The sequence below is a fragment of the Mirounga leonina genome, unplaced genomic scaffold (genome assembly GCF_011800145.1).
Source record: "Mirounga leonina isolate KUSES-001 unplaced genomic scaffold, KU_Mleo_1.0 Mir_173, whole genome shotgun sequence".
In the NCBI taxonomy this organism is placed as follows: domain Eukaryota; kingdom Metazoa; phylum Chordata; class Mammalia; order Carnivora; family Phocidae; genus Mirounga; species Mirounga leonina.
In genome coordinates, this window is record NW_023270447.1 from 16,695,515 (window position 1) to 16,756,462 (window position 60,948).

General features: G+C 39.0%; 1 protein-coding gene and 1 pseudogene across 1 annotated transcript; one reads left to right on the top strand and one right to left on the bottom strand.

The window, feature by feature from the left end:
- Nucleotides 1-28,187: 28,187 nt before the first annotated feature.
- LOC118020406 lies at nt 28,188-38,877 on the top strand (annotated as a pseudogene).
- Nucleotides 38,878-39,699: 822 nt separating this feature from the next.
- DR1 (down-regulator of transcription 1) lies at nt 39,700-59,335 on the bottom strand. The gene is made up of 3 exons (XM_035018011.1): nt 58,447-59,335; nt 50,072-50,235; nt 39,700-41,740 (listed from the first exon to the last, which is right to left on the bottom strand). The coding sequence occupies exons 1-3, from the start codon at nt 58,664-58,666 to the stop codon at nt 41,597-41,599; spliced, it is 528 nt and encodes a 175-aa protein (XP_034873902.1). The 5' UTR covers nt 58,667-59,335; the 3' UTR covers nt 39,700-41,596.
- Between the last annotated feature and the right edge of the window lie 1,613 nt (nt 59,336-60,948).

Here is a 60,948-nt window from a genome sequence, read left to right on the forward strand (position 1 = left end):
CCCAGCTGAGTGTGCCAGAGCACTGCCTGAGGTGTTCTCCTGAGGTGTCTCTTCTCCACTCATGCTTCCTCTCCATTTCAGCAAAATTGGCAGCAAAGAATTTTTTCATGAGCAAATATATAATCTGAGGGGAAAAACTTTACTTCCCATTTTTAGTGTTCTATTTCTGGTCCATTGTGTTCAGAGGAAAGGACTGCCACAAGTTACAAGACTGCATTACAGTTTATGCAAAGCATTTGATGTCATTCACAAACACAACTCTAGCCATTACTATAAACCCATATTGTAGAAAAGGGTGCCTGGTGTTCTTCCATTGAGAGTAGTCCTGGGGCTTCTTGGAGATTCTTCTCCAGCCTCCAAACTGGGTACTTTCTGAGGTCATTACGGCTATTTCACTTATTCTTTGGAAGAGGGCGATCCAAAATTTTCCCTGATAATACTAAATATTTTGTTGGCTACAAGGATCCAGATGATCATATTAAAATCCTTTTTTAATAAAAAGCCATTTTAAATAAAAAGAAATATTACAGAACTGTGAATTTTGTCAGCATGCAAGAGCCTTCATGACATGGCTTCAGACTCTCTCACCCCCTGTCTCCCACCATTCTGCCCTCACTCCTAAACTCCAGCCATATCCAAATGCACTTAGTTCCACTACTGCCTGGGTACCCTATCATGCCTTGGTGCACATGTTCCTCTCCATCTGGGTAACGCACATTCTCGAAGACTCACCTCACATGTGATGGGACTGAGAAGCCTTTTGTGAATCTTCCTTTCCCTCTTCTTTCCTTTCCTGACATTGTTTTTGGTGCTCCTTGGTATGTTCTTATTGTTCTCGGTACCTACATCTAAACAGATAATTCAAATAAGTCTTTAACTTGTCTGTCTCCTCTGAGCTCAAGACTATTCCTGTCACAGAATAGGTACTCAATTAATATTTAATAAATGACAATGAAAGGTTCTCAAAAAATAAAACAAAATTCACTTTCTACAGAGCTTTAAGGTTGACAATAGATGTAAGTAAATCATATTTCTAGGATTTTCAGATTCTTCTACATCAAATGCCTATATCCCATTCTTATTTGCTTCCAAATTGCCAATAAACTAGAATGAAAATGTGATTCAAAAGAAATTTTAAACTGAAAATTATTTATAAAACAATGTTTTGGGGTTTTTTTTAAGATTTTATTTATTTATTTAACAGAGAGAGACACAGCAAGAGAGGGAACACAAGCAAGGGGAGTGGGAGAGGGAGAAGCAGGCTCCACACTGAGCAGGGAGCCTGATGCGGAGCTGGATCCCAGGACCCTGGGATCATGACCTGAGCCAAAGGCAGACACTTAACCAACTGAGCCACCTAGGCATTCCTAAGTGTTTATTAAAGAGTGAATAATCTACAAAAGGGAAGTGAGCTTAAGACTTTTTTTGAAGTATGGAGAAAGTCAATTCAATTATGACTCCCAAACTTCTAAACATTTTATCTTTTTCTATTTTGTTGTTTTCCTAAAGAATTATACTTGCAGATATATAATATAATTAATCAAACAACACATTTTAATGTATTTAAGTACAAGAGATAATTTGGCAAGACTTAAATAGAAAGACAGCCAGATAAGGCCTTCTGTGAAAATATACAATCATAAACTTCAAGAAGTAGTAAACAAGTTAATCTACATTCAAGTATAAAAGTTATAAAGTACAGAAATAATTTTAGAATACAACACCTCTTATTTAAAACCAAACAAATTTTTTAAATTACGAATCTTTTGAATTTCTGGGAACAGTATTCATGGTTCATTTGGGTTTTTTTTCATCTTTTACCAAGCCAACTATGAAGAGGTAAAAGATGAAACATTTGATTTTATATTATTGTGTTTGTTTTCTAACCGTTTGATGTGTTCGTGTTTCCCCAGCTTGATGGTAACACCTTCCTAGGTTTGGATCAGATCAGTCACAAGGCAGATTTGAGGTTGATTAATAGATTTTAAAGTGTCACCAGGATCATCTCTAAGCCTATATAATCTGCTTTACTTCAAGCAATTTGTTTATCTTTTACTTTAAATTCCCTCAAGAAGGAGAGTTTTAAACTCTCAGAAAATTCAATACCTTTTGGATAATGATGAAATTATCCCCTATTATAATCAAATGTGTTTAGGTTTTGTCAAAACCATGCCACCGTCTACATATTAAAGGATTTGAATGGGGTTTTTTATTTTATTTTTATTTTTATTTTTTTTAAGATTTTATTTATTTGCGAGAGAGAGAATGAGAGACAGAGAGCATGAGAGGGAGGAGGGTCAGAGGGAGAAGCAGACTCCGTGCTGAGCAGGGAGCCCGACGTGGGACTCAATCCCGGGACTCCAGGATCATGACCTGAGCCGAAGGCAGTCGCTTAACCAACTGAGCCACCCAGGCGCCCTGAATGGGGTTTTTTAATGACTTTCTTTTTCCAGAAAAACTCTACCGAATGATGAACTTTGCTAAATATGGATATGTTCTACTTTAAACAAACCTGATATAGCTTTTAAAAATCTGAACATAAAACACCCATGTTGGCACTGAAGAGTAGGAAAGCTATAGTCACTTTATCAAATGGTGCTCAATCAACTGGATACCTGTATGGAATACCCGTATGGATACCCGTATGGAATAAATCTTGACCTCTAACTCATGTAATACATAAAAATTCAATCCCAGGTAGATTTTAGCTCTAACTGTGAAAATTAATATAGTGAAGCTTCTAGAACATATCATAAGAGATTATCTTCTGATGTGATATAGGCAGAAATGTGTTAAATGGGATACAAAAAAACACTAGCCATAAAGGAAAAAATTGGCAAATTAGTGTTCATTAGTATTTATCAAAAAGTGCTTTTGAGGGAATGCAAAAACAAGCCCAGAACAGGAGAACTATATTAGAAATACATAAATCTAACATAGGACTCATATCGAGAATATGAGAACCACAAAACAATAAGATAAACCGCATGATAAAAAATTTGGCAAAATACATGGATAAGCACTTCACATAAAATATTCACAGGTGCCTGATTGGCTCAGTTGGTAGAGCATCTGACTCTTGAATCTTGGGGTCATGAGTTTGAGCCCCATGTTGGGTGTAGAGATTACTCAAGAAAAAAAAATATTCAAATAGTCTACAAATGTATTAAAAAGTGTTTAGTCGTGGGGTGCCTGGGTGGCTCAGTTGTTAAGCGACTGCCTTCGGCTCAGGTCGTGATCCCAGGGTCCTGGGATCCAGCCCCGCATCGGGCTCCCTGCTCCGCAGGAAGCCTGCTTCTCCCTCTCCCACTCCCCCTGCTTGTGTTCCCGCTCTCGCTGTGTCTCTCTCTGTCAAATAAATAAAATAAAATAAAATAAAGTGTTTAGTCATATTAGATATCAGAGAACACATTAAAAAAACCCAGGAAATATTACTACATGTCTATCAGAATGGCTAAAATTTGAAAGATTGACAATACCAAGTGTCGGTGAAAAACGGAACAATGGAAATTCTCACACACTGTGGAAATGTGAATTGCTACAACTTTGAGGAACGATTTGGCAATTTGACATACTATATGACACAAAATTTCTACTCCTAGATATATATTCAAAATGAATACATTCATATGCAGGCCAAAAGGCATGTACAAGGATGTTCATAGCAGCAATTATTCAGCTAAACGCTGGAAACACTCCAAATTTCCTTCAATAGTAGAATGGATAAATAGAGGTATATTCATATAATAAAATACATTACCACAAAGAAAAAGAATGAAGTATATCTATAAGCAAACATAACAAAAATATTAAGTGAAAGAAGCCAGACACAAAGAATCTATAATACATAATTATACTCATAAAATTTCTCAAAACAGGAAAACCTAAATTATAATGTCAGAAGTCAGGGTAATGTTTATCTCTGGGGAGAAGGAAGAGGGTGATGATTAGGAGGAAGAACGAGAGGGTCTTTTGAGATGCTGGTAATGTTCTTTCACTTTAGATGGGGGATGTTTATACAGGTGTTTTCACTTTGTGATGATCTTCAAACTGGAGGTACTTAGATTTGTGCATTTTGTATATGTGTTACATATCAATTTTTAGAAAGTTAATTTTTAAAAGAAAAAAGCTGATCTCTTTAAGGGGATACTTATTTACCTTGCAAAATAATTCTGCTTTCCAAAAGGAATGCTGGATCATTTACAATGTCTTACAATTTTCACTGAACTTTTCAGAAACTTGTCCACCGAACAACGTTAACTTACACATACGCAAATCATTAAATGTAAGGTAGGGGAGTTTAATCATTACATTAGTTTTGACTGCCATCTAATGGCGAGAATGCTGCATTGTATAGAAACAAAAAACCTGTCCCTGCAGTGAGCAAAAGAACATTGACTTCGGCTACAGTTTGCTGGCCTGCTTTTCTGTGCAATTTATTACCTGCAAATATTAGGCAAATATTTGGACATGATGTAAATATTTAGGTGTGATATTAGGACATGCAGATATTAGGACATGATGTAAATATTATGACATTCATTTAAGATTGTTAAATCTGAAATAAAACTGAATTTTCCATTTCTTTGTGTAAGAACTTCATGACCCTATTATAATTTTTATTCTGTCTCTTGGCCAGACTGTATAGTCCTTACAGATTACAGCCCACTTAGTACAGCAAATATCAGGCAGCAGTACAACGTGTATTTCTGTTACCATGAAAATCCAAAAGGAGAAATAGACTAAATATGAGTAATTCAGTTCTTTGAATATAAGCAGTGCTCAGTACAAAACCTTGGATTAATGTACTGCTTAAAGCATCCTACTTGCACTCTAGCTTTTCAGTTGGATTTTGAAAGCAGAGGCCTATGTGGCATGTTACTATTCATCTGACATGTACTGTGATAAAAGCTATGACTAGAAGAAAAAGGTAGAGAATGCTTCTGTGAGAATTCTAGGGAGAATAAGCACTTTTGAACCTCAAGTATTAACTAGATATTTTTGAAAGCAAAGAATTTCCCTAGGCAGAGTCTTCTTAAAGAAGCCTTAAGATAACTACCACCCTTTTGGTGTATTTCAACAACTTCCATGGAAAACGGAAAAATAGAGAGAAATTGGAAAAGAGGAAGCTTTGGTTATATCTCTTCAGCACCCTGCTCCTGATCAAACCCAGTTTGATTACTAAGAAACCAAGATGAGCACAGTTTCACCTCTAGCAAAATGCCCCAACCCCTTATACTATGTTTAATCCAAGTAGAAGTAATAAATTGGTTTTTTGTTTGCTTATATTAAGTTTTATTGAGGTATAATGGAATATTATAAACTGTACATTTTAAAGGGGATATATATATGTAACCATTACAACAATCAAGTTAATAAATATATCCATCACCTCTAAAAGTTCCCTCATGACCTTTTGTAATCCAAACTCTCCTCCCTCTATTCTGCTCTGTCCTTAGGCATCCATTCATTTGCTTCTGATTATTATAAATAAATTTGTATTGTCTAGAGTTTTCCATAAACGGAATCATGATGTAGGTACTCTTTACTGTCATACTCCTTTTACTCTGCAATTATTTTGAATTCATCTATATTGTTGCTATATATATTGTTAATTCCTCTTTATTGTTGAGTGCTGTTCTATTGTGTGGGTATACTACAATTTGTTTATCCATTTATGTTGACTGACAGGCTTTTTGTTTTACAAATAAACTACTTGTAAATATTACTAATAAAGCTGCTATGAACATTTATGTAAAAGTTTGTGTGTGAATATATGCTTTCATTTTTTTCTTTGTAGTGATTACCTAGAAGGGTTTGGCAGGCTGAATAATGACTTGCCAAAGATGTTCATGTCCTAATCCCCAGAACCTGTGAATATGTTACCTTACATGGCAAAAGTTACTTTGAAGATGTGATTAAGTTAAGGAATTTAAAATGAGGAAATCATCCTGATTATCCAAGTAAGCCCAATGTAATCACAAACATCTTTACCAGAGGTAGGCAGTAGAGTTAGTCAGACAGAAGATGAAGTGATGGTGGAGCAGAGAACAGAGAGAGAAATTGGGAAAAGAGTCTCTGCTGTTGGCTTTGAGGATGGAGGATGGGATCATGAGCCAAGGAAGAAGCTAGAAGGCAAAGAAACTAATTCTCCCCTGGAGCCTCCAGAAGGAACCAGACCTGCCAACACCTTGAGTTAGCCCAGTGAGAGTGACTTTAGACTTTTGACCTCCAAGACTGTAAGATTATAAATGTATATAGTTTTAAGTCACTGAGTTTGTGATAAATTGTTACAGCAGCAATAGAAATAATGTAATAGAATATAATTGCTAGGTCATATAGTAGGTCTATGATAAACTTTTTAAGAAATTCCCAATTGTTTTCAAAAGAAATTGTCCCATTTTAAGTTCCCACAGGCAGTGTATGAGAGTTCCAAGTGCTTCACATGTTCACTGATACTTAGTATGATCGGTCTTCCTACTTTTAACATTCTAGTGGGTATATGGTCGTATCTCATTGCATTTTAAGTTTGCATTTCCCTGATGAACAATGATGTTGATCATTATGTCATGTACTTATTTGCCATCCATATATCTTTTTTGGTGAAGTAACAATTAAAATCTCTCTTGCCTATTTTAAAAAATTGGTTTATCTTCTTTTTATTGAGTTGTATGTGTTCTTTATATATTTTAGATACCAATTCTTTATTGGATATATGTTTTGCAATTTTTTTCCCAGTCCATGAGAGTGTCTCTTGAAGAGCAAAATTTCTTAATTTTTGTAAAATCCAATTTGTTCTTTATGATAGTCAGTTTCTGAAATGGGTTCTAATGATCTCCATCTTCTGGCATTTGTGTAATACCCTCCTCTTGAGTGTGAGCTGGACCTAGTGATTTATTTCTAATGAAAAGCTTGTGGGGAAAGTGATGGAACGTCACTTTCAAGATTCTGCTACAAAACTCCATGACTTCCTTCTTGCATGTAGCCTCTCTCTGGCTTTTTTCTCATTCTTTGATGAAACAGGGTGCTCTGTTGTGGACTGCCCTATTGAGAAGTCCATGTAGCCTGAGGTTGGCCTCTGGCCAATAGCCAGCAAGGAACTAAGACTTTTCCAACAACCCTTGAGAAACTGAATCCTGACAACAACCGTATCAGTGAGCTTGAAAGTGAATCCTTACCCAGATGGGCCTTCAGATGAGACCACAGCCACAAGGACAGCTTTATTGTAGTCTTATGAGAGACTCTGAAGTAGAAGGCTCAGCTACGTCATGCCTGGATTCCTGACCCACAAAAGTCATAATGTGTATTGTTTTAAATCACTAAGATTGGAGGTAATTCTTACATAATAGCAAATAATTAATACAGTAGGGTTTTTGTCTTTTTGCTTTTTGTGCCCTATTTAAGAAATATTTGCCAAACCCAAAGTCATGAAGATTTTCTCCTATGTTTGCTTTTAGAAATTTTAAAGTGTTAGCTATTTATTTACTTATTTAGAGAGATAGCAAGCAGGGGGAAGGGCAAAGGGAGAGGGAGAGAGAGTCCCAAGCAGACGCCAAGCTGAGCAGAGCCTGACGTGGGACTTGATCTCATGACCCTGAGATCATGACCCGAGCTGAAACCAAGAGTCGATGCTTAACTGACTGCACCATCCAGGCACTCCTAAAGTGTTAGCTCTTATGTTTAATTCTATGATTCATTTTGAGTTAATTTTTGTATATAGTGTGTATACAGTGTGACATAACCGTGTATAGCATGTCTAGAATGTGAGGTTCATTTTGTCACATATGGCTATCCAATTATTTCAGCATCATTTGTTTGAAAGATTACCCTTTCCCCAGTGAATTGCATTAATCCTTTGTGAAAATCAATTGACCATATTATGTTTGGCTCTAATTACAAACTCTCTATCCTATTATCTATATTTATACCAATACCATAGCAACTTGATTACTGTAGCTTTATAAGGCTGGAAATTAAGTAGTGTAAATCCTCCCCAACTTTATTCTTTTTCAAAGTTGTTTTGACTGTTTTAGATTCTTTTTATTTTCATATACATTTTAGAATCAGCTTCTCAATTTCTACAAAAACAATTTTGTTGACCTTTTTTATTGGGCTTGTATTGAGTCTATAAGGGGAGAATTGCCATCTTAACAATATTGAGTCTTTGATCCATAAATAGGCTATATCTCCCCATTTATTTAGGTCTTCCTTAATTTCTCTTAGCCATGTTTTATCTTTATCAGCTTTCAACATCTTTCATTAGATTTATTTCTAAATACTTCATTTTTTTTTTTTTAAGATTTTTTATTTATTTATCTGAGAGAGAGAATGAGAGACAGAGAGCATGAGAGGGGGAGGAACAGAGGGAGAAGCAGACTCCCCACTGAGCAGGGAGTCCGATGTGGGACTCGATCCCGGGACTCCAGGATCATGACCTGAGCTGAAGGCAGTTGCTTAACCGACTGAGCCACCCAGGCGCCCCTAAATACTTCATATTTTTAATGCTATTAAGACTGGTAGAGATTTTTAAATTTTGAATCCTTCCTATGGCTAGTATTTTTGTATTTTTTCTATATTGACCTTGTATATTTCAATGCTGATAATTCACTTCCTAGTTATAGTAGCTTTTTAAAAATAGTTCCTTAGAGCACCTGGGTGGCTCAGTCAGTTAAGCGTCTGAGCAGGAGCCTGCTTCTCCCTCTGCCTGCCGCTCCCCCTGCTTGTGCTCTCTCACCCTCTCTCTTTCTCCCTCTCTCCCTGTCTCTCTCTGTCAAATAATAAAATCTTTAAAATAGTTCCTTAGGATTTTCTTTTCTTTTCTTTTTTAATTTTATTTTTTAAGTATTCTCTACTCAATGTGGGACTTGAACTTACAAACCCAAGATCAAGAGTCGCATGCTCTAGGGGGGCCTGGGTGGCTCAGACATTAAGCATCTGCCTTCGGCTCAGGTCATGATCTGAGGGTCCTGGGATTGAGCCCCACATCGAGCCCCACATTGGGCTCTCTGCTCAGCGGGAAGCCTGCTTCTCCCTCTCCCACTCCCCCTGCTTGTGTTCCCTCTCTTACCGTGTCTTTCTTTGTCAAATAAATAAATAAAATCTTAAAAAAAAAAAGAGAGTCGCATGCTCTAGCAACTGAGCCAGCCAGGCACTCTAGCTCCTTAGGATTTTCTCAAAGATGACTATGCTGGTACAAATATATTTTACGTTCTTCTTCTACAATTTACATGGTTTTTGTTTCTTTTTATGGCCTTAATACAATGTTGAATAAAAAAAATGAGCATGGACATTCTTCGCCATGTTTGGAATCTTAGAGGGAAAGTATTCAGTCTTTTATGATTAGCCATGAGGTTAGCTGTCATTTTGTTTGTTGTTGTTGTTGTTGTTTTGGTTTGGTTTTTCTATGGGCTTTGTCAGGTTGAGGAAGTTCTCTTTTTTTTTTTTTTTTTTAAAGATTTTATTTATTTATTTGACAGAGACACAGCGAGAGAGGGAACACGAGCAGGGGGAGTGGGAAAGGGAGAAGCAGGCTTCCTGCGGAGCAGGGAGCCCGATGCGGGGCTCAATCCCAGGACCCTGGGATCATGACCTGAGCCGAAGGCAGACGCTTAACCGGCTGAGCCACCCGGGCGCCCCGAGGAAGTTCTCTTCTATTCCTACTTTGCTGGAAGGTTTCATGGAAAATGAATGTAAGGTTTGTCAAATGATTTCTATCAATTGGGATGAATGTGTGAGTGTTGTGTGTGATTTTCAAATGTTACACCAGTCTTACTTTTCTAGGATAAACTACTTTAATCATAATGTATTATCCTTTGTATCTATTATTGGATTTATTTTGCCAAAATTGTCTAAAGATATTTTGCTTTTATGTTTATGAGGAATATTAGAATGTACTTTTTTTTCTTCTATTGTTTTTGTCTGGTACCAGGTTAATGCTGGTCTCATACAATTAATTAAGAAGTATTCCCTCCTCTTCAATTACTGGAAGGAATTTTTATACAATTTTAATTATTTCACTTTTACATTTTGATAGACTTCAACCATGAAGCCTAGAGTTTTCTTTATGGGAAAGTTGGTTTTTTTTTTTTTAAGATTTTATTTATTTATTTGATAGAGAGAGAGTGAGCACAAATAGGGGGAACTACAGGCAGAGGGAGAGGCAGAGGCAGGCTCCCCGCTGAGCAGGAGCCCAATGCGGGGCTCAATCCCAGGACGCTGGGATCATGACCTGAGCTGAAGGCAGATGCTTAACCAACTGAGCCACCCAGGCACCCCTCTGGGAAAGTTTTTAACTAAAAATTTGATTTAGTAGCTATGAAACTTTTAATATTATCTTTTCGAGTAAGCTTTGGTAGTTTGTATATTTCATCTAAGTTTTTGAAATTATTGGTATAAAGCTATTCCTAATACTTTCTTGTTATATTTTCAATGTCTATAGACTATAGTGTTCTTCCTCTCGGTTTTTTTTTTTTAAGATTTTATTTATTTATTTGTAAGAGAGAGAGAGCACGAGCAGGGGGGAAGGGCAGAGGGAGAGGGAGAAGCAGACTGCCCACTGAGCAGGCAGCCCGATGCAGAACTCGATTCCAGCACCCTGGGATCATGACCAGAGCTGAAGGCAGATGCTCAACTGACTGAGCCACCCAGGTGCCCTGTTCCTCTCCTTCTTATAATTGATGACTTGTGTCTTCTTTATTTACTTTACTATATAACTATTAAAATGCACATATAGTGGATAGACAGAACTGAAATGTATAAAGTAAGTATGTAGTCAAGACATTCCTGTTCCTGAATCTTTTTTTTTTTTAAAGATTTTATTTATTTATTTGAGACAGAGAGAATGAGAGACAGAGAGCATGAGAGGGAGGAGGGTCAGAGGGAGAAGCAGACTCCCCGCTGAGCAGGGAGCCCGATGTGGGACTCGATCCTGGGACTCCAGGATCATGACCTGAGCCGAAGGCAGTCGCTTAACCAACTGAGCCACCCAGCGCCCACCTGAATCTTTTGAAGTAGATATTTCTATGGGATTTCTAGGGGATAACTCTAAAAAGAACAAACAAGGAGAATAGATAAAACATTTATATTGGTTCTCGATTTGAGGGTTCTTTTCTGAGCCCACACTTTAAGCAATCCTCTCTCATCCTATATAGAGTGGGTCACAGTCAATATGTGAAAATATCCCCTTGGCTTGGAGTTACTTCATGGAAGATTTTTTTTTTTTTAAGGTACAGCTTTTTATTTTCTTTTTTAAAAAGATTTTATTTATTTATTTGTCAGAGAGAGAGTACAAGCTGGGGAGCGGCAGGCAAAGGGAGGAGCAGACTCCCCGATGAGCAGGGAGCCCAGTGAGGGACTCGATCCCAGGACCGTGTGATCACGACTCGAGCTAAAGGCAGACGCTTAACTGACTGAGCCACCCAGGCGTCCCTGGAAGATTTTTTTCCCCCCAATTTGTTTTTATTGTGGTAAAATACACATAACACAAAATTGACCATCTTAACCATTTTTAAGTGTACATTTCAGTGGTATTAAATACATTGCTGATGTTGTGCAACCATTACCGCCATCCATTTCTGTAACTCTTTCCATCTTGTGAAACTGAAACTCTGTACCTGTCACTGGGGGCTCACTAACAAGCTCCAAACAAGCCACAATAACCCAGTTTTGTAGACCTGTTTATAGGTGCTGCTTGCCACCCGAAACTAAGGGTGGGATGTAAGAGGCTGCAAGCTCCAAACGAGCCCCCATGACCCAGTTTCCAACTGATGTGATCGAGTTTAGATGCTGTGATAACCCTCCAGATGACCTTGAGATAATTACCATCTAATTTAATAATAAAAAACATCCCTATAGCACCATAATAGATCTGACTCACCTGTTTAAGGGAAGAAAAGAGGGGGCACTCTGATTCTGAGAAGCCTCTTCCTCCTTCTTCAAAAAATCCCATTGTCAACTTGCTTACCAGCCCCTTACTTACCCTAACCCCTTAAAACACTGACCATGAGATCTAATCGGAGAGAAGGTGCCTTTAGAACATGAGTCCCAAATACAGTTTGGTTATTTGGCGAACTGTACTGAGGAGGAAAAGGAACTGCCACTTTGGTAATATACCCATTAAACAACTCCCGGGCTCCTCTGGGAACCACCATTCTGCTTTCTGTCTTTATGACTTTGATTACTCCAAGTACCTCATATAAGTGGAATCTTACAGTGTTTGTCTTTTTGTGACTGGCTTATTTCACTTAGCGTAATGTCCTTAAGGTTCACCTGTGTTATAGCATATGTCAGAAATTCCTTCCTTTTTGAGGCTGAATAGTATTCCTTTTTGTGTAGATATCATATTTTACTTTTCCATTTATCTGTAGATGGGCACCTGGGTTGTGTCCACGTTTTAAATATTGTGAATAATGCTGCTATGAACGTGGGTATACAAGTAGTTAATCAAGTCTCTGCTTTCAATTCTTTTGGGTATATAGACAGAAGTAAAACTGCTGGACCATGTGGTAATTCGTGGCTTAATTTTTTGAGGAATCACCAGACTGCTTTCCATAGCAGTTGTACCATTCCTAACAACAGCACACACGGGTTCCAATTTCTCCTCATCCTCTCCAACACCGGTTATTTTCGGATTTTTTTTGATGATAGACATCCTAATGGGTGTAAAGTGGTCTCTCATTGTACTTAATTGATTAACATTCGCCTAATGATTAGTGATGTTGAACATCTTTTCATGTGCTTATTGGCCCTTTATAGATCTTCTTTGGAGAAATGTCTATTCAAGTTCTTTGCCCATTTTTTAATATAGTTGTTTGTTTTTTTATTGTTGAGTTTTAGGAGTTCTCTATATATTCTGGATGTTAATCCTCCATCGTATATTTATTTTGCAAATACTTTCTCCCATTCTGTGGGTTGCTTTTTTATTCTGTTTCTAGTACCCTTTGATGTGCAAAATGTCTTAATTTTCATGAAATTAATTTGTCTGTTTTTTCTTTTGTTGCCTCTGACTTTGGTGTCCTAGCCAAGAAATCACTGGCAAATCCCATGTTGTCAAGCTTTTACCCTATATTTTCTTCTAAGAATTTTATAATTTTAGGTCTTACATTTATGTCTTTCCTCTATTTTTTTTTTTTTTTAAGATTTATCTATTTATTTGAGAGAGAGTGCAAGACTGGGGAGGGGCAGAGTGAGAGGGAGAGACAGAATCCAAAGCAGACTCCATGCTAAGTGCAGAGCCTGACCACGCCAGGGAGTGGGGGGGGAGTTGGCGGGGGGATCTCACAATCCTGAGATCATGACCTGAGCTGAAACCAAGAGTCGGACATTTAACTGACTGAGCCACCCAGGTGCCCCTGTCTTTCCTCCATTTTGACTTAATTTTTGTATATGGTGTTAGGTAACGGTCCACTTTCATTCTTTTGCATGTAGATATCCAGTATTCCCAGCACCATTTTTGAAAAGACTGTCCTTCCGCCATTGAATAGTCTTGGCACCCTTGTCAAAAATCATTTGCCCATATGTGCTAGGGCTTATTTCTTGGCTCTCTATTCTATTCCATTGGTCTAGATGTCTGTTTTTATACCCTTACCACACTGTTTTAATTACTGTAGCTTTGTAATAAGTTTTGAAACTAGGAAGTGTAAGTCATCCAGCATTGTTCTTTTTCAGGATTGCTTTGGCTATTTAGAGTCCAATGAGATTCCATATGAATTTTAAGATAGGTTTTTCTATTTCTTTTTTTTTTTAAGATTTAAGAGAGAGAGAGAGTTCGAGTGGGGCGGGGAGGGGCTGAGAGAGAGGGAGAGGCAGAGTCCTCGCTGAGTGGGGAGCCCTATACGGGGCTTGATTCCAGAACCCCAGGATCATGACCTGAGCTGAAGCTAGCCACTTAACTGACTGAGCCACCCAGGTGCCCCAGGTTTTTCTATTTCTAAAAAAACCAAAACAAAACAAAACTCATTGGAATCTTGGTAGGGATTGCACTAAATCTGTAAATCACTTTGGGTACTATTGATGGCTTAACAATATTAAGTCTTCCAATCCATCAACATGGGTATCTTTGGCTTATTTGTGTTTTCTTTCAATTCTTTTAGCAATGATTTGTACTTTTCATTATACAAATCTTTCACCTCCTTGGTTAAGTGAATTCCTAAGTATTTTTTATGTCATTGTAAATGGAATTGCTTTCTTAATCTCCATTTCAGATTGTTGTTAGTATATAGAAATGCAACGGATTTTTATGTTTTGACTCTGTATCCTGCTACTTTGCTGAGTCTGTTTATTATTTCTCACAGTTTTTTTGTGGAATCTTTAGGGGTTTCCACATATTAGATCATATCATCTTTATACAGAGATAAATTTATTTCTTCCTTTTTAATTTGGATGCCTGTTATTTCTTTTTCTTGGATAGAACCTCCAGTACTATTTTGAGTAGAAGTGGTGGATGGGACATCCTTATCTTATTTCTGATCTTAGAGGAGAAACTTCCAGTCTTTCACTATAGAGTATATTTGCTGTGAGTTTTTCATATATGGCTTTCATTATGTTGAGGTAATTTTCTTCTATTACTAGTTTTATTGTGAAAGGGTGTTGATGAATTTTTTTTTGCATCAGTTGAGATGATCATATGTTTTTTTTCCTTCGTTTTGTCAGTGTGGCATATTATTCAATCGGTTTTCATATTTTTAAGGATCCTTACATTCTGGGAATATATCCCACTTGATAATGGCATATACTTCTATTAATATGCTGTTGAATGAGGGGCTCCTGGGTGGCTCAGTCATTAAGCCTCTGCCTTCGGCTCAGGTCATGATCCTGGGGTCCTGGGATTGAGCCCTGCATCAGGCTCCCTGCTCAGCAGGAAGCTTGCTTCTCCCTCTTCCACTCCCCCTGCTTGTGTTCCTGCTCTATCTCTCTCTGTCAAACAAATAAATAAAATCTTTAAAAAAAATATGTTGCTGAATGAGAAGGTACTTATATTTAAAATTTTTATTTAATAAACACAAGTTATATTTTATGTAATCACTATCCTAGACATTTTTATTAAGTACTTTAATCTGCGTAACAATTCTAAGAAGTAGGTATTATTTTTATCCCCATTTTATAAATGAGGAAAGTGAGTCACCTGGGTGGCTCCGTCGTTAAGCATCTGCCTTCGGCTTTGGTCATGATCCTAGGGTCCTGGGATCGAGCCCCGCATCGGACTCCCTGCTCGGTTGGAAGCCTGCTTCTCCCTCTCTCACTCTCCCTGCTTGTATTCCCTCTCTCACTGTCTTTTTCTCTGTCAAATAAATAAATACAAATCTTTAAAAAAAAAAAAAAGTCAAGTAAGTTTCGAAAAGTCACTTGGTCAACAAAGGACAGGCTGAGATTTAGATACAGGTAGGCTTGGCTTTAGAATCCAAGTTCTTAATTATTGCTTTGTGCTGCCTCCCATCAAGCCTTTTCATCAAATGCTATTTTGACCTATATAGTTTCTTCCTGAATCAGAACTTGTAGGTTTATAATTTTTATTTCCATTTAAGTGTCCATTTGCAGGCTGCCATTCTGTTAAATAATAGATATATCCATAATGAGCTTTCCTACACACAATGGAAGGAGAGCCAGGCTCTTTTTTCTATCATACATGACACATTGCTCCCTTTTCACTAGTTGACTACAGATCTTTATCCTATTCTAGAGAACATTTGATCAGATAATTTCAGCTTATAAATTCATAAATTACATATAATACCAGACATTTATTATCAGTGTCTGAGCTGTCAGATAGACTCTGAGATCATATGTGTGAAAGCAATTGGTAAGCTGGGAAGTGCTAAATAAGTGTCAGCTGTGATTAACTACAAGGCATCACTATATTGCTCCGGGTTTTTCATTAAGCCCAGCTTTCTTTTTAGGATAAAAAATTTCAAATTTCTAACATCTTATAGAAATGAAAAGTTTCCCAAGTTTTAAGGAAATTTATTTTCATGTGCTAAAATATTTAAAGACACCAATAGAGGGGCGCCTGGGTGGCTCAGTCGGTTAAGCGTCTGCTTTCCGCTCAGGTCATGATCCCACAGTCCTGGGATTGAGCCCCGCATCGGGCTCCCTGCTCTGCGGGGAGCCTGCTTCTCCCTCTGCCTCTGCCTTTCTCTCTCTCTGTATCTCATGGATAAATAAATAAAAACTTTTAAAAAAATGAAAATAAACAAAAAATAAAGACACCATAGAGACCATCTTATCTAAATCTTTCCCTTTTTAATAAGGAAAGTAGGATCTAGAAAAGATAAGTGATTTCCTCTAGGTCTTATTGCTAAATAGGGACAGGTCCAGGATTAGAAAATTCTGCACTCCTTATGCCCAATCTAGCATTCTTTCCATTATCATACCAGCTCAACAAACATAGATTGGGCATTTACTATATTCCAGACATGTAATATCTAGCTTATTTTTAATGTAAAAACATATTTTTATTCATAGTTTACACAAAAAATAAACATGCCTCTAATGCATAACTTTGTCATGCCCAGTTTGACAGTCTAATACATAAGAAAATGGAAAGGAATCTCATTTGTTCAATATCGTAATAGAATTACAAATTTCACATAATTTTTCTAGGTAATATAATTTATTCATTGTAAGTGCAATTTTAAGTGCAAAATAATCTTAATATTGCTATTCTAAGTATTAAATTTTTTCTCATATATTTCAATAATTATTTTGTTGTATTTTCTTTTTTCTCTCTTTTCCATTTTTTTAAAATTTGAGTATAGTTGACACTCAGTGCTATATTAGTTCCAGCTGTACAACATAGTGATTCAACAAGTTTGTACATTACGCTATGTTTACCACAAGTGTAGCTACCATTTGTCCTGATATATCACTATTACAGTATCATCGAGGATATTCCTTATGTAGTGCTTTTTATTCCTGTGACTTATTCATTCCATAGTGGAAGTCTATACCTCCCACTCCCCTTCACGCATTTTCCCTATTTCCCTTTTCTCCCCCACCCCGGCAACCATCAGCTTGTTCTCTGCATTTATGATATCTAGCTGTTGCAATATGTATACTTGAACTACCTGCCATTGAAATGGCATATAGTGGCAATCAGTGACACCTGCATACAACTATGGTGTTGTTAACCTGCAGAAAACTATTACGTAGGGTTGTAATGCCTCCAATTTGAAAGTTATAACTATGGGTATTTATCATTTTTATTAACACCTTATTAGGAAAAACTCCCTGTATACAGAAAAATGAAAAAAAAAAAACAACAAAAAACAATTCAATACCATATACCTTCCATTAGCATCTACCTGGAATTAGACTTAACATTTGTCAACATTTTGTCATACTTTCTTTGCGCGGGTGTAGTTTATTTTTTTTCCGAATCATTTAAAAATAGATTGCGGAAATCATGACACTTTACTCCTAAATAGTTCAGCAAGCGTATTCTAAGAGTAAGGATGTTCTTTTTGTTGTTGTTGTTTAAGCTGATTTATTTATTTATTTTTAAATAATCTCTACACCCAGTGTGGGGCTTGAACTCATAACCCCAAGATCAAGAGTCGCATGCTCTACTGACTGAGCCAGCCAGGCGCCCCTTTCATGGCTTGTCTTACCATACTACTTTGCAATAAAAATAAGCATGAAAACTTTCATTACAAAAGGCATGTTTCCTCTGATTGTAAGGCTCTAAATGTTGAAAAAAATTCTTTTGTATATATTTATAATTCCAATGATCAGTAGTATAAAACTTATGAAGACAGTGAAAATATTTATAAGTAATCATAAATATACACATTTCGATAAGTAATTATTGAACATACAAGTCCAATTTTATTGGAAATGCATTTCTTAATGAGTTGAATGGGCCATTTTAATTTTTTTATATGGATGAATATAACTTATTACTATAATGAGAGAAGATTCAGCAAGGGTTTTTTTTTTTTTTTTTTTTTTTTTAAAGATTTTATTTATTTATTTGAGAGAGAGAGCACATGAGATGGGGGAGGGTCAGAGGGAGAAGCAGACTCCCTGCTGAGCAGGGAGCCCGATGCGGGACTCGATCCAGGGACTCCAGGATCATGACCTGAGCCGAAGGCAGTCGCTTAACCAACTGAGCCACCCAGGCGCCCGGGTTTTTTTTTTTTTTTAAGATTTTTATTTTATTTATTTATTTGAGAGAGAGAGAGCACAATCAGAGGGAGCGGCAGGCAGAGGATGAGGGAGAAGCAGGCTCCCCACTGAGCAGGGAGCCCAACGCGGGGCTCGATCCCAGGACCCTGGGATCATGACCTGAGCCGAAGGCAGACGCTTAAACAACTGAGCCCACTCAGCTGCCCCTCAGCCTTAGTTCTATTCTTAGCTTTCTGTTTTAATAGATGTAAGCACTGAGAAATCTGTTTACATAAATAAGTAGCTGGGAATGGAAGAAGTTTTGTCAGAGTAATGCCACTCAATTCTTTGAACTTGAGTTACAGGGAAAAAAAATCATATCATAATCTATCATCAAAAATAATTTTTAGGGGTGCCTGGGTGGCTCAGTCAGTTAAGCTTCCAACTCTTGATTTCACCTCAGGTCATAATATCAGGGTCATGGGATTGAGCTCCGTGTTGGGCTCCATACTGGGCGTGGAATCTGCTTGGGATTCTCTTCTTTCTCTGCTCTTCTCCAGCCCCATCCCCCAACTAAAATAATTCTAAAAAATAATAATTTTTATGTGGGGCGCCTGGCTGGCTCAGTCGGTTAAGTATCTGACTTTTGATTTTGGCTCAGGCCATGATCTCAGTTGGCTCAGGTCATGGTCTCAGGGTTGTGGGATCCAGCCCTCCATCCGGCTTCATGCTGAGTGCAGAGTCTGCTTGAGATTCTCTGTCTCTCCCTCTGCCCCTGCCCCTCCTCCCCCTCACACTCTCTCTCTCTCTCTCTCTCAAAATAAATAAATAAAATCTTCACTACTACTACTACTAATAATTTCTGCTGATTTCTCCACTGACAACTCAATTAAGTTCTCCAAATTTCTGGAAAGAAAAAAAATTGAAACCACCTGACTTTTAAAGGATTTGCTCCCCCGTCATTCACTTTCTCAACAACCATATTCAAGTTTTCCCTTTCTATGGAATGGAAGTGTTTTTTGTTTGTTTGTTTGTTTGTTTTTTAAAGATTTATTTATTTATTTTAGAGAGAGAGCGTGAAGGGGAAGGGCAGAGGGAGAGGGAGAGACAGTCTTAAACAGACTCCGAGCTGAGCGTGGAGCCTGAAGAAGGGCTTGATCTCACAACCCTGAGATCACAACCTGAGCCGAAACCAGGAGTCAGAAGCTTAACCCACTGTGCCCCTCAGGTGCCCCTATGGCATGGAAGTTTTTAATACCTCGGGAAATGCATCTAGAAGAATTTGGGATGTGAGGAAGGTTTATTTTTATAGACTAAGAAAAAAATTGTGAAAGGCGATGTGAGAAAGGAGAATCTACACTTCCATCACAAGCTCATATTCAGGCAGATCAATCCTTAAAAAGAGTGTGTATATTGGGCGCCTGGGTGGCTCAGATGGTTAAGCGTCTGCCTTCGGCTCAGGTCATGATCCCAGGGTCCTGGGATCGAGTCCTGCATCAGGCTCTCTGCTCCTTGGGAGCCTGCTTCTCCCTCTGCCTCTCTCTCTCTGTCTCTCATGAATAAATAAATAAAATCCTTAAAAAATAAAAATTAAAAAAAAAGTGTGTGTATTAGTTGAAGATTTAGAAATTGACTCCTTGGGGCGCCTGGGTGGCTCAGTCGTTAAGCGTCTGCCTTCGGCTCAGGTCATGATCCCAGGGTCCTGGGATCGAGCCCCGCATCCAGGTCCCTGCTCCATGGGAAGCCTGCTTCTCCCTCTCCCGCTCCCCCTGCTTGTGTTCCCTCTCTCGCTGCGTCTCTCTCTGTCAAATAAATAAAATCTTTAAAAAAAAAAAGAAAAGAAAAGAAATTGACTCCTTAAAAGTTATCCTTCCTGTGTACCTTGGGAAAGTCTTGGGTATCTCATAGGGTAAGCATCATGTCTTTGGGAACACTTAGAGGTAGGCTACATGTCTATTTGAGTGGCTCTGCTCCATACTGTGAAAACAGGTAGCGCGAATGATAGATAAATCTTTATAATTTTGAACCACTGGGAACTCAAGAGTTGTTACTGCAGCAAAATCTAGATCACAGATAGAAGGTAGAAATTGTTATCTAAAGTGAGGTGCTGTCATGACAAGAACCTAAAATATTTAAGAGACAGATGACAGGTAGCAAGAAGACCATTTTCAGAGGAGGGAAAGATAGCAATCCATGTTATGAGGTGATAAAACCATTTCATAAAACTGTTTCCTACAGTTCATTTGGGAGACAGGTCATATAATAAAATTTGTAGCTTAAGCAGCAGATAGAAAAAAAAAAGAAATGTTTTGTGTTTATTCCTGTTGGCTTGCATTTGACAAGCTATTCCAAAGAAGATATGAGGTGAAAAAAGAATTGATTGTAAGCAAGAATGAAGACAATAAAGAATCACCAATTTGAGGACTCATGGGGTTGAAATAGGCAACTACTTTTCAACTTCAAATAGTTAAAGAGAAAACTGAGAAATGCTTGCAATGACAAAGGATAACTAGAACTCAGCCTGAAGGCAATGCATCAAATTAAGAGAATGGCCGTTTCACCACTTTTTTAAAACTCTGAATGGATGAATAGGTCCCAGATCAAAAGTCCAACCAACTAAGGTTATATATGGCTCAGAGAAAAGAGACTAAGGGGGGAAGGGACTCTCACATCAAGTCTGATAAACCTATGTAATCACTATGAGAGAGAGAGGGAAAGGGAGGGAGGGAGGGAGAGAGATAGAATACAGATAGGGGCTAGAAAACAAAGAATTATAGCAAATGAGAGTTATGCCTTGGAAGGAAGTATGAAGGTGACTATTGACTTGTGAAGCTGATGAAAATGACTAGTTTTGGTTTCTTTCCCTTTTCATTAAGTTTCTGAGAGAGTTGCAGTTTGAAAATAATTACTACACTGGACTAAATAAAAGAGATCATGAGTATTCACCCTTAGAACTCCAATATCTCTGGGAAGAAAGGAGGAGGGCATATCTCCCCCAACACCCATTCCAGATGTGGCCAAGGATAATGATGGAAAAAGTCATCCACAGAAAGAATCAGGAGTAATGCAGAACAATGAACAAGGGGGTCACTGCTAGGGGCAGAGTCAGGGCTCATGAAGAAATATTCCTCATTCCCCAGGGTGATATAAGATCCTCAAAAGAGCTGCCAAACAGAATTTCAGAACTGCCCCAGATCGGTGCCTGTCTCTGCTACATGTCTCCTTCCTGAAGGGGATCTTTACGGTGGTTATCTTTTCCATGGGACAGATAACTTGAGTTTTCAGGCATAGGTTTTTATGCCAAAAGGAACCACATCTGTACCTATTATAGAGGTGACTACACATCACTCGGAGATTCTGGGTTTTGATCTGGATGCCCCGGCTAGATAGAGCTTTGAGGATGTCTACCTTGGGAAGAGGGTGAGCATATTTTGCATGCATGAGGGAGAATTAAATTAATATTTGGTGACCAGAAGAAAATATTGCTACTCCCCAATATTTCTGATTTTTTTCCTTGCAGGCACATGGTAGGACTACACTTCCCTGCCCCTTTGAAACTGTAAGTGGCCATGTGATTTCTTTGGGCCAATAAAACTGCCTAGAAGTCATGAGCACCAGTGCCAAGAGGAAGACTTCAAAAGATGTTACACAATTTGCCCTTCTCCCTCCCCTTGCCATGGTTCCCAGTGATGTTTTCAGATAGTGAAGCCTCTGTGAATCTGCATCTTTTAGTGAGAACAACATGGAGCAGAGCCCCTACCGACCTAATATGGACATATAACATGAGTAAGAAATACACTCTTGCTGTTTTAAGCCACTAAGATTTTGAGGATGTTACTGAAACAAAACCTAGCCTAACACAGAAACAAACAAAAAAAGATAAACAGAAAACAGCTTGCCTAAACTGAAAAAAAAAAAGAAAAGCATATTATCTTAAAATAATAAAACCTAAAAATGACAATCTTTAAAATAAATTTCTTTTCAAAATTTGGCTGGAAACACAATCAATGCCTAGCAGAAAATTAGGAAATCTTCTGTTCATTTTAGCCCTTAGAGTTTGTAACGAATGTTTAAAGAAACTTCATAATCTTAATATGGCCTGGCTAGAATTACACTGTACTGCAAAACATATTAAAACTAACCATGATCCAGGGGCGCCTGGGTGGCTCAGTTGGTTAAGCATCTGCCTTCGGCTTGGGTCATGATCCCAGGGTCCTGGAATTGAGTTCGGCATCAGGCTCCTTGCTTAGTGGGGAGTCTGCTTCTCCCTCTCCCTCTGCTGCTCCCCCTGCTTGTGTGCATGCACGCTCTCTCTCTCAAATAAATGAAAAATCTTTAAAAAAATAACTATGATCCCCAGTTTGCAAAGAGCCAAGGTGGAGTGGGATTGTTGAGAACAGATGAAGTGGTGTCTCCTTAAAGTGGTAGCCGAGGTGATAATAACGTTGAGATTCCCATTGAGAACAGAGACCACATCCTTTATATATTCTCACTACGGAACCTAACAGTGCCTGACATGTAAGAGGCATGTGGTAAGTATTTGAAGTATTGGCTATAGCTGAACGCAGTTGCTCACCTGAAAATCTAGTCTCAGTTGGTTAAGTGCCCAGCTCTTGATTTTGGCCTACATCGTGACCTCAGGATTGTGAGATCTAGCCCCACGTCAGGCTCCACGCTTGAGATTCTCTCTCTCCTTCTGCCCCTCTCCTGCTCTCTCTCTCTCTCAAATAAATAAATAAAATGTTTTTAAAAATTAAATTGAGAAAAGCAGGGGGGCATCTGGGTGACTGTCGGTTAAGTGGCCGACTCGAGTTCGGCTCAGGTCAGGATCTTGGGGTTGTGGGGTCAGGCTCTGCACTCAGTGTGGAGTCTGCTTGAGATTCTTCCTCTCCCTCCCCCTCTGCCCCTCCCCCTGCTCGCACTCTCTTTCTTTTCTCCTTTCTCTCTAAAAGAAATAATAAATAATAAAAATAAACAAATAATAAAATAAAATCTTAAAAAAAGAAAGAAAGAAAATCTAGTCTCCAAGAGCAGCCTATGGAGCTGAGCTGCACCTGATCAGGGCTGCCAGTGAGGGTACTGTAAAGGTATTAGGGGAAGTGATTCTGGTTTGATGGTAAAAGGCAAGCTAGGCTGTTAATCCCCAAATCTTGATTCCAAGAATAACAAATAAAAAAATCCTAGTTCCCTCTGTTCATATTGCTAACAATTCCTCTGTCATCGTCATTTAGTTTCATGAGTCAATCAATTCTTCTTTTTGCCTAGGGTAGTCATGTCAGGGTTTAGTCACCTACAGAAAATGCCATCTACTATAATCCTTTCTCAAGGGATTAACATAACAGATACGAAGAAATAATTAAAAACAGTGCCAAGTGGTATTGGGGAGCATGTAAAAAGGCCAACCCTAAAAGTCTAATGAAGTCATTGGGCACAGTGGATAGTGCAGATGTAGGCAAGCAAACTTTGAGGCTCAGTGACTTCTTGACACAGGGAAAAGTGTTTGAATATTCTCTCATCAGATCTGTGCACATGAGTGTCACAAGTCCAGGAAGGCAAGAAGAGTCTAAATCCAAGAGTGTCAATGAAGGCAAGGAGAACCAAAGACTACAGCTGTTGGGCTGGTATTGGGTTTCCTTTTGTGTGTAAGCAGGCAGTTTTGTGTCTGCAGCTGAGAAAAAGAGTGCCTCACAGATGCTGGAAAACCCAATTACGGGGAGGGGGGGGGGCACTCCTGACACACCAGCCTAGTAAGACCACAGCAGCCCTGGGCTGCTGGACCAACTGTACAATGTGTTTGGTCTGGTTCACTGATTGATTGGCTCCATCCCAAAAGAGCAATTAAAAGGTAGCTCCCAGATCCCAGCCAGCTTGTACTACTGTAAAAACATTTTAGGCCAAACCTATGACTAGACGCTCATGCTCCCTCCCTCCCTCTCAAATAAATAAATAAAATCTTTAAAATTAAAAACATTATTTTTGACAGATGTTCTCTAAATGAAATGATTTATATCCAATTACGGCAGGCAGCCCAACTGACATATCTTCATTACGTAAATGTACATTAAAAGTACTTTTATTGCAAAAAATTCTCATAAACACAGAAGTAGAGAGGTTAGCATAATTAACTTCCACGTATCCATGACTGATTTAAATAATTATCACATTTTACCATATTTGTTTTATCTGTCTCTTTTATGTTTTTTAAGTAATTTATTTTTTAAAGATTTTATTTTTAAGCAATCTCTACATCCAGCGTGGAGCTCCAACTCACAATCCCTAGATCAAGAGTCGCATGCTCCACTGACTGAGCCAGCCAGGCGCTCCTCATCTGTCCATTTTATTTTCTTATTATTAAAGTATTTTAAGGGGGCACCTGGGTAGCTCAGTCAGGTAAGTGTCTGACTTCAGCTCAGGCCATGACCTCTCGGGGACCTGGTATGGAGCCCCTCTGGCCCTCCCCTGCTCATGCTCTCTCTCTCAAATAAATAAATGAAATCTTTTTTTTTTTTTTTTTAAGATTTTATTTATTTGCGAGAGAGACAATGAGAGACAGAGAGCATGAGAGGGAGGAGGGTCAGAGGGAGAAGCAGACTCCCCGCTGAGCAGGGAGCCCGATGCGGGACTCAATCCCGGGACTCCAGGATCATGACCTGAGCCGAAGGCAGTCACCTAACCAACTGAGCCACCCAGGCGCCCAATAAATGAAATCTTAAAAACAAAAACAAAAGGCCCTCAGGTCATGATCCTGGAGTCCCAAGATCGAGTCCCGCATCCGGCTTATAGTATTTTAAGGCAAATTCAGACATCATTTCACCCTCACATATTTCAGTATACATTTTTTAAGAAAGGACATGTTTTTATGCTACCACCACGCTATTATCACATTGTAGCAAATAGTGTTGGTGCGTTTCCCCACATCACTTTGGCCCTTACCATTTCAGGGTATGTTTTTGGCCTGAGGGCTTTCTCTGGCCACTGAAGAGCCACTCTGCCTCCCTCTCCCATGGGCACAGCTGAACCAATGCCTGACGGGAGCTGGTATATAAGGAACCCAGGTCCCTTGGTCTGGGGGTGGGGATTAGCTCCGAGGAATAGTCCACACTATTTCCCCAAGCACACCAGTGAGATTAAGTTCCACGGGCCCACAGTGGTTAAGTTGCTTAATAGTGCAGCTTTTATTAGCTTCTATTCCTTCCTCATCTCACTTCCTCTTCCTCTTCCAGTGTTCCCTGCGATCCTTTCTCAAATATACTACTTGTATTTGAATCTTTATCTCTGGGTCTGGGAGAACCCAAACTGAGAAACTCACCCAACCAGACTTACAATAATTCTTTGGTATCATCTAATACCCAGATCTTATTGAGATTTTCCTGATTATATCAAAATTATCTTTTTATAATTGGTTTGTTAAAATCAGATCTTTAAACTAATTGCATTTGGTTGTTTCTTATGCCTCTTTAATCTAGAGCAGTCTCTTCTTCCTCACCTCTTTTTGATAACATTGACTTGATTGCAGAAACCAGATCAGTTGTCCTATTGAAGTTACCACATTCTGGATTTGTCTATTTGCTTCTTGTTCCTTTATCTCCTCTATTTCCTATAATGAAAGTTAGCTTTTAGAAACTTGCAGATTTAGGGGCGCCTGAGTGTCTGACTCTTGGTTTCGGCTCAGGTCATAATCTCAGGTTCCACACTGAGTGCGGAGTCTGCTTGATATCCTCTCTCTCCCTCTGCCCCTCCCCTCGCACTCTCTTTCTCTCAAATAAATAAATACATACATCTTAAAAAAGAAACTTGAAGATTCAATTTTTGGGGGGAGCAAGAATACTTCACAGGCAGTGTTGTTAGCCTCATATCAATCCCTTTAGGAGACACATACTGCCTGGCTGTCCTGCTTTAAGTGATACTAAGATTGATAAGTGGGTTCAGCTGGTTCATCTCAGAGGGTTTAACGGGAAGCTGTGCTGCTTAAAAAACCATGTTCCATGTGGCATTACTAATACTGTTCTATGACTTCAGAGGACAGATGCTAAGTTCACAGGGGATGTTTTGTAGTGTAAAATAATTTTAAACAGGCTTTAAGCTGTTAACTGCTTCATGTCTTAGAACATACTCCAAGCTATTTTCTAAGGAAAATCCTTTCTTAAAAAATGTATACTGAAATATGTGAGGGTGAAATGATGTCTGAATTTGCCTTAAAATACTGTAAGTCTTTTTTTGTTTTTGTTTTTAAGATTTCATTTATTTAGGGGCGCCTGGGTGGCTCAGTCGTTAAGCGTCTGCCTTCGGCTCAGGTCATGATCCCAGGGTCCTGGGATCAAGCCCCGCATCGGGCTCCCTGCCCCGCGGGAAGCCTGCTTCTCCCTCTCCCACTCCCCCTGCTTGTGTTCCCTCTCTCGCTGTGTCTCTCTCTGTCAAAATAAATAAATAAAATCTTAAAAAAAAAAAAGATTTCATTTATTTATTTGAGAGAGAGAGCACGAGCAGGGGAGGGCCAGAGGGGCTCCATACATACAGCTTGAATCATAACTTAATGCACCATTAAAATGGGAACTAGATGGGGCGCCTGGGTGGCTCAGTTGGTTAAGCGACTGTCTTCGGCTCAGGTCATGATCCTGGAGTCCCAAGATCGAGTCCCGCATCCGGCTTCCTGCTCAGCAGGGAGTCTGATTTTCCCTCTGACCCTCCCCTCTCTCATGCTCTCTCTCAAGTAAATAAATAAAATCTTTAAAAAAAAATTAAAAAATGGGAACTAGACCCACCCCTCATGAAGTCTCATTAACCCACTTACTCAACAAATACTGAATATTGCAATGTGCCAGACAATGGAATAGGTACCAAGGATACAAGAGTAAGCTAATCAGTCTCTGTGCTCAAAGAACTTAGTCTTTTTTTTTTTTTTAAGATTTTATTATTTATTTGACAGAGAGGACACAGCGAGAGAAGGAACACAAGCAGGGGGAGTGGGAGAGGGAGAAGCAGGCTCCCCGCAGAGCAGGGAGCCCGATACGGGACTCAATCCCAGGACCCTGGGATCATGACCTGAGCCGAAGGCAGACGCTTAACGACTGAGCCACCCAGGCGCCCCAGAACTTACAGTCTTGTAGGGATCTTACTAGTGATACAATGGTAAGCATAGTAGTGGTACCTAATTTGGAGGGAGGATGTCATTAGGAAACTCTTCTTAGAGGAAGTGATATCTAAATTGAAACCTACATGGTTATTTCTTTCTTTTTTTTTTTTTATTCATGAGAGACAGGGCGAGAGAGAAAGGCAGAGGGAGAAACAGGCTCCCAAGGAGCAGGGAGCCCGATGAGGGACTCGATCCCAGGACCCTGAGATCATGACCTGAGCCGAAGGCAGATGCTTAACCATCTGAGCCACCCAGGCGCCCTACATGGTTATTTCTTAAAGAATAAGCGCCAGGAAAAGCAAAGCTTTCCTTTTCTTGAAACGAATATCTTTTTTCTTAAGGAAACATGAATCACGTTAATTGTTAACTCTTTTTGCTTTGACCCCTAATAATTTCAATTTTGCAGCTTAACTCTAATTATGTAGGACCTGATAGTTTGCATATCTTTATTCCAAATGTTTCCTGGTCTTGATTTTCTTTCTATTCTTTTCGTGATTTTTAAATGTTTATTTGTTATTTTTCTGTTCCAAATTACATGTTTTTGAAGCTACTTCAAATCGCAGTCTCTTTTGGTTATATTTAAAAACAGGAACAAAAAAAATCCCATATTGAGCTGGACCACGGATGACTCTAACTTCATCACAAATGGTTTTGTTTTTTTTTTTTTTTTAAAGATTTTATTTATTTATTTGAGAGAGAGAATGAGAGAGAGAGAGAGAGAGAAAGCATGAGAAGGGGGAGGGTCAGAGGGAGAAGCAGACTCCCTGCTGAGCAGGGAGTCCGATGCGGGACTCGATCCCGGGACTCCAGGATCATGACCTGAGCCGAAGGCAGTCGCTTAACCGACTGAGCCACCCAGGCGCCCCATCACAAATGGTTTTAAGGAGCTACCCAGGGAGGGGTCCATATGGCATTGTTCTGCATTCCCATCATAACTTAAAGGGCAACTTTCACAATGTCCAGAGCCCTTGATGTCCTGCAAACGAAGGAGGAGGATGTCCTCACATTTCCTGCAGCAGGAACCCACTTAGGGGGCACCAACCTTGACTTCCAAATGGAACAGTACATCTACAAAAGGGAAAGTGATGGTATCTGCATCATAAATCTGAAGAGAACCCGGGAGAAGCTTCTGCTGGCAGCTCATGCCATGGTTGCCACTAAAAACCTGGCTGATGTCAGTATCCTCATCCAGGAATACTGGCCAGGAGCGGTGCTGACGTTTGCTGCTGCTAGCGGAGCCACTCCTACTGCTGGCCACTTCACTCCTGGAACCTTCACTACCCAGACCCAGGCAGCCTTCCGGGAGCCGAGACTGAGCCCAGGGTTGACCACCAGCCTCTTACAGAGGCGTCTTATGTTAACCTGCCTATCATCGCTCTGGGTAACACAAACTCTCCTCTGCGCTACGTGGACATCGCCATCCCTTGCAACAACAAGGGAGCTCACTCAGTGGGCCTGGGAAGTTCCGTGCATGCGTGGCACCATTTCCCGTGGGCACCCATGGGGGATCATGCCTGATCTCTACTTCTACAGAGATCCTGAAGAGATCGAAAAGGAGGGGCAGGTCGCTGCTGAGAACTCTGTGACCGAGGAGGACTTTCAGGGTGAAAGGACTGTTCTAGTTCCTGAGTTCACTGCTATTCAACCTGAAGTCACAGACTGGTCTGATGGCATGCAGGTGCACTCTGTGCCTATTCAGCAGTTCCCCATTGAGGACTGGAGCGTCCGGCCCGGGGCCACGGAAGACTGGTCTGCAGCTCCCACTGCTCAGGCCACAGAATGGGTGGGAACAACCATGAGCGGTCTTCCTCTTCCACAAAAGCAAACAAAATGGAAAGAAAGTTGATGGAAAATAAAGTTTCTAAAAAAAAAAAAATGGTCTTAAGGAGGGTATAACTTTCATCTCTGCTACCACCCATTAGTCCCTGAGGGAGAGTGGAGGGGAAAGTGAAGTGGAGTCAGAGATATGCTTAAATCCCAGATCTGACAACACTGATATCAATCTTAGTTTGAAATCCTATGGAAAAAATTTTCAGGGACTCCAGGATCTTTTCCTGAATTACTACCAATACCTTTTTTCCATATGCTTAGCTTGAACTTAAAAATAATCATTATATTAATTAATCTTTGGCTGCAAACCAACAGAGAATTGACCCACAGTCTGTATTATTTCCTGAGGCTGCCATAACAAATTACCACAAACTGGATGGCTTAAAACAACAGAAATTAATTTTCTCACAGTTCTGGAGGTCAAAAGCCCAAAATCAATGTGTGAGCAGAGTCATTCTCCCTCCAGAGGCTCTAGAGGAGAATCCTTCCTTACCTCTTCCAGCTTCTGGTGGCTCCAGGCATTCCTTGGATTTGTCACTGCATAATTCCAATTTCTGACTCTGGGTTCACATTGCCTTCTCCAGTGCTTCTGTTTTCTCCTCTGTGTGTGTGTGGTTTTTCTTAAAGATTTATTTATTTACTGGGGCCCTTGGGTGGCTCAGTCAGTCAACCGTCTGATTTTGGCTCAGGTCATGATTTTGGGGTCCTATGACAGAGCCTCGAATCTCGGGCTCCGTTTTCAGTTAAGAGTCTGCTTGTTCTTTCCCTTTTCCTGTGCCCCTCCCCCCATCGTGCACATGCATGCCTGCTCTCTCGTGCTCACTTTCTTTCAAATAAATAAAAATCTCTTTTAAAAAAGATTTATTGGGGCGCCTGGGTGGCTCAGTCGTTAAGCGTCTGCCTTCGGCTCAGGTCATGATCCCAGGGTCCTGGAATCGAGCCCCGCGTCGGGCTCCCTGCTCGGCGGGAGGTCTGCTTCTCCCTCTCCCACTCCCCCTGCTTGTGTTCCCTCTCTCGCTGTCTCTCTCTGTGAAATAAATAAATAAAATCTTTAAAAAATAAAAATAAAAAAAAGATTTATTTACTTTAGAGAGAGAGCAAGCATGTGAGCAGGGGGAGAGGCAGGGGGAGAGGGAGAGAAGCAGACCCCACCCCCCGCCCGAGCACGGAGCCTGATGCAGGGCTTGATCCCACAAACCTGAGATCATAACCTGAGCTGAAACCAAGAGTCAGACACTTAACCGACTGAGCCATCCAGGCACCCCACCTCTGTATGTCTTTCATGAGGATACTTGTCATTGGATTAAGGACCCACCCAGATAATCCAGGATGATTTTATCTCAAAATCCTTAATTACATCTGCAAAGCCCTTTTCTCCAAATACGGTCACATTCATAGGTTCTGGGGGTTAGGACATAGACATATCTTTTTGGGGTCACCATTCAACCACACAGTGGACTAAACAATGAAGCTATTTCAATTATGTGTTATTATCTGCTTGTGGTCAGTACTAATTTAGTCTGGTGTCCTACACCATCTGTTCTTGGTGCAAAAACCTTTACTGTGAGAGTTACTAGAGATATGGAGATGATGATGACATGATTACTGTCCCCTAGACACTCTCACAGAAAAATATGTAAGCAAACAAATTATAATAAGGAATGATAGATACAAAAATAGAAATATATACCACAGGCACAGACTATGCGGAGGAAGCGGCTACTGACCGTGCATTGAAGGTATCAGGGAAGGCTCCAGATGTGGGCTGAAATGTAAGCTCTTTTCAGAGCAAAGAAGAAGCATGTGCAAAGACAAGCATGGCAGAGAGTCTCTAAAGATAGCTCCCAACAATTCATCCTCTTCCTGTATGCTTATGGTCTCCCCTGCTATCCGAAAGTAGAGCGGTTCCATGAAAACTTTGGTAAACTGAAATGGCATGAGGCAAAGAAGAAATTACTATTAATTTAGATGAAAAAAATTTTTGAGCATTCCCAGACTGAAAAAATAACCTTTCTTAGGCTTTTCTCTCACCTTGGGACACATCTTGCTAACAGATGAACAAAATAAATCACGATAAAGCAGAGATGCTCACAGACTCAGTTCAAAGCCATGGCAGCTTGATGCTGAGAGGCTAACTCCCCGGGAAGGAGTTAGCGATGCTACTCTGCTGCTCAGTGTGCACCCTGCCTCTATATGGGCTCTCTGCCAAACAAACCCTGAATGTTATTTTCCCTTTTCATCTTTTTTTTTGTAAAAGCAAAAAGCCCCTTCAGATTTCTTTTGGTTAGTGAAAATAGGTACTAATGTAGGTCTTTTAAAAAGAAATTTTATTTGAGAGAGAGTGAGAATGAGAGAGATCACAGAGGGAGAGGGAGAAGCAGACTCGCCCCTGAGCAGGGAGCCCGATGCGGGGCTCAATCCCAGGACCCTGGGATCATGACCTGAGCCGAAGGCAGACGCTTAACTGACTAAGCCACCCAGGTGACCCAATGTAGGTCTTTCTTAAGTGAGTGGGGTAACTTGAACTTTTGAAAAAGTGAGAGATACCTGTATCTTCTCCCTTTGAATCTAGATTGGCCCTGAAATTGCTCTGAGCAATAGAATGTGGTGGAAGTAATGTTTTGGGACTTCTGAGCCCAGGGCTTGAGAGGACTGGCAGTTTCTATTTTCTTCCCTTGGGAACACCCTTGAGACACTCCTTCTTAGAATCCTACCATGCTCTAAGAAGTTCAAGTCACATGGAGAATCAAGGAATTGCAAATGACCCCTCCAGATGAGATCCCACCTGACAGTGCCAACTACCAGCCATGTGAGTGAGTTATCTTGGACATTTCATTCCAGTTGAGCCCTCAGATGACTGCAGCCTCAAACAGCATGTGAAGCACAACCACTCAGCTGAGTCCAGCCAATTCACAGAACTGTGATTAATAATATGATTGTCGTTTTAAGCTGCTGAGTTTTAAGTGATTTCTTATGCAGTAACAGGGCTCCTGCATGAGTGAAAGTCAGTAGATGAGTGGAGGCTATGAGGGAGTTCTCATAATTCCTCATCACTGGGCAATATGGTCTGACTTTCCTTTTTGCTCTTCTAGTTCTTCCAATAATTTATTACTTAATTCCTTGCATTATATCACTCTTTGCTTGAAATACCTTGAGTGCCCTCTGTTTTTCTAGTTAATTATGTGCTATAACATTTTGTTATCTTGTATTCCTAGGACCAGAGAATGTGCTATACCTGGGGCAGGTATGGGGGGGGCTTCTGATAATTTCAACCCTTTTGGTATTGAAATACCATATTCCTGACAGTTTTTCTTTTTCTTTTCTTTTTTTTAAGATTTATTTAGGGTCTCCTGGGTGGCTCAGTCGGTTAAACGTCTGCCTTTGGCTCAGGGGTCCTGGGATCGAGCCCTGTGTTGGGCTCTCTGTTCAGTGGGGAGTCTGCTTCTCCCTCTCCCTCTGCCGCTCCCCCTGCTTGTGCTCTCTATCAAATAAATAAAAAAAATCTTAAATATTTATTTATTTATTTGAGAGAGAGCAGGGGGAGTGGCAGAGGGAGAGGGAGAGAATCTCAAGCAGACTTCCTACTGAGCCCCGACTGGGGGCTAGATCTCATGACCCCATTTTCATGACCTGAGCTGAAATCAGGAGTCTGACGCTTAACTGACTGAACCACCCAGGGGCCCCTTCCTGACAGTTTTTCTTAAATAAAAGGACCTTTCTTCTTAAACATAGTACATGAAATGTAATTTTTCTTCTTTTCCGTTATCATCACCATCAAATATTTACTGAGTGACTGTATATTGTATTATAGCTCTAGGAGCAAATGTTGTGGAACATCAGGTGAAAGGAGGGCTGACCACAAGCAGATATTTGTAAGTTCAACTGCAAAAAACTTCACTATTATCAGTTGCTAGGGATAGTGAAATAATGATATGGTCCCTGTTCTCTAGCAGCTCCCACTGTAATACAAATAATTTATAAAGGGGCGCCTGGGTGGCTCAGTCGTTAAGCGTGTGCCTTCGGCTCAGGTCATGATCCCAGGGTCCTGGGATCGAGCCCCGCATTGGGCTCCCTGCTCTGCAGGAAGCCTGCTTCTCCCTCTCCCACTCCCCCTGCTTGTGTTCCCTCTCTCACGGTGTCTCTCTCTGTGAAATAAATAAAATCTTAAAAAAAAAATTGTAAACAAATATAGTATGGTATTATGGATTTGAAAATAGAAATATGTATCACAGGTGCAGATATGCAGAGAGAGAGTATCTAGGCATTGAGGCATTTGGGAAAACTTTACATAGGAGCTAAAATTTAAGCTGGATCTTACTGAATGGTTAGACATTTGCCAGGTGAAGAAAAGGTCAATCCAGATTAGGGAAGAAGCACATGCAAAGGTAGTAAAGTATAAAAGAGATGGCATTATTCAGCCCATATTCCAGCTTAATTGAGAAAGTGTAGAAAAGGTTGAATCATGTTACAAAACATACCTTATGTAATGCTTAGGAGTTTGGACTTAATACTATGATCACTGAGGAGCAGAGGAGTCTCATAGTCATATTTGTATTTTCAGAAATAACACTGTTAGCAATGTGAAGGAGAGATCAGAACAAGGAGGGACTGGCAGCAAGGCCAGTTAGGAGGCTACGGCAAGATTCAGCTGGGAACATCAAGAGGCTGTGAAGTAAGGATTTATAGCTGCCCAACCTCCAAAACAGCCTGACTGGAATACTATGAAACAATTCTTACATTAAAGGTGGAGGCAGGGGGTGCCTGGGTGGCTCAGTCACTAAGCATCTGCCTTCGGCTCAGGTCATGATCCCAGGGTCCTGGGATGGAGCCCTGCAGCGGGCTCCCTGCTCAGCAGGAAGCTTGCTTCTCCCTCTCCCACTCCCCCTGCTTGTGTTCCCTCTCTCATTGTGTCTCTCTCTGTCAAATAAATAAATAAAATCTTAAAAATAAATAAATAAATAAAGGTGGAGGCAGCACCTTCTCCAAGGCTTATTCTCATATATGTATATATTATATATATACATTTTTTTAAAGATCTTATTTACTTGTCAGAGAGGGAGAAAGAGAGAGAGCACAAGCAGGGGGAGCAGCAGAGGGAGAAGCAGGCTCCCCGCTGAGCAGGACTCGATCCCAGGACCTGATGCGGGGCTCGATCCCAGGACCCTGGGATCATGGCCTGAGCCGAAGGCAGACGCTCAACCAACTGAGCCACCCAGGCGTCCCTATCCTCTCCCACTCCCCCTTGCTTGTGTTCCCTCTCTCGCTGTCTCTCTCTGTCAAATAAATAAATAAAATAAAATCTTAAAAAATCTTAAAAAAATAAAAGCAATTTAAAAAATACTTGTTAAAAGATATACACTGTAATGAGACAGTATACCTGATCTATCTTAAACTGGGTTTGGCTAGGATCTCTGGGTGAAAAGCAATGAGCAGGTAGATTTTAAAAAAAAAAAAAGTTTTTTTAAGATTTTATTTATTTGAGAGAAAGAGTGAGTGAGAGAGAGAGAGAGAGAGCTCATGAGCAGGGGGAGAGGGAGAAGCAGGCTCCCCACTGAGCAGGGAGCCCGATACGGGACTCTATCCCAGGACCCTGAGATCATGACCTGAGCCGAAGGCAGACGCTTAACCGACTGAGCCACCCAGGAGCCCCAAGCAGGTAGTTTTTTAAGAACTGGACCAGCTTTCTAGGGGGTACAGAGATCTACAGATGTGAAGTCAGAGCCACCTTTATGATTTTACTTTCCTCAAAATATATTTTAATCCTGGGCCTATTCTCTCCAAATCACCTTGCTTCTTTTTGTCTTTATCGATTTACACCATGTGTTGCTTCCAAACAGAGGTTCAATTTCAGTCTTTCCCCAGTACGCTATCCTAAAAGTAAAAACCCAGATGTTGTAAGGTTCTCAACAAGGGGTGATTTTGCACCCCCTCCCAAGACATCTAGGGATGTCTGGAGGCATTTTGGGGTTGTTACAAGTGGTGGGGGGGTGCTACTGGCACCCAGTACATACATAGAAGCCAGGGATGCTGCTAAACTCACAACACAAAGGAAAGCCTCTCAGAACAAAGAATTAACTGACCCCAAATGCCAATAACGCTGAGGTTGAGAAATCCTAAAAAGTTCTAAGAAATTAAGAAATTCTAAAGTTCTAAGTTGCTTGATTTCTGGTAGAAACTGATTATAAGTTAAAAGTTGCCTTCTTTGCTTCCCTACCATCTCTTTTCACTTATATCTTGTATAGGGAAAAAGCAAATTTAAATACATATGTAAGAGTAGATCTTTTATTTTGAGGAAATAGGAGAAGGATCAGTGGTGATGCATGGGGGTAGGTGAAAGGATGCTATTTATGCAGTCATTCTCTTCACCCTGAATCCTACACATAATATTCTATGCTGTGGGGCAAGGTAAAAAGTAGAGGGGGCCAAGGTGTTGGGGACAGAGGAGAAGAAAAGAAACAAACACAATCCAAGTGAAGCCCAGTGGAAGGCAGTGTCTATGCCATCTGGATTAGATAATTCTTCCGTGGCCATTTGGGTATGAGGAAATATCTGTATTTCCAAAAAAGGTTATAACAAAAACATTTTAATTCAATTAAAAATGTAAATCATATATTTTCCATAACTAAACATTCTATTTATAAACTCAACATACTATTTATGATTACCTAAAACTTGCATTTCTTCTGAGGAGCAATAATCTGAGTGCACAATACTACTGTGTCTGTAATAAGAACAAATACTTTTGCTTTTATTTTCATCTTGTGTGATATTAAATAACAACAGACCTGCTGTAGCAAATATAACTCATTTGGTAAAATTTAGGTATTTTGAGAAATTCACTAACATTGTCAGGCCTCTAGACCTTTAGAGTTATTCATTATAATGGTACATATTAAAATAGTGCCATCTAATAAGCTTTTGGAAAATTGACATACATACTAAAACCAAATATGTGCACACCCCATGACCCAGCAATTCCACTCCCAGGTATATATTCAACAGAAGTGCAACAGAAGTACAGTCACCAAAAGACATGTATAAGAATGTTCTCCACAGCGTTATTCATAATAGCCAGGAACTAGAAATTCCTCAAATACCCATCAATGGCAGAATGGAAAAATTTTGGATATAATAAAAATGGTTAAACTAATGAAATACTATTCAGCAGTGAGAATGAATGACTATAAACACATACACTCTGAGTAAATCTCACTCCAGCAAGTTGAATAATGGCCTCCAAAGATATCTAGGATCTAACTCCGGGAACCTGTGAATGTTATCTTATGTGGCAAAAGAGGCTTTGCTGGTGTGATTAAATTAAGGATCTTGAAACGAGATTATCCTGGATCATCCAGGTGGGCCCTAAAGGTAAAGGCAGAGGAAGATTAGACTACAAAAAAGGTGATATGATGATGAAAGCAGAGGCTTTAATACCAGGTAAGGGGCCACAAAAACTACAGGCAGCCACTGGAAGCTGAAAAAAGGCAAGGAAACAGATGTTCCATTTACAACCTTCAGATTCAGGAACCAACCCTGCTGATAGCTTGACTTTGGCCTAATGAAAAGTTTGGGACTTCTGATCTCCAGGACTATAAAAGAATGAATTTGTGTTGTTTTAAGTCACTAAGTTTGTGGTAATTTGTTACAGTGGCATCAGAAAACCAGTATACTCACAAATATAACAATGATCAAATAAAATAGCACACTGCGGGGGGAGGGGGGTCAGTGCCTACGTGGCTCAGTCGGTTAGGCATCTGCCTTCAGCTCAGGTCATGATCTCAGGGTCCTGGGACAGAGTCCTGCATCCAGCTCCCCGCTCAGTGGGGAGTCTGCTTCTCCCTCTCCCACTCCCCCTGCTTGTGCTCTCTCTCTCTAATAAATGAAATCTTTAAAAAAAAAGAGTACATTGGGGTGCTGAGTGAGGTGGCACTGGATTGGCAGGCAGGCAGGGCTGCAGTCCATGACACTAGGGAGCAGCTCCAGGACCCAGGAGCGTGAGGCAGAAGGCGATGGAACAGGATGTGCTTGTGCATGGCACCTGTCATGGACTTCCTGGCCCAGGGCTGTGAGGCACCCAGAATGCTGGCAGCCCTCTTCTAGCCCCCATCCACCTTCTCTCCCTCTCTTTCTATCCCTACTCCCACTTGCGTGCTCTCTCTTGCTTTCTAAAATAAGTAAATCTTTAAAAATATATATTTTAAAGTAATCTCTACACCCAGCATGGGGCTTAAACTCACAACCCCAAGATCAAGAGTCACACGCTCTACCGACTGAGGCAAGCAGGCGCCCCAAGCTATTGCTTATTTAATGAGGTCACCTAAAGAAAGAGCTCCTCAGGATCCTTGAGATGATAATTCTCACATCCAGAAGATCAGATCAAGGGAAGTAGCTCTGAAGAACAAACTTCACGTTACTTAAATGAATTACAACAGCTTGCCACCTTAGGAAAAGGTAGATATGAAAGAGTATACAAGATCAGGAATAAATTAGATGGTCAGTATTTTGCAATTAAAAATTTGCAATTAAAAAAATCCTGATTAAGGGTGCAACTAAACAGATTGCATGAAGGTACTATGGTGAGTGAAGGTATTGGCAGGTCTTCGGTATCCTAATTGTAGGGCCATCATAATGCTTGGATAGAACATGTTCCCGTGGCCCAAATGCAAGGTAGAATTTCTATTCAGCTGCCATCTCTGGAAGTGAGGTTGGAACCAGGAGGACGACAAAAATCAATATGATGTTAAAAATGATTAAAGTAACAGCTCATCCACTATCCTCGCCAAGTTCACCTTAGAAAAAGAAAAATCCTTAGAAGAATCTGGCATTGAAAATCAGACTAACAGACTGATGAACTATATCACCAATTTAGTCACAAAAGATGCCAGTGAATTTGAATCATTCATTTTACTCCAAGAAAATGGCTTGGCTGATTTGTCTTCCAGATTGTTGAACATCAGCGGCCACTTAGGCATGATTGCGACTTTGAAGAGAATTTCATATCCATCGAGGAATCTTCTAAAGAAAACTTAAAACTTGTTGGGGCAGACATCACCTGATGGAGTGTCACCTGATGTTGCACATCCAGATCCAGCTGTGGGACTCTCTCTGTGGGACTGGATAGCTGGGAGAAACAAGCAGGGCCAGGAGTGTGGGGGCCAATCTGCATGTCCTTATGTTATGGCCAGTGTTGCAATAAAAATCTTTCAAGAATTGGAGGAAGGTGTATTTTATATTCATAACATGAGAATAATACACAGATATCTGAAGCCCAGAAATATTTTCCTCATGGCCCTGCCAAGCAAGTAAAAATAGGAGACTTTGGTCTGGCCTGCACAGACATCATACAGAAGAACACAGACTGGATCAATAGACATGGCAAGAGAACACCAACACATACTTCCAGAGTAGGTACTTGTCAGTACCCTTAACCTGAAGAGTTAGAAGGACCTGAGTGTGACACCATATCAGATATGTATAGCTTGGGTGTGATCCTACTAGAGCTCTTTCAGCTGTTTGGAACAGAAATACAGCAAGTATAAGTTTTAACAGGTTTAAGAACTGGTCAGATACTTGAATCCCTCAGTAAAACACAAGCCAAGTGTATCCAGCACTTAACCAGAAAGAATGCAACTCAGAGACTGTCTGCTCTGTTTAGCTGCTGTAAAGTGAACTTTTCCAAAATTCTGGAAATGTTAATCTCACCCTACAAAGATACTAGAACAAGAAAAAGAAATTGAAGAAAGAAACAGCTAAGCCTCCTTTCTCAGGACAAAAGGATTAAATATGACATGGAAGATAGGAATGTGCTTGTCTAGCCTTAATTAGGCTCTATAAATGTGGAAGTGGTCTTAAACTCTTTAAGCTAGTCAGTTGGAATGTAAATTTTCAATTTTTATTATGGTATAAAGGGTATAATACTTTTCTTTAGTAAGCCTGTATAAGACTTATTAAAGTGAAGTTGTAAAAGTTTTTAAAAAGTATATTATTTATGATTGCCTCTACACAAAATAAAAGACAGAACTAATCTATGGTTTTAGAAGACAGAACAGTACTTACTTCTGGGGAGGAAGAAGGTAGTGTTAAAATAGGGGCAAGAGGGGCTTCTGGGGTGTTCATACGGCTGTGTCTTGATCTGAGGGCCAGTGATAGGATTACGTTTAATTTGTCAAAACCCTCACTTATATACTTTTCTATATGTATGGTATATGCAGTTTTTAAAAATTGGTAGCTTTTCAGCATTTATCAGTTTGATAGGCTACTGAAAAAGACAGAGATGTATTCAAGGAAGTGGGGGAAATATTTACTAAACAATAACCTTATTTCTCAAGAACGCTGAAGATTTGTTTCTCTCTCCACAAGATTTTAAAAATCTCAACGGACAGTATAGTGACTTTTAAATGTTAAAAAATAAAAGTAAAACACTGCTTAATTAGTTTTGTTATGCCTAGATCCTAGGACTGTAAATTACAAAAGTACAAGTAAAACCACATTTCTTGAAATAACAATAAAGGAGAAAGTCAGGTACTATATACCAAATGATAAAAATATCTTCTGGGCCTAAGATTCTTAAAATTAGTAAAAATGTTAATAACAGAAATCTGCTGCTAATCTATGTAGATTATTAAATGTAAAAACAATTTATAAAACACATCAGAATTTTATTGCTTGAAGAATACAGCATATGAAATCACAAGAATGTCAAAATGAAAAGTCACTAGGCTTCAAACATATAATACATTATCAGATGCAGTAAAATATTAATTAACCTGAACTCTGCATCAGGGAAAAAAAAAGTGTGGAAAAATATCTAAGTTGTTTACTTAAGAAACAGATAATCTTAAAATAGAAAGTATAAGGATGTTACAGTACAAATTAGAAAAGCCAACACTTATTAACTTATTATTTCTTAGACTAGACTACCTTTGGTACTTAAACTTTTAAAAAAACAACCCCTTCTATCTTGTCCAAAGCACTTCAAGGATACAGTATCAACTTCAACTTAAAACATCCAGCAAAATTAACCTTTTCATGGCATGGGGGAAGTGTATTTAATGAACATATGTTAATATTTCATTTTTTCTAAAACTGCAAAATAAGATCATTAAGAAATCTAATACTTATAAACTTTACTTATTTAGCTCTTCAATTAAAATTGGAATCCCAGCAGCCACAATTTTTCCTTGGGCTTGGTAAATATACAAATTTAAATGATTTGGCAACTGACATAGGAATTTAGATTACTTTATACTATCTTAAGAGGCTTTTTCATTCTGTTTCCAAAATATACACAATATGCCATTTCCTCAACTCACTGGATTCCTATAAAAATCACTACTTTATTTTTGTTGTAACCAAAGTAAACCTTCTCCCTTTTAATGAGTAGGTTGAAACTATTTATGTTTCACATAGGGCTGATCTGTTATGACATGCTTTCTTAAACAAAATAAAGCCAATCATTTTTAAAGCTATCACTCAATTATGATGGAGACAATGATGCCATTTCAAAAGGAAGCACTGGACACTCTAGGCCATCTAGTCAAGAAAATGTAAAAGTAATGCTAAAAACAAACAATAAGTAAACTATAACTACAAGTTAAATTACCAAAAAATCCCTCTTTTACAGTAAGCATGCTTATTAACTTTCATTTCTTTCCCCCAGCAAAGGTTTGAATATTCATGAATCTCCATTAAACCAATGGAACCTAAGCAATTGTTTCACAAGGTCCAATAAACATGGATGGACTAAGCAAGTAATACTATTAACAATTATTGGAGTGAAATAGTAAGAATCATGACAGTCCTCAAAATTGGGCAGTCTTTGAAATGTAATAGCGCAGCTCAAGATGAATTATGCCATAATAAAACTGGAGTTTTTACCTCTACATAAAACAAAAACAAAATCAGAAACATAACCCACTGAATTTATACAACTATTGAACATACTCCTTCCTAGTTTTTGAATGTTTTGAGATTTTTTCTAAACAAGTATATTTATCTGAGCATATATATTTACTGCATATATATATATATACTCATTTTAAAAGACAAAAAATTCAGATACTACAAAACTGAACTGTTTTTTCACCAACCTGAACTAACATCTACTGCATTACACAACACCCTCCCCCCAATAATTTAAAATTCCCAATTTTTAGTTTAGTTAAAAGGGCAGAGGAAATGCAAATGCAGATTTAGAGTTTCTGTATGTATAAATTTCACTGTATTTTATAAACTTGACGGTTTCTGTAACACTGTTTATTGATCAAATAAAGGACTCACTGCTATCTAAAATTTCATAAACACCATTAAAAATTCAAAATTGATATTATACTGAACCTTAAATTTTCAATAGTTCAAAGAGACAGTTTTTACATGAGTAGCACACAATAGATGAAACTTAACAACAGACATCCCTAGAATACCAATGGCAAGTCCACCAAAATGCATACAAAATTACAGATAAGCATTTCTTTCACTGTTTTCTTGTGCAGGGAAAAACATTTATAGAGGAAGTAGAAACTCAGCTGGTAAATTTCAGATATCATCATCATCTTCTTCATCCTGAGAAGATCCTGCCTGGTTAGATGCACTGGCTGTGGCAGCAAGCTGTGCTTGTTGAGCAGCTTGCTGCATTTGAAGCCATTCCTGCTGGGCCAATTCTGCTTGCTGCTGTCTAGCCTAAACACCAAAAACATAAAAACAAATAATATATATATTTTTGAAACTCACAACATACACACTTCGGTTAAGTATAAATTAAGCCAATTACAGGCTTAATCATCAAATTTGGGTATTTTCCAACCACTACATAACTGTTATACATCTGGAGAACATGAACTCTATAAGAAAATACAGACGACTGCCTGTCAACTAAGGACAGTTTCCAAAACTTGGTTCTTTTACAGACAGACCCCTTTATGCCACATAATTTTATGACCTTTGGCTCAACTGAAGTTGAAAAAGCTGGTAGAAAAATCACAATGTCCTCTCTTTGGTTCCTTTCTCTGCTTCTCATTCCTTTTGTTTCACTTGATTCTTCTGTCCCCTCAACTTACAGTTAACATGTAAACATTTTTCAATCTAAAAATTATTTCTGTGGTTTAAATGTTGTCTAGTACAGTACCTCTAACTCTTAAGGGGAAGTACCACACATGAATGCAATAGCTACCTTGATGTTTGAGGGTTTTGGGTTTTTTTTTAAGATATTTACTTATTTGAGAGAGAGAGAAAGAGAGAGTGAGCGAGCGCACAGGCTTGAGTGCCTGGGGTTGTAGCAGAGGGAAAGTGATAGGGATAAGCAGACTCTGCCCTGAGCACAAAGCTTGACGGGGGGGCTCTAACCCACGACCCTGAGATCATGACCTGAGCCAAAATCAAGAGTTGGATGCTTAACCGACTGAGCCACCCAGACACTCTGATGTTTGAGTTTCTCTCACAGTTCCCTACCCCATACATACATTTCTCCTGTCCCTCTCCCCATAAATACACACACACATACACCCTTCCCATACACAGTAAAGAAAAGGCACTTATCCAGGACTGAATTTAAGTGAGATAGTTAAAATCCATTCATCTGATATATAGCCTCTCCAACAATCATCACAGAATTTTTAGAAACCAGGGCGCCTGGCTGGCTCAGTAACTAGAGCATGAGACTCTTGATCTCAGGGTCAGGAGTTCAAGCCCCACACTGGGCATGGAGCCTACTTTGAATAAATAAATAGAAAAATAAATAAATAAAGCTTTATAATCTAAAGCTTTATTCTTAATAAAGAATTTTAGAAAGTAAGATACATACATATGCATTACACACACCGTTGCAACAGCTAAAGCTCTTTCCCTATTTAATTTCATCCACTCACAGAAAAATCCCACGAAGAGGGAAAACATGAATCTGTTCTTGAAAAGATCATATAATTTCCCATTGTATATATATATTTTTAAAGATTTTATTTATTTGACAGAAAGAGACACAGCGAGAGAGGGAACACAAGCAGGGGGAGTGGGAGAGGGAGAAGCAGGCTCCCCGCTGAGCAGGGAGCCCAATATGGGGCTTGATCCCAGGACCCTGGGATCATGACCCGAGCTGAAGGCAGATGCTTAACGACTGAGCCACCCAGGCGCCCCTGTCATTGGATTCTACCAAAACAATGCTGTTTCTCTTTCTCTGCCTTTTCTCAGAATTGTTCCTTAAGCCTGGCTCATATCCTCTACCTTCCTTTATGCATGGCCAATTCCTAGTTATCATTTAAAACAGAAATTGGTCTTTCTTGACCCTTCTAGGTCATATTGAATACTCTATTTCATATGCCATAATTCTCTATGCATTCCCACACCTATCTACTTTATTCTTTAATTATCTGAGCATATTATCTTTTTTCTCCACTAGACTTGAGACTAGAGAATATTTTCATACTCTTTGCTGCATTCCCAACACATAGGCCTCCAGTATTTTCTGAATGAATATTTTGTGGGGAAATGGTAATACTCAGCATAACTCTAACATTAAGATTTCACCATGTGCATTCCTAACTTTTCTTAATAATCTGTCATGAATTTGCTATCCAAACATTTCTAGATGAGAATTCTAATAAGGCCATTATTATACTTTAAAAAAATCATCTGTTGGGCGCCTGGGTGGCTCAGTTGGTTAAGCGACTGCCTTCGGCTCAGGTCATGATCCTGGAGTCCCTGGATGGAGTCCCGCATCGGGCTCCCTGCTCGGCAGGGAGCCTGCTTCTCCCTCTGACCCTCCCCCCTCTCATGTGCTCTCTCTCTCTCATTCTGTCTCAAATAAATAAATAAAATCTTAAAAAAAAAAAAATCATCTGTTATACCAATTAAGTCCAATTTCTCAGCCTAGAGTTCAAGGTCCTCCAAATTACTGCCTGCCCCAACCTATCTCCCAAATCAACTTCTGTAATATATACTTGGTACTCCAAAAAAACTTAGAACATAAAATATTTCCCAGATACACCATACCCTCCCATTTTTGCTACCTTAACTCATGCTGATATTCACTCTATTTGAAATTTCCTAATTTTCACAGAAGTCCACTCTTCCTTCAACTCATACTGAAATACTATTTTATCCATTAAGTTTTTTCCTGATTCCTAACTGTATCATTCAGGATCTAATCAGGAGATAGAAGTCACACTAGTTAGGGGAACAGAGAAAATGAAATATAAAGGATTGTTAACGAAGTATAAAGCTGGTAACTACGTCATCGAAAAGGCAAGAAAACAACACTAAGATATCATGCAACTGGTAACTATCAAAACCAGCCACCATCCCTAAAACCGGGGCAACAAAGGAAGAGGCTGGAATTTTTAAAACTTAGAAGCTTAAAGGAACAATCCATGGAAATGAAACTCAGACCTCTGAAGAAGGGACATAGATTGGCTGGTAAGCATCTCTTGAGCTTGGTAGAGTGCCCCAAGGTTTGATACCCACATCCCTAAGGAAGAGGGTGAATGTTTAGGCTGGTTCTGTAAGTATTAAAGAAACTGCAAACTGGATTCAGGTCCTGCTACAGGAAAAAAAAAAACTGATGCAGCCAGAGTGAAGAAGCACTGGTAGGTGATACAAAAGAGCTTGAAGCCAGCAGTTAGTAAAAGAAAGGAGCCCAAGTGCTGCCTTCCTCCTCCAACCTGGCAATCTCCCTCCAGAACCCCCTAGTGGCAGCAGAGTCTATAATGAAGTACGCAAGAAAAGCAGAAACTCGGTTTGCAGAATAGTAGGCTTGGTCACAAATCAAAGCATAGAAAGGTGGGTTTCAAGCTAAGAAAATTGTTTAGTAACTGGCGCATGATGTTTTTTTCTTTTTAAAATTTTATTTAAACATAATTATGCTTACAAAAATACACTCAGATTGGGTAACAGAATGCAATTTAAGTTTAACTTATTCCACTCAATTTGGACCAACAACTTAGTATACAGTTTAAGCTCAAAAAAAAAAAAAAAAAGATTTGCAATTTGATTTATTTTTCACCTACTACGTGTATATAAAAGATTCTCCATCAAATGCTACAACAAAACATTGTAATGTTTCAATGCCAGTTTACAAAGTTCAATAACTAATGGATGTTGAAAAGGGTGGGGAGAGCCTATGTACACATGTGAAAATGTAAAGCTATCCAATTTATTTTTTTTAAGATTTTATTTATTTGTCAGAGAGAGAGAGAGAGAGCATAAGCAGGGGAAGTGGCAGGCAGAGGGAGAAGCAGACTCCCCACTGAGCAGGGAGCCGGATGCAGGACTCTGTCCCAGGACCCTGGGATCATGACCTGAGCCGAAGGCAGACGCTTAACCAACTAAGCCACCCAGGCGTCCCAAAAGCTATCCAATTTAGTTAATATTGCATGTGGATCACAAATCTACACAAATTAAGATTCAGATAATCTTGAATCTGAATTAACACTATCAGCTCAGTTCATCTGCTGAGGTCAACAAGAAAACTGCACACTAGCTGTTTTTCTGAGTTATGCAAAAAAGAAAATTAAGTTTCTTCCCCAGCTTTTCAGTCCAGAACTGATATTATACTACAGGCAAGGTATTCCTTCCATTGTCAATATTCATAAGGAGACATGTGAAGTCGGCTTAGGTTTAAATTTGTATTAGCACTCACATGCAAAATAACTGGCACACTCTTACACTGCCAAAATCTAATGTGATGTCTCCGTACTTGGTATCTCTATACCTTCCTCATCAAACAGTCAGCCTCATATTATAGTTGTTAGTGTACCTATTATCACACCTCTCCTACAAGAAAAAAACTTTTTTTGTTTAGGAAATAAAAAACCAGATATTCTAATCACTACTTTCATTCATTTTTATTTTTAAAAAGTATGGAAAATAGTTATTCTAACACACAGGCATATATGCTTTTATGGCAGGAATACCTGGAGTGTAAAACAGACTAAGAATGCTTCATGAAAAACATTTTAAGACTTCATAATGGGGCACCTGGGTGGCTCAGTCAGTTAGGCATCTGCCTTTGGCTCAGGTCATGATCCCAGGGTCCTGAGAGGGAGTTCCAGATTGGACTCCCTGCTCAGTGGGGAGTCTTGCTTCTCCCTCTCCCTTTGCCCCTCCCCCCTGCTTGTGTTCTCTCTCACTTGCTTGCACACTCTCTCTCCCAAGTAAATAAATAAATAAAATCTTTTAAAAAAAAGTTCATAAGAAAATTATAGGTCAAACCAAATATTTGAATTTAATAAACTTAAGAATACCTACTCTGTGCCTTAATCAACTATAAATAGGTATAATTTCATAGCACGGAAAAAAAAACTCAAATAATTTCAGGTGTCTACACAGGTTTAATTGCAAAAGGTGCTTGATCTCGTGTTTATTCAGTGATCTGCAAAGACACGTACTGGTTACAATTAAAATTTAACTGACTTTTAAGTACCATGGCCCCATATTAGCAACCACACTTTTCTGTCTGGACATAAAAACATTCCCGTGCCTTTAAAATCTTTGCTGACTGATAGATTTTGTTTATATTCATTTTCACAAATTAGAATTTTCAGTGGTACTTTTTCTAATTTCCTTTTTCCCTCTTGCCTCTTATCCAATGTACCCCAAGTATTTTTCTTCTAAAATGGGAGTGTGAAAGAGAGTAGATATATATTTCCTAATTCACTTCTTCTTTTGGAGAGTTTTCCTATGTTTTAAGAATCTCATTCCCAAATACTAAAACGACTCATTTATAATTTACAGTTAACCTTAATTTCAGTATATTAATGGTTTCCCCTTTCCAAATATTTGTTGCTAACAGCTGAAAGACAGCTTCAAATGAGGCTGCAATTGTGTTAGTATTTAAAGTCTAAAAGATGAGGGGTGCCTGGGTGGCTCAGTCATTAAGCTTCTGCCTTTGGCTCGGCTCATGATCCCGGAATCCTGGAATCAAGCCCCACGTTGGGCTCCCCGCTCTACGGGAGGCCTGCTTCTCCCTCTCCTGCTCCCCCTGCTTGTGTTCCCTCTGGCTGTCTCTCTCTCTGTCAAATAAATAAAATCTTTGAAAAAAAAATAAAGTCTAAAAGATGAAATGAAATGAAACTAATGAAAAAGATATTATATTTACTTAACAGTTCCTTTCATATTTAGGATTTAATTGCTTTGTGCTTTGAGGAAGAAGTACTAGATAGGTGTTATAATTTTCTCTCTCTGCTGATCTTCTCACAAGAGCAAAAAAATACTAAGGGATCTTGACCCCAAGATGAGGGTAAGAAAGAAGGGAGATAAGGAAGAGGAAAAAACAGATGACAAGCATAGAAAAGTAAAGACAGATTTGACAGATTTCTTTCATTCTTCTTTTTGCCCTGGAAAGGATAAGGCATGTTCCACTTAAATGTTCCAAAACAGGGGCGCCTGGGTGGCTCAGTCATTGGGCGTCTGCCATCGGCTTGGGTCATGATCCCAGGGTCCTGGGATCGAGCCCCGCATTGGGCTCCCTGCTCCATGGGAAGCCTTCTTCTCCCTCTCCTATTCCCCCTGCTTGTGTTCCCTCTCTCACTGTCTCTCTCTCTCTCCCCCCCCCATCAAATAAATAAATAAATAAATAAAATCTTAAAAAAAAATATTCCAAAATAAAGTTAAGCAGACAAAATACAGGCTAGAACATTAGCAATGGTAATGAAGAAAGAGCAAGTTTTGGAGTCAGAAGATGGGAGTTTTGAATTTAGACTCCAATACTTCCTAACTATATGAACTTATTTGTTTTATTTAACTCAATCCTTTCCAGTAAACTACGTTTCAGAATAGCAAGAACCATGTCTCTTTTGTATACTATTATAAGCCTAGAATTCAGCACTACGTCTGGTAAGTAGTGAGGACTTCAGTAATTATCTGTAGAACAAATGAATGAATGATCTCAATCAAGTTTCTCCATCTCCAAATCTGTTTCTTAATGTGTAAATGGGTATAGTAAAATTTAATTTATTTATTTTACTCATACTTATAAAAACTCTGCAAAGTATGAAAAGTATCTAGCAGAGAATCATTTTCTTTTCATCAAATATCTCATTTGGGGGGCACCTGGGTGGCTCAGTCGGTTAAGTATCTGACTCTTGATTTTGGCTCAGGTCAGGATCTCAGGGTTGTGAAAAAGAACCCTGAGTCAGGCTCCGCACTGTCATGGAGCCTGTTTAAGATTCTCTCTCTCTCTCTCCCTCCCCCTCTCCCTCCCCCTCCCCCCTCCCTACCTTCTCTCCCTCTCTTTTAAAAAAAAAAAAAAATCTAATTTGGAACTCTCAGGTGATCTACAATAGCAGAGAATTTATAAATAATAGCCATTAATTTTTTTTAATCATCTTTCTTCATAACCTCATATTCATATGGATTATATATTGTTTGCTTGTGTTTACGCCTGCTTCAAAAGCTTTTAGTAACTCTTTAGTACTTATAGGTGGTTGTGAGGATTAAAAAAATACAGGTAAATTACTTAGCAACATGATTAATACATGGTTAGAACTCAAATGTTAGTAAACTTTTATTTTTCTTATTAGTTTAAATGGTTTCTAGTGCCTAGTACTTGACAACACTTAAAATTCAAATGCTTTTTGATTCAAACCCAACTGATTGTTATTACTACAAAGAGATCAGGTATGGTGCCAATCTGGAAGAGATTACCTAAAATGATACTTCCCAGTTCTACAATACAATACTGGTAACTACAATAACTGGTACAAAATCTCACCCTTTCTATTCAAACCAAAACTGCCTTACAATCTCAAATGAGAGGCCAAAACTTAGTGGGGAAAAAAGAACTTCATCCTCTCTCTTCCTTTTTTATTTATTTTTTAAATAGAGGAATATTAAAAAATAAAATAGAGGAATATTAGTACTTGGTGCTAATCCTTCACAAACTGGTAATTAGAACTTTAATAAGAGAAAAAAAGTTCTCTCCCTTTCTCTGTTCTACTAGCCCTTCAAAATTTTTTAGGATTAGAATGTTTGTTTTATTATTTTTTTTAAAGATTTTATTTATTTGTCAGAGAGCACAAAACAGGGGGATTGGCAGGCAGAGGGAGAAGCAGGTTCCCCACTGAGCAAGGAGCCCAATGTGGGACTCAATCCCAGGACCCTGGGACCATGACCTGAGCCAAAGGCAGACGCTAAACCGACTGAGCCACCCAGATGTCCCTAGAATGTTTGTTTCAAAGGTGTGTTAAAAACTTGATTTAGGGCGCCTGGGTGGCTCAGTTGGTTAAGCGACTGCCTTCGGCTCAGGTCATGATCCTGGAGTCCCTGGATCGAGTCCCACATCGGGCTCCCTGCTCGGCAGGGAGTCTGCTTCTCCCTCTCCCACTCCCCCTCCCACTCCCCCTGCTTGTGTCCCCTCTCTCGCTGTGTCTTTCTCTATCAAATAAATAAATAAAATCTTTAAAAATAAATAAAAATAAAAATAAAAACTTGATTTAACTAGGGTGACGGGCATTAAGGAGGGCAACGTGATGTGATGAACACCAGGTATTATAAGCAACTGATGAATTACTGAACTCTACATCCGAAACTAATGATGTACTATATGTTGGCTAACTGAATTTAAATTAAAAAAACTTAATTTAACTATAAAATAGATGTTTATCAAATTTTCCTCATATGCTACTCATTATAAAATCTGATATAGTATTTTCTCACCAGTCCATCATTTTAAATTTTAAGAATGTTTAGGTATACTTCTCATGCTTTTAAGTTGGTATTTTGTCTGGAAAAAAAACCCAAAAAACCATCAAAGTAAAATCTCAGTAGTTATTTGGAGTTATTCTCCTTAGAAAACAGGTTGCTACAAATATATACTTTTATAAGAAGTAAATAACTGGCCAAACAGAGTCAAACTGGTTAGTTAGATCTAAACATCAGACTCTATGATCAAACAATCAGCCACAAAAAGAAAATCCTCTGGGGATGTATGTTGATTTAGGAAATGATTTCAGAAACCAGTATGATTTCTGTTAGCAAACAGGGTAGGATTCAGATGAAAATAATTTAAAATGCATTACTTACTTTTGCAAATAACTCTTGTTGCTGTCTTAATAATTCTTCCTCAGGAATGCCAAGGTTTTCCAAACGAGAACTGGCCTTTCTTCTCTTTAATGCTACAGTCTTGCATTCTTGTAAGACTTCCTTTACTTCACTGATATATGAGCCAAAGCCCAAACTTTCTAGTGCTAGGGAAATGAAAATAGGAAAACATGAAAGAGTGATAAAATTTAGTCTTTCCCCCATCTATGGAACACTAAGCTTTTGTGGGGGTTTTTTGGGGAGGGGGCTGCTGTCTTGTAATAATTTTACCTATTTTATAGTTGGACAGCAACTATCTGAATGGCTAGATCCATTTTATCAACTTTCTTAATATTAAATTGCAAATTAGATAAAACTTGAGGAACATTTAACAGCATAGGTCTTTCCTTTTCCCTTTCTTTCTAACTTTTTAAAAACCAAAGCATTTCCTGTGAGAAAAAAAAGTCCAATGTAAGAATATGTGTTTTTAATAAGAAAACATTTTTCCTATACCACTCATTGTAAATCAAACATCATTAACTCAGTCACTTTTTCAAAGAATACAAAAAAAGGAAATATTTGGAATCTATTTGTTAATAACATATTTTGTGCCATTTGGCTTAGAAAAACTAGGCTGGTAACACATGTTCTAAGTGTCAGTAGGATAGGATGAAAGAATAGATAAGTTCTTTTGTACAATATATCAACAGAAAACTATTTTTAGCAAAGACACTCAAACTGCCAAGTTTAAAAAATACTGGTGGAAATAACTTATGAAATTCAGCATTTATATTCAGCCAACAAGTTTCCCTTGAAAATAAAATTTAACAGGAAGCACTATAAAAACATTTCAAGTGATGTGGCAGAAAACTGGGATAAAGGAAAACTATAAGGATAGAAGTATTAACAAATAATTCTCTCCCTTTATTTTTTCACGCTTAAAAGGAAAATTTTATAATAATGCACTTTCTAAATGCCTTCTGTAATCAAGACAAAGCATTAAGTTCCTTTTGGCTCACAGCAATTAAAATTATATTTTATAGTTTACTATCTGTTGATATCTCCAAAGGCATTTTTGGTTTTTTGTGTGTTTTTTTGACATTTTTGTTTTCTGACCCAATGATGAAATATAGGTGGTGAAAAACATAGTAAATGAACTTAACTTAGTTCATCAGTTCTTGTAGTTTTTCAACAATTATGATGAACCAGAGTGCCCTCAGTAAAGATACCCTGAATTCTAACATCAGGGATTTGCTCTTCAGGGAGAATACCAAATACACCTTTATGAATACACATTCCCCCCTGTGTAAGCTGTGGTTTTTAAGACATTTTGAAATGATTAATAACTTTAATTACTTCAAATATTAAGCTGTTTGCATCAACCTTCTTTAGAAATAATCTGATGCCAAAAAGCATAGTACTATTACTTGAACTTTAAGTATATTAACTTATTGCCCCTTTTCACCCTCCAAAAAACTTCAATAAAGCATTACTCTGAGTTCTGTATATCAAAATACACTTAATTCTTGGCCTCAAGGAGCTTGGGGTATAGTGGAAAATTAAGTGAAGATTAGGCAACCTGCATTTTTTATTTGAATTGACAGACGGATTATTAAGCGTCAACGATAGAAGTTTTTCTTTTATTCTCCTTTTTAAAGGCATGAACATAACAGTATATTTTCAGTAATATTGGCTGGAGATGATACCAAAACCAAGAATGGCTTATGGTTTCCTCCCACATTCTGAAGAAAGTCTTATTTCCTTAGTGTACACCAAGTTTCTCCAGGATGTAGCCCCACCTTCCAGCTTTATTTCTGCCATTAAATCCCTGCATACTTATGCTAAATCTGACAGCTCAGTGTTTCCCAGCAGACATCAGTTTCCCACATTCATCCTGATGGTAATGCATTCATGGCTCAAATCAAACTCCATCTTCAAATTAAGCTTGCCTGATCCTTCTATACAGAAGTAATCTCCCCCTTGTAAAATCAGACAGATATCTTAGAATTTGAAATTTGGTTGTCAATATATTCATATAACCTTCAATACATATCTCCAAGCTTCAGTTTTCCTTCTCTGAGAATAGCATCTATTTTATATCTTCCTAAAACATATGCAGTTATAGTGGTTATGCACGTAGGCCCTAAGGCTGACAGACTGATCCCAGCTCTGCCTCATATCAGCTGTGTGACCCTAGATAAATTCCTTCACCTCTGTGCGTCTAAAACAAGAATAACAGTACCTTTATCTCATCAGATCAGGTTACTGTGAAGAATAAATGAATTAATATAAACAAAGAGCTTAGAACAGAGGATGGCCCATAGAATGAGCAAATAAAGTACTCACTATTATATTTTTATTATTTTTGGATGTGAGAATAATCTCAATAAACAAGTAATCTAAGGCATTTAACAGTGTCTAGCACATAAGATTAGCTTAACCACTTGGACTATGTATTACTCATCTTTATTTTTTTTCTTACATTTAAAAGAGTGCCCTACCAAAAAAAAAAATTAATTAAAAAAAAATAAAAGAGTGCCCTGATAAGTGTACAGGACCTAAATAAATGTAGAGATATGCAGTATCACACTAAATTCAAGTTGAACGAATATATTTGTAATATAAAATATTAAAATTTATAAAATTAACAAATCAACACAATGGAGACAACTCTTCAAAATATCATGAATTACTAGACTAGACATCAAAAAAAAAAAACCCAATCCAAACTACCTTTAACCATGGATGGCTTGAATTAAAAATTAAAAAGAAAACAAAGAATTCACCTTTAAAAACACCTAAGGTTAAGAGCACTGCTTTCAAAAAATTTGCAAGTAAATCCAAGGTTAATATTTAATATTATTCAAAGAGCTTCCATATACAAATCTGTACTCTCAATAAAATGGCTCAACGGGAAGAGCCATAAATTTAATTTCAAAAACTATATTGACTTTAATCCAAATTTTAAATACATTTTGGCTAACAGATAGCCGTAAGTGGTTATAGTATCTTCTAAACAAGGAGATGTTTTACATCATTTGTTACCATGTAGTAATACTCATTCCCATTTTACACAAAGGAGAATCTTAAAGGATAAGGGAAATGACTCATAAGCAGGGCCATCATTTGCAGTGGTGCAGGTTATTTAGTGCACAATAGTACCATATCTAAGGAGGGCCATTCCTACTTTAAACATAGATTTGTATGTTTATTATGGCACTTTTCTGGCAGATAGTAGTAAAGGTTTATAAGGAAAAAGTGCCTTTTTCTAGTTTGTGTAAAGAGACTTAATGGACTGTTACGGCCCTGGCTCTAGGGATCTGAGAGTAAAAGCCAGAAAAGAAAAAAAAAAAAATTGTGGGTAAAACACATACATCACTTGCTCCTCAGAGATCTGTCTGCTACCCTCTGCCATGTATTTTAAAACTATACCCAGAAAAGTGCATGGTATATTAGGGGAAAAAAACACTTGGCACATTTTTCAATTTGAAAGACAGATGTTAACAAGACAAACACTTAAAAAAAGAAAGGTAAAACTTCCATCCAGCAACAATAATTCTAATATAGTCTTATCTTATTTTATAAAAGTGATATAATCTTATAAAGTTTTGTTATAACAAGACTTTGTGTGACCTGTATAATGCAGGTTTTTCATTAAAAAATTAAAATACATAAAATAGCGTTCTCAAATTTCTCTATTTTCTTTTGTTTATATGTTAAGGGCAGGGGGGTGATGTAGTTCACTCAAATATATTTAGAGGATAATATAGGCCAATGTGACTTCTTGGCTCATGAGCCTGGCAAAGGTGTCTGAAGACCCTTAACCATGTCCTCTATGGATCACTATTCCTGGGAATCTGGGACAATAATGAGAGACTGATAGCAGAGCAGGAACCAAATATCATCCATCTTTCTTTTTTTTTTTTTTTTAAGATTTTATTTATTTATTTGACAGAGAGAGACAGCGAGAGAGGGAACACAAGCAGGGGGAGTGGGAGAGGGAGAAGCAGACCTCCCGCCGAGCAGGGAGCCCGATGCGGGGCTCGATTCCAGGACCCTGGGATCATGACCTGAGCCGAAGGCAGGCGCTTAACGACTGAGCCACCCAGGCGCCCCATCATCCATCTTTCTATCCTTAGCAGTATCTAATACAGTGCCAAGTACCTAGTAGTATTCAAAAGAAATTGTTGGGTGGCAGAAGGAAAATAAAAATGAAAGATATATCAGTTTTAAGGAAAATAATAAAATGCCAACTTGAAAAGAACAATGCCATATACAATGTGTCCCTTTGGAAAAAAATATGAGCATGCATGATTATTTAGGTAATACAGTATCATTCTCCTTATTATTACAACTTCTCTGCAATCACTCAGATTCTCTGATTTTTAAAAACTGCTTCACATCCACTTTCTAAAATAGACTGTGGTTTAGGCTTTATAGCAAATCTACTCAAATTATGGTCCGTGAACTTGTACCAGAACTGCTCATAATGGTCTGCAATGGGTTAAGTATGAAAATCAAAGTAAGCATTTTGGAACCTTCACAGCAAAACTGTAACTACGTGGGGGTGATGGATGTGTTAGATAACCTTACTGTGGTATCATTTCACAAATATATACATATATCAAATCATTATGTTGTACACCTTAATCTTACACAATGTTATGTCAATTATATCTCAGTAAAGCTGGAAAAAAAAAGAATCTTCATAGCAACTTGACAGTAATTTTATGTCTACTAAATCTAACAACAAAAATTGAACTTTTGTCTTTTTTAAATTTTGTTTATCTACTGATCCATTTTTACTGTGTTTTACAAAAGTACCAGTGTGAGAGGGACTGAATTTTTAAAAATCCTTTAACATAGATAGCTTGGAGAAACTCAATTTCTGAAGAAGCAAATCTTCAGAGACTTTTTCAAACTTTCACTACTTTCAGTTACTATTGTTATAAATGTGGGGGTGGGGAATTTATCAGGAGATTAAAAATGAAGAAAAAAAAAAGTCCCTCAAAATATCCTTACTTACACTTTGGCTTTAACAAATGGCATCATGCTGTAAGATTAAACATAACAGACTTCCAGCTTTATGTTTCAATCAGTACCATTATAATTTTAAAAATTATTATTTATTAGAGCATATCATCTAAGGGTCTCAACCTCAACTGATTCTCAATAAATGCAAGTAATACCTGAAACAATTAGGTATTATTTATACATAAATGGGGAAACCTTTAACAGATTTGCATAAGGCCAAAGACTTTCCAGTGTAGAACTTGCCACTCTTAACTCAATGTCAGCTCTTTCTGTAATACAACAGACTATGTTAAAATTCATTTAAGAATATGTGTTCACAGGCGTGCCTGGGTGGCTCAGTCGGTTAAGCATCTGACTCTCCATTTCAGCTCAGGTCATGATCTCAGCATCCTGAGATCAAGCCCCAGGATGGGGCTTGAAATTCTCTCTCTCCCTCTCCCCCTGGCCCCCTCCCCCCGACTCTCTCTAAAATAAATACATCTTAAAAAAAAAAAAAAAAAAAGAATATGTGTTCACAGAAACCAGCCATGACATAAAAGGAACACCTTTTATAGCTTAGAACCCCTTTGTGTATCTGTGATCTTCAATACAAAGTCCACTTTCTTAAAATAAACATAACATTTAGAAATTTTTTTTGAATTTAACTATTTCAAAGATTTTCTGGCAATAAAATTATTTCAACTTTAGTAACTTGCATTCTACAGAACTGCCTCAAATGCTTAATTTGCTCTGACAAGGTAAAGCAAAGTAGCAAGTGAAAAATGACATGTCCTAAAGCAAAATCTCGTTCATTAAACTTATTACTAGAAAATCTAAACTTCAACATGTGAGATTCATACAACTTTAAATATACATTATTATTCCACTTGGATATATCCTACATACCAAAATAATCAGTGCTTACAGAAAAGCCAAAAAAAAATGTCGTATCTACCATGATTTAGCAAGCTTTCCAGAATTAATCTGTTAAACACCTAAAAAAATACACACCCTAAGGATTTCTTTTTAAAAATGTAACCACTCAAGACAAAAATTATTTAAAATGATTAAGGAATGTGAGATTAATACAAGATGATAAATGTATATATTTTATTCCCCTAACTGGAGAGAACTGGGGGCAAAAATGGTAGGGCCTTATCTACTTAACAACAGCAATGTTACCCAAAAAACAGGTAAATTTGTAAGAGTATAACAGGTCAATGGATGATTTATTTTTCCCCCAATGATTTTTTTAAAAAAATTAATCAATCATCCTCAGTACACAAAGGAAAATGCTTTCACTGGAACTTTCTGACTCACACCTTAAACTGAATTTAGCATATTCCAAAGTTGAGCTATTTAGCATAGTGCACGCTACAGCTGCACTTTTATTCCATCATGTCAATCAGAAATCTAAATATATCCTAGAAAAGAATAAACTACCCAAGAAGACAGATTGTAATGTGTTATTAGATTTTTGGAATGACCCCACTTCTGTGTTGTAAACAAATGTTTAGGCAGATCCTTTAGAAATCTTGTGCAATTTTCATTAGAAAGGCAATGTTGATAAAAGATTCTTTTTCTTTTTTATGAGTTGTAAAAGGAAATTGTAGCTATCTGTGTTGGATAATCTTATGAAAGACTTATGACAATTGTACATACAATGTAAAAATAAAACACAAAACATAGAGAACTTGACTTTCATTGTACTTGCCAGAGTACTCAGCACACCAAACAAGTAGAAAAAAATACTAGCTTTAAAATCAAATATCATTTTTCCTAGAGATTTTTTTTCCTCCTCATGTACTGAAGTGGAAATAGCAGAGTATACTTAAATCTACCTTCCATACATCATTAAGTACCAAAAATGAATCATTTAATTCTTTTGTCAATATTGACAGTAAAATACTGGATATGGTGAATACAAGCAGATGTGTTCTCTACTTCAGAATAATAGGAAAGTCACCTTTAAAAAGTTAAATTATAAAAAATAAAATGGTAGACAACTGTCTGCCTACTAAAATGATTATTCATGATTTTTTGACTTAAAATGCAATAACAAATTGTTAGAATTTTATAAAAGGCAAATAGTCACCTCAAATTGAATACAACTTTTTCATAAGAGTATAAGTAAGTGCTCTCAAAAAATTAGGACTAGTAAATACGTCTCCCTATGCCTGAAACAAACCATCAAAATGTAGTCCCCCAAATCCCTACTACTGGACTAAATCCTTTCCAAGATAAGAAACGATTGAAACTTTCGGAAATGCTGTTCAATAAAAGCTTAGGTGTATACATCTAAATGGGAATGGCAGCAGGAAAGGACAGGGAAATGTTCCATGAAAAAAATCTCTTACAACCTTTCAATCCAAGCTTTAAAAATTTATCTCCATAGAGCAAAGCAAGCTACACAAAAGAAAAACTAAGAGAGATAAAAAAGAAGGAAAAAGGAAAGAAGAAAGAAGATAAAGATCATCCGCCCTTTTCTTACAGTATAGAACTGGAGAGTTTTATTAACTTGATGAATGGGAGGACCACTGAACCATTTTTTTTTTTTAAAGATTTTATTTATTTATTTGACAGAGAAAGACACAGCGAGAGAGGGAACACAAGCAGGGGGAGTGGGAGAGGGAGAAGCAGACTCCCCGCTGAGCAGGGAGCCCGATGCGGGGCTCGATCCCAGGACCCTGGGATCATGACCTGAGCCAAAAGCAGACGCTTAACGACTGAGCCACCCAGGTGCCCCCCACTGAACCATTTTTAAAGCAGAAAAGATACTGTCTTTATTCAACATCACCAAACTTTACAATGTTGAACACACTTATGTCAAGAATTCTTTTACTCGTGTTCAGAAAATTTATCTTTTCCTCTACACTGGTAAAAAGGTCGGGTGGGGAAAGGGTGCTGCCTCTCTCGCTTGAAGTTCCTGTCTGAATTTTCACTTTCCAAGGGAGAACTCTGGGTTCCTTTCTCAGTTGTCACGGTCGAGGTTCCACTTTAGGCAGACAACTTCTCAGTTGTGATGTCTGGGTTCAACTTTAGGCAGGCAAAATTCTTGTTGCTTCGGCTTACCTGGCCGTAAAGTGAGACGGCAACTAACTTTCTCTTTGGAGGATGTGAGCTGACCTAAACGCTTGCAATCCGTACTTGCACTCGCTGGATGAAAAGCACCACCACAATACTACACAGGAGTTTCTTAAGGCACCGGCTGCTTCCACGCCCGCGTGGCTCCCCCCCCCCCCCCCCCGCCCCGTCTGCCAGTACTTATCAGGGGAGAGGAATGAATGCTTTGACATGAACGGGTCACGCGACTAGCAGGCTGTCCCCGACCCTCATTTAAACAAAACCCCACACCTACCACTTACCTTGTATGACGTGCTCGGGTGAGATGGTCTTCTTTTCCGATTTGTTGCAAATCTCATTGGCTTCAGAAGATATGAGGTGAATGAATTCAGTGCAGCAGTTCACCACCAGCTCCCGGGCATCGTTGGCCACCCGGACGTTGGGGAGAGTCTCTTTGATCATCTTATTGATAGCAGCTCTAGGTATAGTGAGATCATCATCGTTGCCAGATGAGGAAGCCATCGTATCTCCCTCTCTCGCGCGCCCCGACTTTTAAAAACTCCCCAGCTCTGGTGCACTATTCCGCGAATTTTTCAAAAGGCTGCCCTCGAAAGTGTGATCCCAGGAGCGCCAAGAGAAGAGGGTGCAGAAAATGAAGGGAGGTGGGGAGGAGCCGGTTCGTGAGGGTGGGGGAACACCCGTGTGAGAGATTTAGGGCGAGACTGGGAAGGAGGTCGGGGCGCTGAGGATTACGGGGACAGCACTGCCCAGGTCGGAGAGGAGAAAGCAAAGGTGGTCCGGAAATTTGAGCACTGGGGAACCACCTTCGTGTCCCCTCAGAGGAGCGGGCGCTGTCGCCTAACCGCGGTCCCCAACCGCGCCGGAGCAGAGGCAAGGTCCAGGGGCACTGGCCTCACCGCGGTACTGGGCGGACACCCAGCGGGCTTGGCTCTAAAGAGCCGGAGCCCCCGCTGCCGCCGCCGCCAGCAGCCGCTGCCGCCGCCTCTGCCAAACCATCCTTCAGACACCCGCGCCGCCGCCTCACAACATGTCGGCCGCGGCCGCTGCTGGAACCGTGGCGGCCGCCTGGGAACGAATACAGACAGAGCCGGGCACAAGGGGAGCGACAGTAGCGGCCGCCGTGGCCGTTTAGCCCGAACGCAGATCGTGGAAGCCGAATCCGCGGCAACGGTGGTCCCTCCAGAGGCCAAGGAAGCAGGTTTGCTGGAAGCCTCTCCCGACACCCTTTGCGCTACCGGAAGCCTCACCCCCTCCTCGTCCCCCCACCCTTCGCAGACCGACTTCCGGGTGTGGCTGCAGCCCTTCCCCCACCCGCCCCGGCGAAAACAGCCAGTCCTCGCAGCCAGCAGCTTCCGCTTGCCGTCGTCTCGGCACGCGCCTCAGAATCCCAACCCCTGCGCTGGGACCGCAGCCGGGCGAGCGTGCGCCTCGTGGTACCGGAGATCCCCTGCGCACGCGCTTGCTCTGGGGCTGCGGCGCCGACTGGGGATGGGGCGAGGGTGGGTCCCCTCTACCATCTCAACCAGCTGAGGCCTCGAAACCCTCTCCCGGCCTTGTGTGAGGACACAGGAGCGCTGGATTTCGTCTAAGGAACACTCTTTGCCATCCTTAAAGAGCGCAAACTGGGATTGAAAGAAAGAGGCCCGGGTTCGGGAATGAGAGGGGAAAGCAGAACGTTGTGTGCCGGTCTCCATCGTCCGGAAGAAAGGCTTTTGATGTTATCTAATAGACGTTGTGCGGATCAAAGCTCTTTATGGTCCTTTACCCATTTCCTTGTTTAATGGGAAATGAAACATTCAGAGAAGTGGCTTGCTAATAACTAAGCCAGAAACTAGAAGATGCAACGTAGTGGAAATGAGTAGCGTACAATGAGCCACGTTAAGAGGTTCCAGTTTAGCCATTTTTCATGTTGTATTGCACGTTGGCTTCTGGAAAGGGTGGGGGAAAAAGTAAAAGTATCAAGCAACTCTCATCTTTGCTTCTCTCCAGGGCGACTTGTAGTATATGTCAGGGTCTTCACAAAATTTGCCGTACTGTCATTTGGAAGAAGAGGCTATGTTGTGAAGAGTGGGGTGTTGCAATTTCTAAAAAGTAAAGGATCCCGTTTAGGTCACTTTGGGCGCTTTAGATACATTGTTCTTGATACATTGGACAGCAACTGGTTTGTTTGAAATGTTTCCTTAAAACGTTTTATTTCCGTCTAAGACCTAGATGAGGCACCTGGAGGAAATCTTAGTTAACTACACTTTTTTCGTTTAGCAATTTCTCCAGTACGGGTTTCTTTAATTTGTAAAGTATAGATGCTTGTTTTTCTAAGTTTAGTCAAAACAAAATTTCTTTGATAAAACCGTATTTTTAATTTTTTTCAAGATAGGAATTTGAAATTCTTGGTTCAGTTGGCACTTTATGAAGTGTTTTTGTAAGTTTACTGTCCGTTTAAAGAGTTATATTGTCTAAGTTTATCTTGGTCTTACCGAGTGTATTAGTCTGAAAAAGCTAGCTAGCAAAAAATGTTCCCAGAGTTATCACATTGTTGCTGACCCAAATCTCATTTCTGAAAAAAATGTCATAATGATAATCTTGCTTTTTTATGTAACATTTATGCTATGTGGACTTATAGGCTAATGATAACATAGATCTATAGAGCACATGTGAAGTTGTTATTCCAGTAATAGTTTATTACTACAGGTTCTGTGATGGCATAAGCATGAAAGATGTAGTAAAGAGACCTAGGTTACAGTCCCAGGTTTTTGTTACTTTAGACAGGTCACTGAGCCTCATTT

Excerpts from the sequence above, each read along its gene's own strand:
- DR1 (XM_035018011.1), bottom strand. The coding sequence starts at position 58,666 with ATGGCTTCCTCATCTGGCAACGATGATGATCTCACTATACCTAGAGCT. Across the intron at positions 50,236-58,446 it reads ACCCGAGCACGTCATACAAG|CACTAGAAAGTTTGGGCTTT; the intron begins GTAAGTGGTAGG and ends TCATTTCCCTAG. Across the intron at positions 41,741-50,071 it reads AACAAGAGTTATTTGCAAAA|GCTAGACAGCAGCAAGCAGA; the intron begins GTAAGTAATGCA and ends TTTGGTGTTTAG.